The 63,008-nt window shown below is 44.6% G+C and overlaps 1 protein-coding gene across 1 annotated transcript; it reads left to right on the forward strand.

Moving 5' to 3' along the window:
• Positions 1-5,655: 5,655 nt before the first annotated feature.
• TMEM151B (transmembrane protein 151B) lies at positions 5,656-28,387 on the forward strand. Its single transcript, XM_054972240.1, has 2 exons — positions 5,656-5,751; positions 26,951-28,387. Exons 1-2 carry the CDS (start codon positions 5,656-5,658, stop codon positions 28,385-28,387), a joined length of 1,533 nt encoding a protein of 510 aa, XP_054828215.1.
• Positions 28,388-63,008: the final 34,621 nt, after the last annotated feature.

Consider the following 63,008-nt stretch of genomic DNA (forward strand, 5'->3'; position numbering starts at 1 on the left):
CCATCATCCAGCACAGAGCAGGCAACTCTAAATGTGATGTTGGAAAATTTGTTGCTGGGAGCTTGGTCTCTGATCAGTGGATCAGTTTGTCCTACATTAATAGGGTTGACAGGCCAACCCCGCAATTTGTGCGGGGAGACTCTCCATCAATGTCACAATGCACGGACAACTCTCCCTGTGCACCCAAAGTGACGTCAGTGTGTCACTGAAGACGCTTTGGTATTTCTCAACACGGATGACCAAGCCTTCCCTCTCTCCCCATTCCCAGTTTCCCAGCAATAGCCAGGAGAATTCCCACCATAAGCAAGGAAACTGGTAAGCTGGGAGCTTGGTCTCTGATCAGTGGATCACTCTTACAAAAGTAAGAGTGTTGTGTCTTAACAATTGTTGGCATTTCCTCAATTGACCTCGAGTATGAGGGAATGACTTTATTCAATGACCATCAGAATTTAGAAGAGATGAGGTTTGCCTAGCTAGAAGGAAGGAGCAGATGGATGTGTCAAGACAGTGCAGTTTAGATGCTGAAAGAGAGAGGAGAAAGCTTTGTTTGGAGGTGGTTGGTGCACCTGAGGGGTGGTGGTGGTACAGGATCTCTCTTTCTCTGAGGATCTAATTTCGGGTAACAGATTTATTGCCTTGAATAAGTGCCTTTTTGCTTCTACTTGTGTTCTATCTATATATTTATTTTAAAAACCAGTGTGGTGCAGTGGCTAGAGTGATGGACTAGAATCTGGGCAACTCTCATTCAGTTCTCTGCTCTGCCATGGAAGCTTGCTAGGTGACCCAATCACATACTCTCAGCCTTACCTACCTCACAGGGTAATTGTTAGGACAAAACAGAGGAGAGGATAATGATGTAAGCCCTTTGGGTACCCACTGGGTAGAAAGACAGGGTATAAATAAAGTCAAATAAAAATCAATCAATCAATATTACAAAGATGGCCTACATCTCCAGTGTTCACTGCTCCAAAGAGAACTGACCAGGTTAAGTGCTACCTCTAGAACTTATTACCACTCAGCAAAGTGTGCCATATGTAACATCATGAATAGATTACCAGTGTATTGTTTAATCGCTAAATAGGAGCCATGGGACCCCTGTGCTGTTTCCTCAACTACTTCCTCCAGCCAGCTGATCTTTGTCTCTCTGAAGTTTCTATATATTTCCCCGGCAGAGCGAATAGCAGCTCTGGGTGGCCTTTGTGATCAAGAATATGGCATGGGTCTTAAGTTAATTCTCCCACTATACTTCAGCCCTTATCCAAATTGCACAACTGCTATTTAGCAATAAAACAATGCATTAGAGATCCATTCACAGATTCACCAGAGATATGCAGATGACACCATGTTAATCCTGCTTAATGGCAGAAAATAGTGATGACTTGAAACAACTACTGATAAAGGTTAAAGGAGGAAGCTTCAAAGCAGGATTACAGCTGAACATCAAGAAGACTAAAGTAAATGACTATTCAGGAGCTGCATAGAGGACATGCTTTTGGCTACCTTCAGGTAACTTTACACTGTATGTTCCTTTCATATCTGTTTGGGAATACAATGTACGCCCATCCAGACACAAAAAACCTACTTAAAATAATATAAATTATTTAGTAAGCATAACTACCCAACTTTTTAATTAAGTTGAAGGCAATGGAAATAGACTGTAACAGCTACAGTAGGGTCTTTCATGCTGCTCAAAGGACCTGAGTCAAGTTTTCTGAAACTAAAATGAGCTGAAAATAAACAAAAAAAATTTGTGCGTATCTGTAATTTGCAGCCTGTTGTCTCTAGTCTATACTCTCTTTTCTAGAGCACTGGTGAGTTATCATGCTATTTTCTTTTGCCCACAAAAAAGTATTTAAAATAGTCTTTTATTTGTTCTGGTCTAAAGCCTGGACAGGCCTTATAATTAAGCTCTGTAGTCTGTATTGAAAATGGTCTGGAAACTTCCATTGATCCAAAATGTAGAGGCTATTGTCCAGGGGTGGTTACAAGGATTGTATCATCCCTTTGCTGAAATCTGCACTGACTGATTACCCATCTTTTTCCAGGCAAAGTGCTGGTTCTTCCCTTTAAGGCCTTAAATAGCTTAGAGACAGGGCAGCCGGAGGACTGTCTCCTCCTATACTATCCAGCCTGCCAGTTAAAATCTGCTTTTCAAGCCGAGCTCTCTGCCCTTGCCTTCAGAGGTGAGACGCGTGGTGACTGGAGAAGGGCATTTTCTGTGGTAGTACCTTTCCTTTGGAACACTCTCCCCCTTGAGGCTCGCCTGGCACCTACTTTACTGTCTTTTAGCCACCAGGCCAAAACACATCTTTTAACCTAGACCTTTAATTAGGGGGTTTATCTTACCAACTTTTATGAGGTCTATTTTATGGATAGTTTTAAACTGTTTATGTCTGAAGGCTTGTTTTTGATGGCTTGTTGTTTTATATTGTCATATTAATTGTAAGCTGTCTTCAGCAATACTCTGAAGAGGCAGCACAGAAATATTCTAAATAAATATTAGGAATTATTAAACTGAAAATCTCTTTGTAAACCTTGTGCCATTTCTAAACATTTTTGTTGATCAGGAATCTTTACCTTCCTAGTTAAATGTACAGAAAATAGGTGGCAGCAGTTCTGAATTAAGCACACCCATATTACAGTAGGTACATAGAGTCTTTCAAGGAAAATTAAAATGATTCAGTAATGTTGCCTTTGCTGTAGGCAGAGAACTTCTTAATGTCACCCAGAATTGAAGAAGGTACTGGCTGAGAGTGAGAAATGTGGGTGGCAAGCTTTACAGTATAGCATACTGAATTCGTCTTCCTTCAGCTCTGCTGCTGATGCACGTTCCTTTTCTTACACTGCCTCTGCTTATACACTGCAGCAAGCTTTACAGAACTTGTGAAGCCTGGGGCCGTTTCACTCTCATTGCCCTCCTCGTTGGACCTACTTTTTGTAGGTTGTTTATATATCCTAGGTTACATTGGCTTATCCAGAAATGTGACTTTCATGCATAATCAATTCTATTAAATTTGTATAAAGCTAAAATAGTTAGAATGTGCAATGAGAGGGACCTTGTTTGACAACCATTCAGAGAAATGGCAGTCCTGTAGTGTTGGCTTACACTCCCCACCCTCTAGCCAACACAGACTGGATCTGAAGGGTTCCAGACAAGCTCAGCAAAAGTGACTGAGTTTTTCAAGCATTTTCTGTGAATATGTGGGGTTGCTTTCCACAATCCCTAGATCCTCTTCCCTCACCTCAAATTGGTTCCCTGCCTAGTATTCGTCCTGAATTTTGTTTTACAATTCAAATATGGATATATATATGGTGGTTTGTTTATTTATTGCTAGTGATCAAAGGGATTTGGAAATCTATGTATACAGATATATCTATATTTTCAAATGGGCATACTTTAATATAATCAGTAGGGAATTCCCCACTGCTGTGCCAAAAGGCAAGGAAAGCCTTCCCTCTAAGGTTTGAATCTCATGGTGCAAAGAGACTGTCAAGGCAGAGCAATTGGCAAAGAAGAAAGTTTATTAGGATTGCCACCCGATGCAGATCAGCTGGGCTACAATGCATGAGTGAAGCCATTTCAGCTTCAGCTTTTATACAGTTCAGAATGACAATGAGCACCATCATTTTACATATCACAGTGTCGTAAGTCTGAGGTCACTAAAAGATATCAGGTCTAACAATACAACAACTGCGGGTTACATAATACATATCAGCATTGGTCAAGCAAAAAAAAAAAGAACATATGTAAGCATCTTTGATAAGAGATACAGTAAGTCTGGGTACATTCAAGAGTGGACCACCCTTCTTAGAAGAAGCTATCTGGTACCATACTGGTTATCATACACTAAACAGAGAACAGGGTTGGTCAGCAGAAGCAGGTAGTAAGAAAGGTCAGCGAAGGGGCAAGTTACTTCCTACTGGGCTCATCATAAGGGCAACATTAAATATCAGAAGGGGATATTTAATAGTCCCTTACAATAATACATTTGAACAAGTTATTGGGAAAAATGTGATATAGGGACTTCAAATGTGTGCATTTTCCCCTAGTCTTTGTTCTCATTCTTCAGCATTTTCCAGTATATTTGCAAGCACATCTCTACAACCATGAAAGCTAGAAATATATTTTAAATGAAAGCTTTTATTTTCTAATAAGAGCCAACAAAATTTAGAAAAGAGTTTTGGTCGTGAGTGATCTATGACTCAGGCCACACTTTACCTATCCACACTTTAAAATCACAGTCCACAGGACTGCAGCTGGAAGTTTAAATTGATTGCTTCCAGCATTTGGGCAGTCCTCCTGGTTTAAAGGAAAGCCTGCCCTTACCATTTTGGTTAAATATTAATAGACTGGGGAAAGCAAAGAAGAATCCCAGCTATGAGATTCTGATTCCTTTGAACATTCAAGTAAATCCAAAGATCAGAAACTACAGTCAAACAGCTTATGAGGTCACCAAGTCTCTCAGAAAGGCATCTTTGCTGGTCCCACTGCTTCCAGTTCAATATGCTTCAATTTGCAGTTGTCTCTTGTGTGTCTGCATGTATATCTAGGCAGTGTGGCTATTCGTTTTGGCCACTAATAGAGCCTTTGAGACTCATCCTCTTATCTCCATGACAGGAACTTTAATTGTGGCAACAAATCACACACATTCATTGATTTAAAACATGAGTTAATTCCATGGGATTGTTTATATGGATAGGCACGGCTGCCTTTTGAAAGGAAGTTTAGGATCTTCCTCAGAAACGCCTGAATACTTGGCAAGTGCAGGGAACTGATCGGCTTGAAAAATAATAACCTAATGTTAGTGCTACTGTAAATTTCAGAGGCTGAGCAGAAAGTAAGGAAGGTGTTGTAAGAAAAAAATTGCTCAGGTTATTTCTTCCTTTCCTTCCCGCGCCGTTGCTGGCGAGGAGATGGTTTTTGGAGCTCGGAAGAGAGCTTCTCCATGGATTTAAATGCAGAGGGGGAGGTTCGAGGGTGTGTGGTGGGAGGAGAGAGCGAGCGGCGGCTGAGTGGGCAGACAAAGGGGACAAACGAGGGAGGCTGAGGCATCGCAGCAGCCTCAAGGTCACACACTCCCCTCCCCACAAGAGAGGAGCGCAAAGACCCGCGCGGCAAGGCGGGCGGCTAGCTTCTTCCTCCGCACCCTCTCCCTCCCCATCCTACCTTCCCCCTCCCCCATGCACCTCTCGGCTTTCCCGCCTTGCACCTGCCAGCCGCTCCTGCGCCTCGCAGCCATCTGTCCCCTGCCAGCTCCTCAGCTTCCCGCCCCCTTTCCCATCCCGCCAGTCCTTGCTCGGTGCGTACGCAGCCGGCGGGTAGCGCGAGGTTCGCTCCAGCTCCGCCAAGAGTCCCTCAGGCGCGAAGCCATCCGCTCTTCAGAGGGAGTCAACGGCACCAGAGCAGCAGCCGCTCCCCGGGGAGACTCGCCTTGCTCGGATTTTCCTGGCTGTGCCCGCCCGCCTCCCTTCGCAGCTGGGGTGCCCCCCCCCAAGGCTTTGGGGGACGCTATGCCGGAGGTGCCGTCGGCTGCCAGGCTCTCGCCGCCCGGCCGCGGGCGTTGGGGCGGCACTCGCCGGCTGGCGGTGGCGGGATAATGCGCCGCTGTCGCTGCGCCAGCTGGTCGCCCATCCGAGAGGCCCCGAGTCGCCGCCATGTCGCCCCCCGCCTCGGCGGCCGCGGCCAGCAGCAGCGAGAGAGGCAGCAGCACCTCGGTGCTTCAGGAAGAGGTGGAGGGGGGCCGAGAGGAGGTGAGGACAGAGCGGAGCTACCTGCCTGTGGCTGCCCTCCCCGGGCGGCCCTTAACAAAACACGTTGTACCCATCTGCATGTGACCGGCTTTGCATGGCACGCTCATTGCATCGCGATGAGGCTCTGCTCCGGCCCGGGGCTTGGCTTGCACCTTGGCTCTAACCGGGCCGGTGCGCTTTGCATACACAGGTACGCACTCTTCCGCTTGCACCATTGCTCACTATCCCCCTACCCCCGCGCCTTATCTGCCGCCGCAATCGGGCATTAGTCCGCCCTGAGATCTTTCCTTGCAGATCTGGAATAAAGCTCTCCTTGCTAATCGCCTGGGGAAAGGGTGGTGGTTCATCTCTGAGTGTCGCCTATTTCTACTCTGGATTAACTGATGCGGAATACTGCCTTTCTGTTTTCGCAATGGCTAACAGATTTGACTCTAAATAAAGCTGTGGGGAAATCCAGGCTCATTAAGGATCGCTTGACACAGAGTTGTTGACCCCTAAAAAAAGATCCCTCCATCACTTCAGGACATGCATATGCAAAATCTGAGGTTTTAATCTATGTTTGTGAGGCTGGAAGTAGGAGATATTAGTTACAGTTCTAGGTAAATAAATAAAAGAGCACAGTTGTATGTGTATGCAAACTGAATTTGTCTAGGAAAGGGTAGCTGATCCTTCTGTATTCCAGCAAGGCAAATTTCAGGGGGATATCCTTGTTATTTGTTGCAGTCCAAATGACAAACACTTTAGAAGACTAATGCATTTTTTGTGGCATAAACTTTTGTGAGCCAGAGTACAGTGTCTTTAAAGTGCCACTTTGTCATTCCTTAAGGGCAATGATTGTGTTTCTTGTTGATGCCAAATGGCAAAGCCCAAAGAGCCAAGGCAGTGAAAGAGTAAAAGAATCATCTGCTCTAGAGTTGAGGCTGCTTGTTCACAGGCTTCAGTTAGTGATTACACACTACTTGTTATGTTACATATAGGTCTCACTTTCTCATTTCATGTTACACAAATAATTGATTTTCATTTCCTATAGCAATGACCAACACTCAGAAACCTGTGTGTCAAAACTATCTTTAAAAAACTGCAGCAAGTTAATATGAATGTTAAACAAAAGCCATCAAGGGTTTTTGCAGGGAGAAAACCATCAAGATCTTTGCCATGTAATGATAAACAAATCTTAAGATTGAGAGGGCTGCTGTAAAGTAAACACTATGAATATGCTGCAGAAGAAGCTAAGATGTCAGAAGAAGTGTTGGAGGTTTGTCTTAGTCAAAGAAAACATGGACTTATGGTTTAGCATGAACTGTGTCCTGAATTTCTATGAACACATGAGAAGGTTTATTAAGGTAAGGCAGGTTGTTGATACCAGGCAGTTGTCCACTGCAACAGCAGATGTCAGTGGGTATTTTTCACTGGCCTCCTGTCATTGGCTCTATATGCATGGTATTGGTGTGTTTGTTGGCATTCCCTGTTTCATTGGAATGAAGAAGGAAGCCATATATATCTCTTTTGGACTTCGCCTTCTTTCTTCATTCTCTGCAGCATGTATAGTTTTGGTAGCATGCAGGGGTCATTTCGTAGAAAAAGAGCTGCAGGAATTCATTCGCATAAATCATTTGCATATGTCACGCCCCTTGATTGGGCCAAAATGGCCGGGATTCGGCTGCTGTCAGACAGGGGACAGTTCCCTCACCTGGCAGTGGCCTGATCTGGGGCGTTTTGGCCCCAATCCAGGCCAAAACAGGCCCAAAGTGGCTCAAAATGGTCATTTTGGGCACGTTTTGGCCTGGATCAGGCCCAAAATGGCCCAGATCAGGTCAGTGCTGGGCAGGGGAGGGGTTCCCTGCCAGGCATTGACAGAATCCCTGGTGGTTTTGGCCCTGGTCTGGGCTGAAACAGGCCCCAAATGGCCATTTGGTGCCCGTTTGCGGCCAGATCAGGGCCAAAACAGCCAGGACCAGGTCAGTGCCAGGCAGGGGTGGATTCTCCCACCTGGAACCAACCCGATCCCTGCCGATCCAGCCCTGATCCCAGCGGAAATGGGCCCAAAATGGCCATTTTGGGTCTGGATTGGTGCCAATATGGCCAGGACTGGGTCTGTGTTGGGCAGGGGAACCTTCCCCTGCACAGCACTGACCCGATCCCGGCAATTTTGGGCCCAATCCCAGCGGAAATTGGCCCCAAACATCCCAAAATTGCCATTTTGGGCCTGTTTGGGCCCTGATCAGGGCCTAAACAGCCAGGACTGGGTTGGTGCTGGGGGAAGAGGCTTCCCTCGCCCAGCACTGACCTGATCCAGGCCGTTTGGGCCCTGATCTGGGCTGTTTCAGGCCCGATCCAGGCTGAAGGGTCCAAAATGGCCATTTTGGGCCTGTTTCAGCCCAGACCAGGGCCAAAACAGCTGGGATTGGGTTGGTGCTGAGCAAGGGAGGGTTCCCCTGCCCGGCACCGACCTGATCCAGGCCGCCCAGCACCAACCCGATCCTGGCCGTTTCGGCCATGATCCGGGCCAAAGGCCTAAAGGGCCCAAAATGTCCAAAAGTCTGGTGGGCAACTGGGGGCAGTTCCCTGGGGGAACTGCCGGAATGGCATTCCAGCACCTTCCCCCTGGAAATGAGCCCTGGTAGCATGTATTGCTAGCTAGTACTATGTTACTATTAACAGTTTGATTGCTAGAATTTGTGTGAATGTGTTTGAAAGATACTATACAGTAGTTCACTAGCCTTCAAGATTTCAGAAGCATTTTAATAACTGGTTTAGTTGTCAAGCTCTAGCTGTTTTTTCCCCCACACATGTTTTTATTATTATTAGCATTAGCATTATTAGCTTATGTATGATACTTTGAAGTGTTCAAAGCACTTCACATGTATTGAAATATTGAAGGTAGCTCAACATTACTATCCTCATTAGAAAGAGAGGCCTCCCTAAGGGTGCCTAGTGACTTCATGGTAGATGTGCAATTGAAGTTAGTAGGACTTTACTCATTTATAGTTGAGTCTCTTGGCCACTACGCTGCAATAATTCAAGATGGTAAGAGGATAGGTTTCTCGCCATGTTTTAAAAAAAAGAGAGGAAGGAGTTGTTGGGACTAGTATGGGACTAGTTTTAAACTGACATGAAAACATCAGGTTAATTAATCTAGAATAATATTAGTAAGAAAAACACAAAGAGAACTTTCCCCTAGTAAGCATCTTTCCAAAGAAAGGGAAGGAAGCATCAGAAATTGAGGACTTTGTGTGCAATCCTAAGCAGATCATTGTGGATATAGAAGAGTAGAACTCTGTTTAGTACTGCACTGCAGGGCCACAGCCTAAGAATTCTATAGTCTGGAGGAAAGCTGGAGTTGCTAGTGGGTCTATTCTACCTGTTGTAGATTTTGAAGGATATACGAGGCTGTAAGAATATGGGTATCTCTTACCAAGGTAATATTTCCCTCTATCTGCTCCTACTTGAAAATTTAACATAATACTCCCATTTCCATCCAAATCCTGGGTGTTAAGTCCAGATCTATTTCTTTTTGTCTTTTTCACCTTTTCAGTGTATTTATTATTTACCCTACTCTTTTGGTCTCTCAGTTTTTTCATAAGAGTTTTGTTCCAGCATGCACACCCATATTTGTTCTTACACGCATACTATTGTAAACCCTCCATCTCAGTTAACTTCTCCATCCCTCCATTGCAAAGATCCAGAGCTGACCAGCATATTTCCTGCAGTATTATTCTACCATAGAGGTCCTCTTACAAAGCTTTGGCTTTGCTGCTAATTATGATCCAGAGCTGCCCTGCCGCAGGGCACCCTTCCTGTTGTTACTATCGTTACCAATGTTGCTGTTGTTGTTGTTATCATTGCTCTCTTTGCATAGTTACATGTGCAAAAATTATATCTCTCTGTCCCAAGGAGCTTACAGTTTAAATGCTGACAGTAAGAGGTGGTAACAAAGGAAAGGAGGGGAACAAGGGCTGAATGTTGGGAATGTGATACATTTCAGTTGTTTAAGGGCACATGCAGATGTTTTCAGAAAGAAGAATCTGTATGGGTGATTTTTTGTTGGCTGATTGAGCTCAACTTCTCTTTGGCTTTTTACTCCTCAAATGACACTCATCCTTGATCCAAATCCAGTGCTACTTTCCACCTCTCTCCCTACTTCAGGTGTGATGCTTCTTTCTTCCTGCTTTTTAAGTGCCTCGCATGTTTATCTAATCAACATTTTTCATACTTAATTTTTTTAAAAGCTGAAAAACTATTTGGAGGAAGGGGAGGAGAAGGTAGCTTTGTGATTGTCACAAGGGCAAAGTAATGAGCGCTGCAAACAAGAACAGGTTTCCTTTGATTTTGATTGGTGGGAGTATATTGTACATTTGATCAGAAATGATGAGTGTATTTTCATAGTGGGACCTCTCAAATTACGTTAGTAGCCTGGATGCACTCGAACTGATTAAACCAAAGCCTTTCATGGAAAGTGTAAATTTTGAGTTGATTGATGTAAGAGAGAAGAAAAAAGATGGTAACTTATAGGTATATCAGGAGGGAGTTCAAGGCATCAGGGACAGTGAGGGAGACCGGTTGGAGGTGTTTAAGGGAACAAGAGAATTTTCTGTAGCTGAAAGTAGTTGGGCTGGAGGTGTCAAAGTCTCTGGCAAAGATATGATGGGAAATAAGGGCATATAGATAAGGGTGGTGCAATCCATATGGAACGTTAAAAGTAAGGAGGATGTCATGTTGGTACACTGTGGTGTGATTAGAAAAGGAACTGTATATGGACTTGGCAATGAGGGAGGTGAATTGTTTTGGCAGTGGCATTTTGAATAGAGATGAGAAAACCAAGGTGAGATGCGGGGGGCAGACAGAAGATTGTGGTAGGTAGAGTGGAAGAGGACCAACAGGGTTTTGAATACATTACTCCTATTGCACTGCAAGGGCTCTGACCTTTGCAGAGTTAGGTCAAGCCCATTGTTTCTAATGGGCTTAGGTGTTCTTAGCTGCTGCAGAATTGATTTGTAATTTTCTAGAAACGGAGCTGTTTTTTAAAAAAAAAATTCAAGTTGTCAAGTCATTTTGTAATGTAGGCTAATACTTATGGTTGTGGCAAAATGCTGATCTCCTTTGACCTGAACAGGGTGTGGCAATGCTTGAACTGTAAAGGAAAACGTTACTCAATGCGAGTGCCTCCAAGAAACCTGGATTCCTGATGGAATGTTTTTTATTACTGTTCTGTTTTCTGATAAATGTAATGTATAATTATAACAGCTTGTCTTGGAGCCTTCAGGACAGGTAGCGTGGGTAAAGAATAAGGGTAGAAGAGGAGGTGGAGTGGCATTGCATGTGAGGAGAGGGCTTGATTGTCAGCAAGTTCTGGAGAATGTGGTTGACAGCCCAGTGGAAAGTATATGGGTGGAAATAAGGGGAGGAAGGACAAAGGGTATTGTTGTTGGAGTCTGCTACAGACTGCCCGACCAGAGAGAGGAAATGGATGCTTCCTTCCTTGAGCAGATTGGCAAGAGTATCCAGACACCAGAACCTTATAATTATGGGTGACTTCAATTTCCTCGATGTGTACTGGAAGACAAGCTCAGCAAAGCAACAAGACTCACGCAACTTCCTGACCTGCCTGGCTGATAGCTTCCTTTTTCAAATGGTGAAGGAAGCTACAAGGGGCTCGACAGGACACCTGGAGGGCTAGTTGACGTTGACAGAGAGGTTGTGGAGAAGCACCTGGCTGCACTCCCCTGGGCTGGATGGTGTGCACCCAAGAGTGCTCAAAAAACTTTCTAGAGAACTTGCAGAGCCTCTGTCCATCATCTTCAAGGCCTCCTGGAGGACTGGGGATGTGCCACAAGATTGGAGAAGAAGATGTACCACAAGACTGGAGAAGAGTGAATGTTATCCCATTCTTTAAGAAAGGGAAGAAGGATGACCCAGGAAACTACAGGGCGATTAGTCTGACTTCTGTTGCTGGGAAGATATTAGAGCAGATTTTAAAGGGATTGATCTGTAAGCATCTGAAGGACTGCTTAGTGATCCGGGGAAGTCAACATGGTTTTGTCCCCAACAGATCTTGTCAGACCAACTTGGTTTCCTTCTTTGATCGAGTGACGAGTTTATTGGATTGTGGGAATTCTGTCAACGTGATTTACCTGGATTTTAGTAAAGCTTTTGATAAGGTTCCCCATGACGTTCTAATGGGTAAACTGGAAGACTATGGACTGGACTATAGGACAGTTCTGTGGATAGGGAACTGGTTAGAGGACTGCACCCAAAGAGTGATGGTCAATGGCGTTTCATCAGATTGGAGGGAGGTGTCCAGTGGGATGCCACAGGGCTTGGTTTTGGGCCCGGTACTTTTAAATATTTTTATCAGTGATCTGGATGAAGGGGTAAAGGGGCTACTCATTAAATTTGCTGATGATACCAAATTGGGAGGAGTGGCAAACACCCAAGAAGATAGAGTTAAAATTCAACAAGACCTGAATACTCTAGAGAAGTGGGCAGTTGTGAACAGGATGCAATTCAACATAGATAAGTGTACAGTTTTGCATCTGGGCCACAGAAGTATGAAGCACAAATACAAGATGGGGGAATACACTTCTGTGTAGTAGTGTATGCAAAAGAGATCTTGGAGTAAGAGTGAACTGTAAACTAAATATGAGCAGTCAGTGTGATGCGGTGGCAAAAAAGGCAAACTCAGTCTTGGGTTGTATCAAAAGGGCTATTGCATCGAAATCGCAGGTGGTCGTAGTCCCTTTTTATATTGCCTTGGTCAGGCCGCACCTGGTGTACTGTGTGCAGTTCTGGAGGCCTCACTTCAAAAATGATGTGGACAAAATTGAGAGGGTGCAGAAGAGAGCAATGAGGATGATCAGGGTTCTGCAGGCTGAGCCCTACGAGGAAAGGCTGAGGGCCTTGGGAATGTTTAGTTTGGAGAAGAGGAGATTGAGGGGGACATGATTGCTCTCTTTAAATATTTGAAAGGCTGTCATTTGGAGGAGGGCAAGGAGCTGTTCCAGTTGGCGGCAGAGGATAGGACTCGAAGCAGTGGGCTTAAATTACATGTAAAAAGGTACCGGCTGGATAGTAGGAAAAACTTTTTCCATGATCAGAGTAGTTCAAAGGTGGAACCAGCTGCCTAGGAGGTGGTGAGCTCCCCTTCACTGGCAGTTTTCAAGAAGAGGCTGAATGAATATTTGTCAGGGATGCTTTAGGGTCATCCTGCATTGGGCAGGGGGTTGGACTAGAAGGTCTGTATGCAGGGGCGGCGCCAGGGTTTCCGGAGCCCGTCGCCAGGCGCGCACACACCACACTGCGTGATGATGTCACATGTGACATCATTACGCAAGCATGTGCTGTGAGCCTGCCCCATTGCTGAGGTGGGTGGGTGGCCTCCCAGCTCTCCCTGTGCCGCCCCAGACGCCTGTCGCACCTGGCCTGTGGCTGCTGCACCCGGCCGGGGACGTGTGCTGGCAGCAGCAGCGGCGGCGTGGGGCAGGAGGGCTGGGAGGCTGCAGCAGCTGCACCTTCCCATCCCTCCTGCTCAGCCGCCAGCGCTGCTGCCACTAGCTCCGTCGCGTGTGCCCCCACCCCAGAGCCTCCTTCAGTGCCCCCCCTGCTCGCAGCAACTGCCTACCTGGCCTCAATGGGCGCGCCAGCCCGGTCTGAATGGCCCCTTCCAACTCTGTGATTCTGTGACAAGATGCACCACCTCCACAGTTTTCTCTCAGTCTTCTTTCTTGTATGGAATATGAAAAGATACTCCATCATTTTGTTTCCTGCTGGGGTAACTATGTGGATTGACAGGACAGGGAGTGGGTATGTATTTAGGTCATATTCATATAAAGGAAAGGAAATGTTTTATGAAGAAGAGGGGTTTTCAGATATATTGATGCCAGTTTCCTTAAGAAAAAGAAGGATGTAGCTCATGTCCAAATGTAGCACAAAAATAAATGAAGATGGCTCAGGTGCTGACTGGTGCTTTCATCCCCAAATCCTTAAGGTATAGATTTGAAAGACTGAATCTATCAAGGCATGTATAAATAGTGGCGGTGAGAGAATGATGCTGCTTAGCTGAGGTCTTCAGTACAATTGCCTGAGTCCTCTTAGTGAGGTCTGCCTCATAACCTGAGAACCATCTATATAGAGAACTCTTCATTGGTGGAGTTTAGTAAACAGGCAGTTCTACAAATCAGTTATTCAATACATATATCCTATGGAATATTCATGAGTAACTGGATGCAAGATTCCAGTGTAAACATTTAAACTAATAACAAAATCATTCCCTTAGCTATGAAGTTGTTCTACTAATACCACCACCACTGTTGCCTGTGTAACCAGGCAATTCTGATACCGCATGTTTTTCTATGTTCTCATCCCCAATAGACAGTATAGGAAAAGCTTCTTAACTCATTGTACATGTTAGCTAGAAGTTGGAGTCTCTTGTGGCCAAAACCTGTAGGGAGGCTGAAAAGTAAAACCAGGAAACTGGAAAATAAGAATCTGAAGCTGAGAGGAAGCTGCTGTCATTCTGCTCTCCTGGGAGGTGTCTTGCTTTTCCGGAAATTCACTAAAGATTATGTGCTGTTGCTGCAAGGCATAAATGGTCTAGACATTGAAGCCATTGCCTTTTCTTACTCTCGATCAGATGTGGCTCTGCAGCACAGTTTCATCAAAGTTCTTTTTTCCCCCTTTCCCATTGGCTTACACCTCCCCTTCACCAAAATAAACACATGTATACACAGAGAGACAGATGTGTAAGCACTGATTCAAGCACCCTTTTAATGGAGTGAAGCTTAGATTAGCAATTTCTGAAACTCGTTCAGCTCTTTCAAGGTAATAATCAGGATTAGAAATTAGGAAATGAACAATGAGTTTTAAAAATCAAGATATATTTGTAATTTTAATGTTCAGAGTGGTTTGTCCTTTCAATAGTCCTCTGCAGGAGATCACTGTCATTTAAAAATATAGAGAGGAGGAACTGATGACAGCAAAGGCCATATGGATTAGATTCGATCATGAATTTACATACAGTCTAGTTTGGTGTGCTTTTAATTTCTCCTGAGAAAGGTGAGTCATGGGTGGAATGGAAGAGCAAAATTTGGGTCCAGTAGCACCTTAAAGATATAACCCCGTGGTGCAGAGTGGTAAGCTTCAGTACTGCAGTCCAAGCTCTGCTCATGACCTGAGTTTGATCCCAGCGGAAGCCAGGTTCAGGTAGCCGGCTCAAGGTTGACTCAGCCTTCCATCCTTCCGAGGTCGGTAAAATGAGTTCCTGGGGGTAAAGTGTAGATGACTGGGGAAGGCAATGGCAAACCACCCCATTAAAAGTCTGCCAAGAAAATGTCGTGATGCAACATCCTCCCACGGGTCAGTGATGACTCAGTGCTTGCACAGGGGACTACCTTTACCTAGCACCTTAAAGACCAACTAGATTTCCAGGGTATGAGCTTTTGAGAGTCAGAGATCCCTTCGTCAGATATGGACTGCCTGTGCTGTGAGCCCCTGTGTCAGGGACATACCCTCATTATTCCCAACAGATTATTTTCCTGGGTCCTTGGCCACTCACTCTATTGCTTTCCTTCTGCAGTTAGAGACATTGTTCATTTTGCAAGAAGTAGGCATTACCTTTGGGGAACATGTAGGGTCCTATGGTTATGTAATTCAGCTTCCTTAGAAAGAGCCTAACACAACAGATCCATTCATTGCAAGCCAACTGAAAGCTAGATTTTCTTTAGGATTGATTAAAGAAAAAAATGAAACCCCCTATGTCTCCAGTTTAAGATATGGTTGCTGAAGGAGTGGAACAAAGCTGATAATGTTTTTGTATCTTGACCAAAGAACAGTAGAACTCTGGAAAGCACAGCTTGTGCCTGCTTGTAAACCATTTCCCCTTCTCCACATCCAGAAGCCCTTTTGTTGTCCTGTCCATCAAGGCATGTTAAACGATCATCTTGCCTTTACTTTACATGATGATTCTCAAACACCCTGTCACTGAGGTGGATCCCCAGAAGTGTCAGAAGTGATAGTCCAGCAACTAATGAAAGTTGCTTTCAGTTGCGATGCTTGAGGCAAGCCCTCTCTGACTTACATTTTCATATGGAAATAATACTGTTTTGACTTACATTTTTGGACCCCTATCACCTCCTGTGAAATCTGACATGGTAATTTGAGAGACTGTACATATTTAAGAAATGAAAGTCTGAATTGGTCTTTATATTGTCCAGCAGGTCCATAGCAGAGGAGGGAAAGAGGAGAACAGTAGAATGTGTTATCTTAAATGGTAACAGATGTTTTTGCTGATTTTCTTAATTTCTCAAAAATGCTATAAAACATTTGCCATGGATGTTTGGTTATGAAGAATGAGGATAGAGGAAAAGTTCATTAAAATAGAACAAGATTATTGTTTCATTTAATTAGACAACAAAGCAGGCTGAATGTTTATATTCTATTAATCTCTGTCACTTATCCAGTGAACCAGTTCTTAGAATTCCCTCTGTATGGGTCTCAGCACATCTCCAATTTAGCTTTGCATGTTATGCAATCTGTAGTGCCTTTTGTCTCCTCCTGACCACCTCTCTTTGTAAGAGGCCTCTCTTGATATCTTCCTGAGGCAGCTGAATTAGAAAATCCTCTTTACTTGCAGTGATAGCTGTCACATTGTTTTCTCTGGAAGGGAGTAATTTGCACCTCTGGGAGAAAAGGCAAATCACTACAGTCCCCAGTGGGATTAAATTCAACCCTTTACCAGCATTTTTTTCAGTGTTGTGATGGGAAATTGTGGTTTGGAAAATACCAGTGACACGGAATTCCTGAAAACGTGCAGGTGTGGTTAGTAAAACTATAAAGTATTGCAGTGTATAAATGCATGATAGTAAGAGATGTATTCATGGTTGGTTAATCTGTTTAAATAGCCTCTAGAGGTCTTTCCTCTACCATGCTTGTGTCAATTATGATTTAGGTAGTTTGTTGTGCTGTTCTCTACCTGCTGGGAGTATCTACAGGAAGCTGTAGTGGGTAGACAGCTTGTCCGGCATGCAGGGTAGTCTGCTGAGAGCAAATTGGCACTATGTACTAAATGCCAGCAAGCTGTTGGATAGTAATGACCTGTGCCTAACTTTGCTCCCAAGACTTAAGGGCACTTAAATGTTCTTAAAATGGGGAAGTAATTTCTGCCAATTCCCCCCGCCCTTCCCAAAGCAGACCCACACTGCTGTTTCTATGGGTTCCCTGACTTCCAGGAAGCAACTGTTGGGGGCTCAGTGGGTTACAGAAAGAGGGAGGAATTAGTGGACCCTCCCCCAAGAAACTTAAGCTCCTGAGAAACCTTAAAGCTCCCTTAAGTCTTTGTGAAACAATCTGTAGGCCTGAAATCTACATGGTCATTCTAATTTCCCCCATTTTGTTAAGCTTTCTGCTCCTGTGGCCCTAGTAGGCCTCAGAGTGGGTTTATTATTAGCTTTAACGGATTTTTTTCCCTATGAGGGAGGAGGGACTAACTGTCCTCTTTCTTTAGAGGAGTCAGGATGCAGGATTGGCCCTTGCAGGGAAATGGCAAATAATACATAAATGGAGAGCGGTATGGCTGACAGTTTTACATGGTATGATGAGAACTTTGTACACTGAAGTCACTCTGGAAATGATAATAATAGTAAAATGAATTACTTAATTACAATATTTGGGATTTTATAGAATTTATACTTTGACAGACAGGAGGAAAAGGCATGAACTGGAAGAGAAGGAGGTGGAGAAGAGTAGAGAATTTATGATTAGGACTAGAGACCAAGTCACTGTGAATCCCAATGTGTATGATGAGACGGTCCCATGAGGAATATTCTGTGCATGTGAGCAGAACTCAGGGCTGCAGTGAAAAGATTAACAATGCATGAATAAGTGTTGTTGAATACTCAGAAACCAAAGAGAGGCTTGATAAGGACTTTTTTTTGTTTGGCAGCCTGATGTTCTGTTTTCTTCCATAATTCCTTGTTCTTCAACACAGTCAAAAGTCCCTGTTCTGCCACAGGGATATTCTTGTAATCTTGTATTCTTGTAAGCAGAATATAGAGGGAAGCCAGACTGTTCCGTGGAGTTGCTTTGCTATCCTATCTTACCTGTAATGTGCAAACTGCTGTACTGTCCGTGTTATGCTTCCTTAGAAATTCAGATCCACTACTTATGGGAAACCCAAGTCAGATAATAGATTGGTATGTTGTTCCATTAACAAAAGCTATGGGTGGGTGGGGAATAGGAATTATAGGGAAGCTAAAGGATGATATTGGTGTTTAGTGTTCCATCATAATAGGAGATCAAGCCTAGCTGTGTCTACTCTTTCAAAGAGACAAGAACTGATACGGAGCATGGCCCAATCTACTCAGACAGTACTCAGCACAGATCAAATTTGTTGTTCATGTTAAGTGCTCTCTCATTTTCTCCATCTGTTTCTTTCTCTCTTTCAGTGCTCTTTCTGATATAAAGCCACCTGCCATCTTGGAGCAGGATGTTGCTTGGAGACATAATTAACTCAACCCAAGAGGCCAGTCCTACTTTGAATTGATACTGAGGGTTAAGGGTGGCCCTGACACCTGGCAATATGGCTTGTTAAAATGCACTGGATACTTTCGAACTGAACAACACTAGAAATATTAGAGACAAAAGGGAAACTGCGCTTGTTTATACCAAGCCTTCTGTCTTTAGTTTTGAGGCAGGATTGGGAATACTGCTTCAATATTAGAGTGCAAAGAATCTGAAATTTTAAAAAATATATATGGGGGGGTTGCTGACCCCCAAATAGAAGCAGCACCTGTAGCTTTAAGAAATGAATACCCTCAGTGGCTGTTGCTAGACGACCAAAACATTATTGCCAGTCTTCAACCTTGGCGCCTGTCGATAAAGGGCAAGGGGTGGGTCAGGGCCCCTTCAAGGACTGTTTTGACCTTTGAAGGAGAATTCATTGGGGACATACCGAGCAGCAGCCACTGGGGGACTTGCTACTGTGTGACTTGCATGACTCACCCAGGCTTGGTTGCTTGCTACTATTTAACAGCAACACCCCACCCCCACAAACCAGTGTAGTGTTGTCGTTAGAGTTTCAGATTAGGATCTGGGAGACCCAGGTTTGAATTCCCATTTTGCCGTGGAGGCTCACTGTTGGGAGGGGGGGGGAGTTGGCACTTACATTCCTGGTCTCTTTGTGTATGCGCAAAGTGCACATGCGCTCCCAGCAGACATGATGACTTCACTTCTGGAAATGATGTCATTGTACCCAGCAGAGAGTGTGATCCTTCACAGGGGCATGCCTGCCACCAGGTGCAATGACATAACTTCCTTAAATGATGTCATCACCCCCATGGAGAGTGTGCTTGCTGCAAGCTGGCCTGGGCTGCTTTTTGCCTGCTAGACCTGTTCCCCAGGGCCTTTCCCCTCTGCCAGCCAGGTGAGTGGTGGCAGAGGCTGTGAGTGGGAATCTCCTGCCCTCTCCAGAAGACTGGCAGCCCTAGCTCACTGTGACCTTAGGCCAGTTACTAATTTGCAGTCTAACCTACTTCACAGTGTTGTTATGATGATAAAAAAGACAAGAATGTTATAAGCTCCCATTGTGGAGAAAGGTGGCGTATAAATGAAGTAAATAAAGAATAAATATAACTGAAGATGGGGGGCAGATATATGGTTGGTGGTGGGTCCTATCCTCTGCCGCCAACTGGAACAGCTCCTTGCCCTCCTCCAAATGACAGCCTTTCAAATATTTAAAGAGAGCAATCATGTCCCCCCTCAACCTCCTCTTCTCCAAACTAAACATTCCCAAGGCCCTCAGCCTTTCCTCGTAGGGCTCAGTCTGCAGAACCCTGATCATCCTCATTGCTCTCTTCTGCACCCTCTCAATTTTGTCCACATCATTTTTGAAGTGAGGCCTCCAGAACTGCACACAGTACTCCAGGTGTGGCCTGACCAAGGCAGTATAGAGAGGGACTACGACCTTCTGTGATTTCGATGCAATAGCCCTTTTGATGCAACCCAAGACTGAGTTTGCCTTTTTTGCCACCGCATCACACTGACTGCTCATATTTAGTTTACAGTTCACTCTTACTCCAAGATCTCTTTCGCATACACTACTACACAGAAGTGTATTCCCCCATCTTGTATTTGTGCTTCATACTTCTGTGGCCCAGATGCAAAACTGTACACTTATCTATGTTGAATTGCATCCTGTTCACAACTGCCCACTTCTCTAGAGTATTCAGGTCTTGTTGAATTTTAACTCTATCTTCTTGGGTGTTTGCCACTCCTCCCAATTTGGTATCATCAGCAAATTTAATGAGTAGCCCGTTTCCCCTTCATCCAGATCACTGATAAAAATATTTAAAAGTACCGGGCCCAAAACCAAGCCCTGTGGCATCCCACTGGACACCTCCCTCCAATCTGATGAAACGCCATTGACCATCACTCTTTGGGTGCAGTCCTCTAACCAGTTCCCTATCCACCGAACTGTCCTATAGTCCAGTCTACAGTCTTCCAGTTTACATATGAGAACGTCATGGGGAACCTTATCAAAAGCTTTACTAAAATCCAGATAAATCAGAGTTCCCACAATCCAGTAAACTCGTCACTTGATCAAAGAAGGAAACCAGGTTGGTCTGACAAGATCTGTTGGGGACAAAACCATGTTGACTTCCCCGGATCACTAAGCAGTCCTTCAGATGCTTACAGATCAATCCCTTTAAAATCTGCTCTAATATCTTCCCAGCAACAGAAGTCAGACTAATCGCCCTGTAGTTTCCTGGGTCATCCTTCTTCCCTTTCTTAAAGAATGGAATAACATTCGCTCTTCTCCAATCTTGTGGCACATCCCCAGTCCTCCAGGAGGCCTTGAAGATGATGGACAGAGGCTCTGCAAGTTCTCTAGAAAGTTCTTTGAGCACTTTTGGGTGCACCCCATCCAGCCCAGGGGATTTGTATTCGTCCAGTGCAGCCAGGTGCTTCTCCACAACCTCTCTGTCAATGTCAACTAGCTCCCCAAGTGTCCTGTCCTGTCTACTACCATCTCTTTATGGGCTCTAGTTCTTCATGGAGAAAACAGAGGCAAAAAAGTCATTAAGCCTGTCTGCTTTTTCTCTGTCCTCCATCAGAGTTTCTCCTTCTACTCCCAACAGTGGTCCAATTGCTTATTGTACCTTGTGTTTGCTTCTCACATATCTGTAGAAGTTTTTCTTGTTGTAGCGAGCCCCCCTGGCCAGACCCAGCTCATACTGAGCTGTGGCTTCTCTGATGTCTGATCTGCAGTACCTAGTAACCCTCATATATTCCTCTTTAGAGGTGTCCTTCTCTCCATTTCCTGAACATTTCCTTTTTCTCCCTTAGCTTATTCTGGAGCTCTCTGTTCATCCACATCAGTTTCTTGGAGCCCTTACCATGTTTCTGTCTTGCTGGAATAGTGAGGGCTTGAGCTCGCAAAACCTCATGTTTGAGAAGAGCCCACCCTTCACTCGCTCCTTTCCCTTCCAGCACACTCCCCCATGGAATGACTCTCATCAAGCCTCTGAGTTCATTGAAGTCAGCCCTACGAAAATCTAACCTACAAGTCTGGCAACGAACTTCCTTGGCCCCCCACAGCAACTGGAATTCAAGGAGGACATGGTCACTTCTCCTTAAGGTCCCCACCACCTTCACCTCATCTACCAATTCTTCCCCGTTGGTTAATATTAAGTCTAGTATGGCCGAGCCCCTTGTAGCTTCCTTCACCATTTGAAAAAGGAAGCTATCGGCCAGGCATGTCAGGAAGTTGCGTGAGTTGTTGCTTTGCTGAGCTTGTCTTCCAGTACACATCGAGGAAATTGAAGTCACCCATAATTATAAGGTTCTGGTGTCTGGATACTCTTGCCAATCTGCTCAAGGAGGGAAGCATCCATTTCCTCTCTCTGGTTGGGCAGTCTGTAGCAGACTCCAACAACAATACCCTTTGTCCTTCCTCCCCTTATTTCCACCCATATACTTTCCACTGGGCTGTCAACCACATTCTCCAGAACTTGCTGACAATCAAGCCCTCTCCTCACATGCAGTGCTACTCTGCCTCTTCTTCTACCCTTCCGGTTTTTCTTGAACAACTCGTACCCATCCACTACCATATTCCAATCATGGGAATCATCCCACCAAATCTCAGTAATTCCTTCCATATCGTAACCCTCTGTTTGCAAGAGAAGCTCATGCTCTTTCTTCTTATTTCCCATAATTCGGGCATTGGTATATAGGCACTTGTAGCCTTGTACCTTTGTTTGATCTGTCCTACGCAGGTGGGCCCATGCTGTTATCACTTCTTCATTGAAATACCCATGTTGATCATCCCCTTCCCCTTGTGACATCAGTTTAAAGCTTTCCTGATGAAGCTCTCCAGGTTCTTTCCAAATATTTTCTTCCCTGACCTTGAGAGGTGAAGCCCATCATGTGCTAGAAGGCCTTCTCTAACAAAACTTATCCCGTGGTCCCAGAATCCAAAGCGCTCCTGCTGGCACCACCACCTCAGCCAACGATTCACCTTGAGTATGGTCTGCTCCCTTTGCATTCCTCTTCCTTTGACAGGAGAGATATAAGAGAATACCACCTGTGCCCCCACTGTCTTCAACTGCCTTCCAAGAACTTCTTAGTCCTCTTTAATTCTTGCGATGGTATTCATGGCCGTGTCATTTGTTCCCATGTGAACCAGTACAAACAGGTACTAATCAGGCAGTCTGATCAGTTTCAGCAGTCAGTCTGTAATATCCTGAATTCTGGCTCCCGGCAAGCAACACATCTCTTGGAGTAGGGAATCTGGCCTGGACACATGACGTTCTATACCCCTGAGCAGAGAGTCCCCGATGACCACCACCTTCCGTTTTCTTCTACTTCCGTGTGGCCCCATATCCTCTTCACTCCTTCCTCCAGGTTTTTGTGGTTCTCCTTCCACTCTCGTCTCCGTCATCATCTCAAGCACCTTAAAACGATTCTTGAGCCCCAGTGGACCAGAGCATCGCCTTAGTCCACGTCTTCTGGTTTTACAGCAGAACTGAGAGGAGGCTCAGAAGGGAGATTGACTCTTCCTTCTTCTTTTGGACTTATTTCTTCATGCTTGTGCACAGCCCCTAGGCCCTTCTCAAAAAATCCTCCCCTTCCTTGATTTCCTGAAGGGTGGTGAATTGTATCTATGAGCTTTATAAAGTGTCTAGTTCAGAGTCCCTTTGTCTCCCTTTGTCCTTTGTCCAAAGGTACCCTTTGTCCAGGTACCTTTGGAACTCTGAGGCAGGGTAGTAGGGGGCGGCACAAAATGGCTCCACAAGATGTGGAGCCAAGTACACAAATATGTGAGCCGCAAGGGGGATGGGAAATACAAACACATACATATTAAAGAAGTCTAAAACACACACAGAGAGAAAAATATCAATGGAGGATGATATACATATGCACAAACACACAGATAAGACTACAGAGGGGAGGATAAAACACACAGAGAAGAACACCAGTGGAGACAACACACACACATGCGCGCGCGCACAAACACAGAACGAACATAAATGGGAGTGATAAAGTGCACACGCACAGAAGAAAACGGGGGTGGGGGGAAAGGAGAATAAAATCAAAATACACACAGGGAAGACTCCCAAGCCAGGGATAAAATGCAAACAAAAGCAGTCCAAGGGACAGTGTTTTACTGCCCCTGGCATCTCTCTCTCTCTCTTTGGCCCCAGCAGCTGTCCAAGCACAGCAGGAGGGAGTCAAGCTCTTCTCCACAAAGGTAAAGCAAGTAAATTAGAGAAATGCTTGACTTTGTTTTGATCTGCCTGGTGGGCTCCTGGTACAACAAAAGAGAGAGGAACCAAGGCAGGGCTTTACTCCCCTGCCCCTTGGCAGCCACCTGGGAATAAGAGGAAGTTAAGCACTTCTCTGTTGTATGCCCTGCCTCAGCTTTGTGGAGAAATCCTTGACTTCTTCTTGCTGCACTTGGGTGGATGATTAGGGTGCCACCACTGCTGCCCCTGTGCTCCCTCCCCACCCCCTACCAAACAGAGCTGATTAGGCCACTGCTGCCCCTTGCTTCCTGCCCCCAGGACAGCTCCCTCCCCTTCTCTACAGGATAGTTGACTAGGCCATTGCCAAAGTGCCTATGTAGGTACCTCATTGAGGAACACTGCTCTAGTCGTTATATTATCTTAATTTGTTTGCTGAATACTGACGTGGTTCATAGTAAGAGGTTAAAATATTTTTGACCATTTTACTGGTAACCGGGTGGATGCTCTCTCTTGTCCTTTCTCAGCCTGCTTTCAGAGGGTTGGACCTCAGTGCAGGCCAAATCACCACCACATTATGCAATGTCCTCTGTTCCTTCAGTAACCATCTGCTCAGGTTTCTTTGTAAGAAAGCTTTAGATGCTGCAGCAAGGTTAAGTAGCTGCAGTTTCTAGTAATGTATCCTTATCCTTCATTCTCGTCACCAGGCTTTTCACATTGAAAGGATCATTTTATGATGCCATGGAATAGGGGAAGACTGGGACATATGAGTTCTGTGATCTACCCGGTGATGTGTACTAAAACTATGCAGTTTAAAGGGCCTGTTAGGGAGAACTGGAGACTTGCATTTCAAGATTTCTCCTCCCCACAAATGGGATGCATGGTTATAAAAGCAAACATAAATTACATTTAGAAAAAAAAAACACTCAAGAATATGAAAACAAAGAGACCCACCTGAAAATCTTTTGACAAAGTGCTGAAGGACAACAGCTGTGCTAGTGGAAGGGTTGCCTCTTGCATCCTCGTAATGTGATTCAGAAATTGAGGCTGAGACTGGCTAATCTAGAGTTACACTTAGAGAATGTGAGATATACAAAAATAGAACTAGCAGCATCCAGGCAGGAGAGAAACTGTGATTTGAAATGTATTTCCATTTGAGCCACCTGCAGTTCTGTAAGCAGCACATTCAGTGATGATAAAAGCAAATCATCTATATTTTAACTATATCTTTAATGTTTAAAATTCTTATCAAATTTTGAGGCCCAAATAGGCAAGGGCAGGAATTCCAGTTGTAGCAAGAGGAATTATATATACCACTAGATTGGGGTCTCCAATATGTTGCCCATGTGCACCTGATAACATCTTTCCTGGCACCCAACAACTATTTTTCAAAAATGGGCAGAACCAGTTGTGGCTTTTGCCCAGCAGGACTTACATTTGGCAATTGAAGATCTGATTGGCTGTGCAGATTTTTAAGAAGTTGCTTTGGCATCAGCTGCAACCGCAGTACAAGGACCTTCACTGCATGAATGAAGTTGTTTGTATGCAAGAAAGAAAGTGTTTTTAAACAATACGTTCATTTTAAAAAGCATCCTCTTAACTGAGCTTCTTCCTGAAATGTGAAGGAGTTACTATTAGAGTTATGCATGACCTGACTCCTTGACATTTTACAGTTGGCTTCAGTTATTGTGGCAGCTGTTTTGTGGCTAGTTCTGCCTCCTCTGCTGGTCATTTAGTGGTTGTGCCCACAACCCTATGTCAGAATTCCTAAGGTGCCCACAAGCTTTAAAAGGTTGGGGATTCCAATACTATATTAAGATCACCTTTCCGTTTGTGGACAAATCCAAAGTATACAGAGCCTCTATTGACCTATTCAGTACACAGTACTGGGTATGCTCAGCACTAGAAAGGACAGTGGTTTTTTCTGGACAGAGACAAGAAAGAAGTAAAAAAAAACCATCCTCAACCATCACACACTTCCCAGGGTTAAGCATTTATACTGTAAATTGAACCCTATTCTTCACCCATAGCTGCACATCTGTAGCATTTACAATTCATTTTCATATCTCCAGCACATTTAGTAGCAGAAAGGGAAATCCCTTCTTCCCTTTCTAAGCCAATGGGAGTAGAAACGTACTGGTGAATGATGGAGGATGGCTTCATCCCCTGGCATTTAAAATCTGTGCATCCCTTGTTGTTTTTCATAACTAAAATGTGTGATTACATAAAGAAATGATTTCAAAAGATTTAACAACTGGTATATATATGATCCTAGAAGACTTGGCCAGTTTCAAGTTAGTTACACTACTTTTCTCTGTTACTGCTGTGTTGATTCTGGAATATAAGTAGTACAGAAGCAGAGAGATGTAAATCTCATCTGATTGCTTTTCAGAAGGGAAGGGAGCATTATGTAGGTGTGGCAGGTGAATAGCTTGGGTTCTGTAAATACTAATAATTTGTCTTGAGAGGAAGGTTTCAAGCTGAGGGCAGAAATCAAGAGGTAAGGAAGATACCTTTTAGCAGCAAATTGTGACTAAAGATGCAGGCATAGATGCCATTTCCTAAGACTTCTGTTCATCAGATGGGCTTCAAATAACAGAAGGGAAGTTTGTATGTGGGAAAGGGGCCATATTGCTATGTGACATGAACTGATTGATGAAGCATGTAAAAGGATGACAGTATGCTCTTAGGTTGCCGGGCCAGGTCAACATGTCCTGGATCTTATGAGCATATGAGAGAGGAATCTTGCCACATGATTGCAAGAAGCGGGCTCCAATTTCCCATTGCAGTTAAAGGCCAAATTATGTGATCTGAGTCACGAATGCCTCACCTGGCTTGTAGTCATACATATGGTTGGGGGAACTCACTCTATAAGTGTACGAGTTGCTCAGTTTGGCTGAGGAGCACTGCAAGGGAGAAGGGGGGCTTTAGGCTTCCCTCCAGAGTCTGATCAAGGAGCATGCAGCCCCCCTGCAGCCACTTCTGCCTGCAAAAATGGCATGGGAGGGAAGCCTGAAGCCCCCTCCCCATCTTGCAGGACTCCTGAACCAAACAGAAGAACAGAACACATTAAAGGTGAGTTCCCACAATCATACATGCGATTACAAGTTGAGTTGGTCACCTGTGACCCGACTCATGTCACAAGTATTGTATGTTTTGACCCTAACTGAAGGACCTGTAATATGAGTCCTGGAAAGTGATCATGCATAACACATGAGGCATGAATGAGCTTAGCCTGTTGCTCCTCTTGCTTGTCAGCTGAAAGGATTCTACTGAGTAGCATTTGAGTGAGATTTCATGCCTTTGGGGATGTTCATATGTGATTCATTCTCTAGCCAGTTAGTTGCTAGTGTTAACCCAGGCAGTAATGTAATTCTGTGGCTTTTACCTTTCTTCCACTATGTAGTAATTTCTCCTTTTGTTCTCTTTCCCTCCATCTCTTGGCCTTCTCTTGGAATGTGGAGCAGCAGCGGCCAGTGAAGCAATCCTTCAGCAAGTCCCTCTGTAGGGAGTCACACTGGAAATGCCTGGTACTCTCATTTCTCATGTATGGCTGCATGGGAGCGATGACCTGGTGCCACGTAACTAAGGTGACACGGCTGACATTTGATAGCGCCTATAAGGGGAAGTCAATGATGTACCATGACAGCCCCTGTTCTAATGGTTATGTCTACATTCCTCTTGCCTTCCTGGTGATGCTCTATGTAGTCTATCTGGTAGAATGTTGGCACTGCTACACTCGCAATGAACTCCAATACAAAGTGGATGTGGAGAGTGTCCATGAGCGTGTCCAAAGGATGCAGCAAGCCACCCCATGCATCTGGTGGAAAGCTATCAGCTATCACTATGTCAGGAGGACTCGCCAGGTCACTCGTTACCGGAATGGAGATGCTTATACCACCACCCAAGTGTACCATGAGAGGGTCAATACCCATGTGGCAGAAGCAGAGTTTGACTACTCGAACTGTGGGGTAAAAGATATCTCTAAGGACCTGATTGATCTGGAGAACTTCCCAGCCACTCGGCTTCGCTTCACCAAGTGCTTCAGCTTTGCCAATGTGGAGTCTGAGAACTCCTATCTGACCCAGAGAGCCCGTTTCTTCACGGAGAATGAGGGATTAGATGATTATATGGAGGCAAGAGAAGGCATGCATCTCAAGAATGTGGACTTCAAAGAGTATATGGTGGCCTTCTCAGACCCAGACAACCTACCATGGTATGTCTCTCATTATGTCTTCTGGGTGGCTGCTTTCTTGACTTTGTCCTGGCCCTTGCGGGTCTTGAATGAGTACCGTACTTCCTATGTCCATTACCATGTGGAAAAACTCTTTGGGTTTGATTATGTGGCAGTAACACCAGTTGAGGAGCGTTCTTTCTGCCGGAGGATGCCCCGAGTCAATACAGTGGACAGTACAGAGCTGGAGTGGCACATCCGGTCCAACCAGCAGCTGGTGCCCAGCTACTCAGAGGCTGTCCTTATGGACTTGGTGGGGCTCTCTGGCTGCACTACCTATTCCTCTTGCCATTATGGGAGCTACAGACAGAACTGTGAGCAATGTCACAGGACTATAAGCAGCTCTTCCATCTTCTCCCGCAGTGCCCTCAGTATCTGCAACGGCAGCCCCAGAATCCCCTTTAGCAGCAGCCGCTTCTCACTGGGCCGTCTCTATGGCTCACGGCGCAGCTGCCTTTGGCAGAGCCGGAGTGGAAGCTTAAATGAGCAGAGTTGTCCAACTGAGCAGACCCGCCTGTCCAGCCAAGTCACTGTGGAGGAGGAAGATCCCCCTCCTTACCAGGATGCCCTCTACTTCCCCATCCTCATTGTGCATCGAAATGAGGGCTGCCTCAATCATGATCACCGTCATATCCATCGAAATGGGTCTTGTGTGGAGACCTCACTGTGAGGGTGTGAATAATACCCTACGGAAAGTACACTGCAACCAGACATAGTGTTTGGAGGCAGATAGGCTAGCACATGAGTAGAGGTCCCTACATATGTATGTGAGTCAGAGGGGATTACTCCCTTTCATTGTCCCACAGGGGACTCAAGAGCTCGTGAGTCCTCTTCTAGTTATAGAGAGCTGTGATGGCTTTGACTTGAGGCAGGCAGTTAACACCACTATTGGAACTACAACACAGAACTGCAAACTGACAGCCACATTAAAAAAGAAGAAAGAAAGGCGACAACAGTGACAACACCAAGAATCTGGGCTATTTTTTCTCAGTTCTGCCTCCAACAACCAGGCCATCCTGACAATATCTAACAAAAACAGTCCCTGTCTGTGACCATGCATCATATGGGAGACTGTTATCCCAGCCTTGTAAAGTCATACTCTAGCAGATGAATCCATGGCAGTGTAGCCTGTTTCCTTCAGCAGCAAGGCAAATAACTGTGCAGTTTACCAGGAGCTGAAGGTAGATAAAAAACAACTACATGGCAGGCCTTCTTCCTTTTTCTAGACCCACACTCCGACTGTTATCCTGTTCTCAGATGCTGGGAGCATAAGGTCTTTGGATGTCTCCTGGGAAAACCTTGGTGTTTCACATCTGGGAATCAGCATCCCATAGGTAAATCTTAAACTGCATGCTAAGTTCTTTCTTTTTGTGAAGACAAATTCCAGAGGAGTAAACATGTTAGTCTGCTGCAACCAAAATGGTGAAGAGTCTTGTGGCATCTTAAAGATTAACATATCCAGGGGTCATTTCGTAGAAAAAGAACTGCAGGAACTCATTAGCATAACGCATTAACATGTGCCACATATGCCACACCCCTTGATCGGGCCAAAATGGCCAGGATTTGGCTGCTGCCAGATGGGGGAGTGGCCCCCAATCCAGGCCAAAACAGGCCCAAAATGGCTCAAAATGGCAATTTGGGGCACATTTTGGCCTGGATCAGGCCCCAAACGGCCCTGATTGGGTTGGTGCTGGACAGGGGAGGGGTCCTCCACCAGGCACCGACCCAGTCCTGGCAGTTTTAGTCCTGATCCCGGCCAAAAAGGGCCCCAAATGGCCAAAAATGGCCATTTGGGCCCCGTTTGGGCCCAGATCACGGCCGAAACAGCCTGGACCAGATCAGTGCTGGGCAGGGGAGAGTTCCCCTACGTGGCACTGACCAGATCCCGGCAGTTCTGGCCCCAATCCCAGCAGAAAATGGCCCTAATTGCAAAAGTGGCCATTTTGGGCCATTTGGGCCAGGATCAGGACCGAATCTCGTCGGAGCCCAGCAGGGGAACCCTCCCCTGCCCAGCACTGACTCGGTCCAGGGTCCTTTGGCTCCAATCTGGGCTGAAACGGCCAGGATTGGGGACGAAATGGCCAGGACTGTGTCCGTGCTGGGTGGGGGAAGCATGCTGCCCTGCACCGACCCGATCTACGCCGATTTGGCCCCAGTCCGGGCTGTTTTGGCTCCAATCCAGGCCGAAACGGCCCAAAATGGCTGACAATGGCCATTTTGGGCCCGTTTTGGCAAGGATTGGGGCCAAAATGGCCGGGACTGGGTCAGTGCTGGGCGAGGGAGGATTCCCCCACCTGGCACCAACCCGATCCCAGCTGTTTTGGCCCCAATCTTGGCCAAAACAGCCCCAAATGGCCAACTGGCCATTTTGGTCCTCTTTCAGCCCGGATAGGGGCTGAAAAGGCCGGGATCTTGTCAGTGCCAGTCGCCCAGCACGACCCAATCCAGGCCATTTTGGTCTCGATCCGGGCTGAAATGGGTCAAAAATGGCAGACAATGGCCATTTTTGACCCGGTTTGGCCCAGATCAGGGCCAAAACGGCTGGGACCGGGTCGGTGCTGGGTGGGGAAGGTTTCCCCCGCCCAGCACCAACCCAATCCCGGCCATTTCGGCCCCAATCCTGGCCGAAATGGGCCCAAATTGGCCAACAATGGCCATTTTTGAACCATTTCAGCTGGAACTGGAGACGAAACGGCTGGGACTGAGTTGGTGCTGGGCAGGGGAGGCTCCCCCCGCCCAGCCCCGACCCGATCCCGGCCGTTTCAGCCTCGATCCGGTCCATTTTGGCCCTTATCAAGGCCTTATCGAGGTCCAAAGTGGCAGAAAATCGCCATTTTAGGCCTGTTGCGGCCTGTATTGGGGCCGAAACGGCTTGGAGCAAGTCAGTGCCAGGTGGGGCCGCCCAGCTCCAACCAGCTCCGGGCTGTTTTGGCCCCGACTGTGGCTGTTTTGGCACCAATCAAGGCCTAAACGGCCCAAAATGTTTTAAAGTCAAGTGGCTGGGGCCACCTGATTCGGGGGAACTACCGGAACGGCGTTCTGATGCGTTCCCCCTCAAAATGAGCCCTGAACATATTTGTTGTGGCCACAATAAATTCATTAGTCTGTAAAGTTACAAAAGACTAGGGTTGTTGTTTTTTTAACCTGGAAAACAACAAATGGAATTTATAAAGGAAACCCCAAACTTAGGTACAATGCAATGTGAGTTATGTCAGGGCTTGCCGCAGCTGCCGCTGGGCATGGCACTGGGCAGTCAGCTCCTGACATCACAGGGGGGCCAGGGATTCTGCAGGACCCTGCTCTGTGGAAGGAGGGGCAGTATACCTCACCCTGACTCCCTCTCAATCCACTCGCTGGCCTGCTCAACCTGGCCTGCTTACCCCCTACATCTTCCACCATCTCTTCCTCCCAGGCCTCTCCTTCAAGCTTCCACTCTCCTTCTTGCCTTTTCCTTGGCTTCTCTCCACTCCATCACTCCCACTCAAACCCACCACCCCAGAGCTCTTCCCAGCCACCCTTTATAGGGTTTCCTCTCTCCGCCCCGCCCTCCTTCCAGGCTTGTTCCTTCTCCTGACCGGGCCCAGCTGTGCGTTCCTCCAGGTGTTTCCCTCCAACCACTAATCCCTCCTGGGCTCCTTTGCCTTGCTGGTAGGGTGGGGTTGAGTGCAAGCCATCCCCAGCTGAGGGCTCCTTGGCCTTGCTCACGAGGAGCTGCCCCAGCCAGCCTCTGTGCTATTGAGCTTGCCTGGCCTTGCTCATGAGGAGCTGCCCCAGCCAGCCTCCGTGCTATTGGGCTTGCCTGGCCTTGCTCATGAGGTGCTGCCTTAGCCAGCTTCTGCGCTGCCTGCTCAGCAATGCTGGGCGGGGCTACCCATCTCCTCCCCCAGAATGCCTGTGGCAGCCCCCCCTGGAGAGGCTTGGCTTCTAGCAACTCCTGAGCCAGGCTGCTGTCTTCTAGCCATGGTGTGGCTCTGGGCTGTAGAGGCTGCTTCCTCTCCCTGCCAGGTAAGGGCTCTGCTTGGGCTGCTGCTCCTGCTGCTGGTCCCACATTCCCCCTGCTGTGGCCCTTTCCCTCTGGCCTGCTTAGCCCCCTTTCTTCCCCCTGGAAGGTGGGACTGGCTGGTCTCTCCTTGCCCCCTCCACCCCTCTGAGGTTCTGGCCTTTTACCCCTTCCCCCTGGAGTAGGTAGGTTCTGGCCCTGGTTGCCGGCTTGGGGGGTGGGGTTGCTGCCACCCTTTTGTCCCCTGCTGTTCCCTCTTGTCAAGTCTGGGGGCTGGGGCTCAGACCCCGGACAAGTTAAATCCCAGGAGAAAGCCCAATTCACAAAACAAGACACAAGAATCCATATTGTGTGTGTTAGGTTGTTGCCATTGAGAGTAGATGTAATGGAGAGGAGGGGTGAGTTAGGAAGTTTAGAGATCTGGACTGAGCAGAAACCAGGCATAATTGAGAGCCAGCATGGTATAGTGGTTAGAGTGTTGGACAAAGAACTGGTAGGCTCAGGTTCAAATCCCCTCTCTGCCAGAGAAGCTTGCTGGATGACCTTGGCCAGTCCCATACTGTCAGTATAGCCTACCTCACAGATTTGTTATGCAGATAAAATGGAGAGAAAAGAACAATTTTCCTATTAAGGAAAAAGGCTGGGTATAAGTAAAGTAAGTAAATAAAACCAGGCTAGGGATTTGGTATTGAGGAAGGATCAGTTGCAGTTTATCTGTTAATACAATAACAGGTTGGTGCAGATCATGTGTGTATGTGACTTTTACTTAAAGTCTAGTTGCCTCTTGGCTGATATTGTGTGGAATATGAAGAGAGGCAAGAGAAAGAGAGAGAAAACATCCATGCCACTTTTGACAGGGGAATCTAAGAAACTTTGTCCTCAAGTCTGATGAGAATACACTATGTGAGTAACCATTAGCTTTGCAGTACCTCTTCTTCACTCATTCCTCTGCTTATTTCATATGTTAATTTCTTGAACAACTTGGGGGAATAGATCAGACAAAAAAAGGACAGGTTTTATCTAGCCTTGTGGAGGGGGAGATAGATTTCTGGGGAGGTAAGGGGAGAGGAGAAGGATTTGGAGAGACAGAAAAGTCTGTGAGCACCTCAGGGTGTAGAGTTACAAGCAGTAATGAGGAATTTTCTTTCAGAAAGCAGTACAGAGCAGCTGGTTTAGGAAAGAGCAGAATGTACTGAAGGAAAAGCAGTGATTTTCTATGGTTTGGCTCAGGGTGACAATCACACACTCCTTTGACCTTCAGTAGGTTTTGCTCTTGAGTAGGATTGCAACTGTTCCTGTAGTATTTCAGAGGATGGCCTGCCAGAGCCAAATTAGAAATTTCCACCTGCGTTATGTATATCTGAATGGTCTCACTCACCTGCGGATACAAAAGAAGCCCTTAGTCATAAAAATCTTTCATTATACGTTGACCACAGCAGTACTTTTTACAACACTGTTAACTCTTCTCACACAATAGAATGTTTGCTGTAATAGATCATTGCTAATTATGGTTGGGCGGAAAAGATGTGATCAAAGTTGAAACTTACAGATTACAGAGCTTTCAAAACAGACCATTTAAAAATAGCTTTTAAAATGGACAAAATGATAGGATTAATTAGAAGATAAAATTTAAAAAATTTAAAAAGTCATAAAAATCCAGCCATACATCCTGTGTACTGGCTTGGTCTGTATTCATTTTTGTGATAAGATATCCTCTATGCTATCTGCCTCCTGGAGCTTCTTTTATTTTTTTGCTAAAGCATGAAGTTAATTTAGTCAACAAAGGTTGTTTCCACATGAAGGTTTTCCTCTGGTTTGGCATTCACATTTCAGCAGGGTTCTTTTGGGATCATCCGCATGACTTCATTCCCTAATTTACTGGGTTTTCCTCAGTTTTGCTCTGATCTTTCCCAAACCTGGTTTGATACAATCTTTTTAGAAAGGTTGCCATGAAATCATGTTTGCATACCATGTGGAAGAAGAGCATTTTTTAAAGTCCTGCCCACATTGCTACTATGTTTCTTGCCTCAGCTCCCTCCCATAGCTGCCATTTCCCTCCCTTTCCCATGCTACTGGAGGTTGCAGCAAAAAGGGTTAAAGACTTTTTTTAAAAAAACGAAAGCTTGGAATTCAGAAGAACTAGTACATCATGGCAGTAGATAATAATAAAACGCTATAGACAATACAATAGATAATATAATGCTTTAGCAATTATCAATTTAAAAAACACAAAAAAGCCCTCCAATGGTATTGTGGTGGAAAAATACAGGGGAAATGGTGTTGGAAGAAAGTGCACACAAGACACTCCATTGCCAATGCAAACCCCTCTGCGTTCTCAATGGTGAGGACAAGGTAATAAAGAATCCTCATAGATTCAGCCAAAGAGAAAAATACTATTAGTGCTATTTGCTTTCCACAGAGACAGATCTAGTTGAATGAACTCCCCCCGCCCAAGTGCTACCCTGTTGGCTCCAGGAGGACTGCCCCCTTTGGAAGGGGTGGTCTCCTGCTCACAATGCCCACAACTCCCCTTGTCAAAATACTCCCAGAGCAGAAAATGACTGGGCCTACATCCTCTCTCCTTTTGTCTTCTTCAGTTGCTGTAATTGCTTTGTTGCTCCTTCTTCATCTTGGAATTGGGAAAGGGGGAGGGAGTCTAACATTGAGTGATTCCGCACATGTTGGATAATGCACTTCCAATCCTCTTTATAGATCATTTGGAACAGATTTTTTTGTGTGTGGAACAACAAATCCACCTCAAACGATTGATAAAAGTGCATTGAAAGTGCATTATCCAACATGTGCGGAATCAGCCACTCTTATGACCAACTGTCAAGGAAATTTGAGGTTAACCCCAGAGCAAAATCAGCATTCACAAAGTAAAGCAGAAGATTCCTACACCAATACTTGGGTGAAGTGTCATTTCATCACAGGTTGCAGAAGTTCTCTGCAGGCCATTTTGGAACTGGCAGCAGCAGGTAGGGGTGTACAAAAAAAAATCAGGAAATTTGATTCAGTAATACCACACTAGAAAAACAGTAGTCTCTGATTACTGAATTAATTCCCTAGTTCGGTTCTGTAATACAGAGCAAATGCAATTAAATTTGACTATTGTTTCCTATGGGAAACTCAATTCAGGGATATCCGATATTCAGGGATATCTAGTATTACTCCTGGTTGGAGTCATCTTTTGAACAAACTTCACCAAATTTGCAGGGAACCTACCCCTAACTGTTCTCTAAAGATCCCTGACCCCAAGTTTCATAAAGATTGGACCCCGGGGGGCCAAACGTATGGCTCTCAAATAAGGTGCCTCCAGCCATTCTTCAATCTCCATTATTCCCTATGGGGAAAACTATCTAGGGACTCTCCAGGAGGCAGGGGACCTACTCCTGACTGTCTTCTAAAACCCCCTTCAAGTTTCAGGAAGATTGGACCCAGGGGTCCAATTCTGTGGGCCCCTGAACAAGGTGCCCCCAGCCACTCTGTTCCTATTGTGGGGGTGGGGAATCCAAGCTGACTGTCACTGTAGTAACACACAGACCAAGGCTGCCATGGCCAAAGCCACACTCCGAAATATGAACACCACAAACAGACAGTTCAGCAGAATCAAACTGGAGCTCCCCCCACACACACTAACAAGTGCCCCTAAACAAGTATACCACAGCCACTCTCCATTGTTTCCTATGATGAGAAGCAGGGCTTTTTATCTGGGAAAAGAGGTGGTGGAACTCAGTGGGTTGCCCTAGGAGAAAATGGTCACCTGGCTGGTGGTCCCGCCCCCTGATCTCCAGACCAGAGGGGACTTTAGATTGCCCTCTGCGCCAGCACAGAGGGCCGTCTAAACTCCCCTCTGTCTGGAGATCAGGGGGCGGGGCCACCAGCCAGGTGACCATTTTCAAGAGGTTCCGGAACTCCGTTCCACCACGTTCCAGCTAAAAAAAAGCCCTGATGAGAAGTTTTACAGGCTAGTTCTTATGGCACATACACACATGGTAAGGATGCCACAGGCAAGGCACGTTCCCAAATGCAACCTCATCCTTGGTGAAGCCCAATAGAACCAAACTAATGCTCCCCCAAGTCCCATCATCTCTTGAGCAAGCTGCCCAGCCATTCTTCATTGTCTCCTATGAGTACCAATTTCATACCAGCAAATCACATCTGTTTCACCCAAACCAAACTGAAGCAAGGGACAGTCTTGCAACTAGAAGCAAACTGAAGCAATGGGATAGAATCCCCCCAGAACCAAAATGAAGCAAGGGAACCGACATCACACCAGAGAAGCAAGCACTGTTGTATAAGATGGATCAGGCTGCAAGTGAGAGTGAGGTGTACTTGGGAAACCCAAGTTATCCACTCTCTCTAGAGACTTTCATCATTGGCTGTCCCTCCCACCCTTGCAATGAGGAAAGTTAACAGAACAACACATTGGTTGTTGTGGGTTTTCCGGGCTGTATTGCCGTGGTCTTGGCATTGTAGTTCCTGACGTTTCGCCAGCAGCTGTGGCTGGCATCTTCAGAGGTATAGCACCAAAAGACAGAGATCTCTCTGTCCCCAGCAGCTGTGGCTGGCATCTTCAGAGGTGTAGCACCAAAAGACAGAGATCTCTCAGTGTCACAGTGTGGAAAAGATGTAGGTCATTTGTATCTACTCAGGAGGGGTGGGGTTGAGCTGAGTCATCCTGTAAGAGTTTCCCAGGGTGTGGAATGCTAATGGCGGGAGGCTTCACTGTATCCTGAGGAGGTTCTTTTGCATATGGATTGGTACTTGATGTGCTAATCTTCTCTGCAGGGCTATTGTCGGGGATAGAATGTTTTGTTAGCCTGGTGTTTTTCAGAACTGGAAACCATGCTCTGTTCATTCTTAAGGTTTCTTCTTTCCTGTTGAAGTTTTGCTTATGCTTGTGAATTTCAATGGCTTCCCTGTGCAGTCTGACAAAGTAGTTGGAAGTGTTGTCCAGTATTTTGGTGTCCTGGAATAGGATACTGTGCCCTGTTTGCGTTAGGCTATGTTCAGCCACTGCTGATTTTTCAGGTTGTCCAAGTCTGCAGTGTCTTTCATGTTCTTTTATTCTTGTCTGGATGCTACGTTTTGTGGTCCCGATGTAAACTTGTCGACAGCTGCAGGGTATACGGTATACTCCTGCAGAGGTGAGGGGGTCTCTACTGTCTTTTGCTGATAGTAGCATCTGTTGTATTTTTCGGGTGGGTCTGAATACTGCTTGAAGGTTATGCTTTTTCTCTGTCTTTTGGTGCTACACCTCTGAAGATGCCAGCCACAGCTGCTGGCGAAACGTCAGGAACTACAATGCCAAGACCACGGCAATACAGCCCGGAAAACCCACAACAACCATCGTTCTCCGGCCGTGAAAGCCTTCGACAATACACAGAACAACACATTACTTACATTATATTACACAACAGCATTATGTAGCTTCATTTGGGTGTTTCTGTAGGTTTTCCTCTGTGACACATGATGTGTTATTCTACTCTCTACTTTCCCTAACATCTCTCTCTGAATCTTCCCATCCCAGTGGTAAGAGAATAATGTTTCTGGGGCCTCTTTTCTCAATTATCTGCACAAATTTCTGCTAATGTGGGCAGGTGTTTTTGGGGTGCATGGATCCAAATTGGAGTGTGCATTTGTTGCACCAACTGGATCAACTGTCCCTCCTGCTGGTTTTCTGCCTAAATTTTAAGTCTTGGGAAGAGTGTATTTCCCCACCTCACAGACTCCCAGAGGATGCAGGCCACAAAGTAGGCTCACCTCATTCACTCTGGAAGTCCAGAGTTGGGAAATCAAAGAGCAGAATGTTGACTTTCAAGAAGACCAACTGCTCAGCTCTCCAGGGGAGCAGGCAAATGTAATGCAAAGTTCTCAGCCCTCTTGGTAAAGGTGCCCTTGCTTTGTGGGTTGCACATGGTCAGCAACATGTACTTCTCAGTGAGAGGCTGCTGCCAGGACATCATGTCCAGTTGCAGTGTTTCCATGAGCATGTGCACTCCTGGAATTCGGTCTGCACATCCTGTGTTTGGGACCTGGAAAGAGGCCATGGCACTCTGAAGTATATGCATTAGAGGGGTGACCAGACCCAGGATCACTATGTCAGATGAGACTGCAGCAGTGAATTCTGTGAAGAGCCTGAGGATCTCCACTGTTTGGGAGATGGTGAACCAATCCTCTGGGCTGAACTCACCTTCCCCCCTCCATGTGTCGCTCTCTGAGAGCCACACCACAAGGGTGTCCTGTTGCTCCACTAAATGCTCATGCATGGCATGGGTAGAGTTCCAGGGAGTGAGAACATCAGACATTAGGTGATGTGCTGCCAGGCTCTCCTGGCCTGCTTCTGGCACAGTTGGTGAGTTGCTTTCATGCTTCTCAAGAAGTGACTTGTGAGTCACTGGCATTTCTGGAGGAGACGCTGGAACTCGCATGTTGGGGGGGGGGGCTCTGCAAGTTCCTTAGAGGAACCCAGACCAGGTGTATCCTTCACGATGAGGTAATGTTTGTGGGCTGTGCAGTAAATGTGATTGAGGCCCACTTGTGCAGCGGCTGCCTTCATGTTTGTGCCACCATCAGTCACCATGTATCCCATGGTGATGCTGCCCTCATCTACCCAGTCCAGTAATTCCCTCTTGATGGTGACAGTGAGGTTCTCTGCCATGTGCTCCATGTCAAGAACCTTAGCATGGAGCAAAGCCTTGCAATAGATGGCCTGGTGGTCCCTCATCTTGCCTTGCCTGAGGGTGATTGTCCCACCCCCACCTTGAAGGTCATCAGGTTGTCACCAGTGCACCATAAGTGAAAAGTATGCATGTTGCAATTGAGAGCAGGTCCAGATGTCTGATGTAAAATGCACAGATGCGGGCATCCAGGCAGTTCCTCCTGTGAGCTGCTTGGGCCATACACACCATGTCTAGGGTGGGCAGAGGATGGCTGAGGGTGAAGAGGTTGAGCTGTGGGAGTCACCACTTTCACAATCTCTTCCTCCACCATCCTTTCCTCCTGCCTCACCCTGAAAGGTCTGCTACTGGTCTCAGAGGAAATTAGGGAAAGCTCACCAATGGTGGGCCCCTCTACCAGTTCCTCCAACATCCTCCAAATCCCTGAGGTGAGCTTGAGGGATGGAAAACTCACATCCCCCAAGCCAACCTCCTGCTGTTGCTCCTGCTGGTGGTGGGTCTCAACAGCTGGAGGGGTGAGCCTCAGCAGCAGGTCCCTGCCCAGTGCCAGCTTCTGCCTCAGGCACCTGTGGATGTGATGCTCTTGCAGCTGCCTCAGCAAAGGGAGCCTTGTGAACCCTCTTGCTGTCACCAGAAGCCAGGCTGGTGAACGGCAACTGTGCTGGTACGGGCCTCCTCCACGCAGGTGATGGGAGAGTTGCAGGCCTCCTCCTCTCCACCCCTCTAGTCTTAGCCTTTGCATTCCCCCTAGAGCCCCTCTCTGGTCTCTTGCTGCTCATTTTCTATCCCCTTTAACTTATACTAACTAGCCTTTAAAAGCTACCTACCCACATAGGCAAAGCACCTAGCCAAAAATCAGAGTTTTTAAATAAACCTACCTACCTACTCCGAAAGCTTGCTAATAGTTGTGGGTCTAAACCTGGAGAGGGACACACAAATATTTTTTAAAGTCCCTATTTAGGTATATGGCACTGTCTACACTAGCATGCCGCAGCTTAATTCCTCTTCAGAGCATGTGCTACCCCTGAACCCAGTCTCTACAGGTAAGCCTATGACAAACTCCCCAAAACTACTTCTAATGTGCCTGGCCTGGCTCTAAGGAAGTAAAGGTGGGCAGAGAAAGCCTAGTTAATGTCCCTGTGGGCCATCTATTTATTTATATAATTTGAGTAGAACACACTCAAACCCGTCTTAATTCTTACACAAGCCTCTTAAGGGGTAAATAACTCTGTTGGTCCCTAAAAGCTACAAATTAAGTTTTGCTTAGAAGACCTACAACTAGCCTAACAATAGAACACTTTTTAAAAGTTTACCCCCCTCTCTGAAATACCCAAAGAACACCCAAACACCACTAGTTAATTTAACATTTAACAAACTAAAAGCACTCCAACTGTTATCCAAATAGAAAGTCTTCTAATTAGTTGGGATAATTAGCTTAAAGGAGAGAAAGAGAGAGGGGGTAACTGTGGTTCACCTATATTGATAGGGATTATTCCCTTAGAGAACTCTCAACATAAACCAGACAGATATTCAACCAGAAAGGTTTCTTTAATTAAAGGGAAATAATTGGGTGTTGCTTGATTAGGGTAAATGGATGAGGGGAAGTAAGGTTGGGCATTGACAAGATGAGTTAGGAGCTTCCGGAGAGCCTCACTGTCCTAATTTATGCATCTTTCGGGGGCAAGGAGGGGGGTGTTTAGTCAGCCAGCCACTCTGACTCTCCTTTTAAACTATTTTTCTGGGCTCTTTTACCTGGCTGGCATATTTCAAACTGGGCAGTGTCTTGCACTTATGCTATATGAGGAAGGGTGTTTATGATTTCAGAAGGGCGGGGTCTGACTACTAACACAGCAACAATGGAAAACAGACCCCCCCCCCCCGAAGAACAACGAGCAAAACCTTACATTAAAACAAACCAAATTTCTGTGCCAACAGAAAACACAGAACCCAGCAAAAAACACCAACCAAACTTCTATAGCACACCATGGTTGTACAACAAGGGAAAACTAAAGAACCCTCCCCAAGAGGAACAAGCAGCAAAATGAATAGTAATATAACCAAGTCTAAAAGCAGATCTCCCCCCCCCCACAAAAGGCCAACTAAAGCACCTCCTATCCACAGCAAAAAAAGGCAGTTTTTAAAATTCAGACTAAAAAAACTCCCCCACCCTATCTGTCCCAAACACCAGGCCAACCCCCTACCCCCAAAGACAGAAAAAAATCCAGTGACTTTAAGACTCGTAAACTGGGCGGCAGCAGAAGTCCTCTGGGTGCAGCAGCAGTCTAGGTCTCATCAGGCAGGAATCTACTGGGCAGTAGGAATCCACTCCAGCAGCAGGGCAGAGTCAGGCCAGAGAGAGTCAACAGCCAGCAGCAGGCAGGCAGTGTCTCAGATCTTCAAGGTCAGATCAACGAACATGACAGGCTCTCAGGCAAGCTTGCCTATTTAACTCCTTGAAGGGCAGTTTTAAAAAGGCATTCTCCTTTGAGAGAATCTCATTGGCCAGAGAAGGAGAGCTCCTGCAAGGATTGGCCACTCCCTCCCTCCTCCCTTCCTCATTCCCCCTCCCTTGTCCCCCCTCCTATCTGGGAATAAAGTGGGAAACATTATTTCTTTGCTGGTTCCTTAGCAAAGGAACAGCCCAGCTGTTGTTACTGAAATTTACTGAATTAAACTGAATTAATTCGGTAAGCTTCAGTTTGGGAATACCAAATCTGATTCGGTATTCTGTTTTATTTTTATTTTATTTGGTACTCTCTTTTGTTTTGGTAGTCCCAAATTTCAGTGAATCAGGTGGAATCTAGTATTTTGAAGGGATTACTAAACCTGAATTTCACATCCCTAGTAGCAGGGTCTAGGAGGTGAGAACAGATACAAGTCATGCCTATTACCTCTTTTTGTGTGCCACCCTCTACTGATTTGGCACCCCAAGCAGCTGTCCAGGTTGCTTAGGCCATGAACCATCCCTATATGGAGAATATTTGACCATGGGGCCCTAGTTGATAGATCTATTCCTTCTTCATTCTATGAAATAAGCCCTTCAGTTTCTACTTTTCAAACAGAGATGGGGGTTGATTTTAAAGTTAAAATGACCTTTTTATTTTTAAAAAGGCAGTTGTGCTCCAGTTCTGGCTTGTTGGCATTTTCTTTCCCCCCTTCTTCTTGTAAACAATGCCTTGCAATTTTGAGCAGTACTTAATATTGACCATGTCAAACATCATATTTTCATCCCTTTGGACACCATTTCCCACTTGTTCATTATTATGTGTAAACTGTAGATTATTTCTAAAATGTACAAAAGATATTTTCCCCTGGTACATGTAGAAAAGGTTACCTGCTTCAAAAATCAAATCTAGGCCAGTCACATATAGCAGTTATATCATACACACCGCATGTTTCATATACAAAGTGAATTCAGGCATATAATTTGACTACCTAAAGGTTGTGGTTTTCGTTTCAATCTAGAGAATTTTGTCAGGTTCTCTTGGCTGCACAGAAAATAATTTAAAATACCCAAGAAGTGTCTGCAAAAACCAGGCTGAAAAACCAGAAGGGGATTTTGAGAGTCCATTGGAAGTAGAGACTTCTGGGCTGTATAAAATCTCCTCCTATTTTCCTCCAGTGGTACATGCCCTCTTTTTGTTCTTTTTCAAAATGCTGCAATGTACTCAGGTGACTGAAACAGACATACGTTATACAAATGAAACAAGTTTATGCATTATCCACATATGATGCAATTTAACCTGCACAGAATGTGGATTTCCTTGATGCCTTTTCTATGGGCTGGGATACAGTTTACGGTTAGATATTCCTTCCCCTCTCCTACTAGTCTCATCATTGAAATCACAGTCCTAATGCCTACGTTCTGTAAACTGCCAATTTGGAGAGAGGGGATTGTAGAACATATCATCATATGTTCTATGTATGTTTGGTTTCTAGAAATGATCTTCTGGGTGGCAGAAAAAACTTCCATGCTGCCAATGTCAATAGATTCGCTGGTGTATTAAGATTCAAGGGGGTAGAGGAGAGAGAGGACAAGCCTTTTCAACTTGATGAAAACAAAGGTGGAAAGAAAAGATTGTGCCCAGTTAGACCCAGAAGGCAAGCAGAGGCGCAGGGTCAGTTGGTCTCTGTGGTCAGTGAAAGAGAAATAATGAGATTAAGAGGCAGTTGAAAGACCTCAGGTTAGATATGAAGGAACAGACTGTCATAATAGGAGCAGATCAGACTGTCAAGCCTCTTGCTAAATGAAGCACCATCTCTGGCATAAATAAGGTGGAGATCAGAAAATATTCTGTAAAGGAGACTGAGTAAAAAGGCCACTCACAGACACTTTTACCAAGGGCCTAACTACAAATTATATTTTTATGTGTCTTGTATGGAGACTGTTAGACGTCTGCTGTGAGTAGGGAACTGCATTCTCAAGTGTGCAGAGCCACAATTCGGACTGAGAACATGGTACATGGAGAGAAGGTTCTTCTGTCATCCTCCTGTTGTTTTCCTGACCTGAAATGGCCTCCACAGCGCTGTTTGCTCCGTTAGGGGCTGTACATGTGCTGATAGGTTACAAGTGCAGCTGCAAGTGGACCAAATAGTGTTCCCGAGGAGCTATTTTGGGTTGTGAAAACAGCGCAGGGGGAAAGGCAAGAGTCCCTTTCACTGTGTACTGAGGAATCTGAATTGCTTGGGAACTGTGTTCCTAGCAGGGAACTTCACAGCTGATACTTGAATAAAAGTTTCTGGTGGACACATGTAAACCATCTGAGGAGCAGAACAAGAAATCTCATAGCAGAGATTAGCTTGATAAGTATCCTTATTTTCTCAACTGTGGGTATGTTTGGAATGCTTCTACACTAATACTTTATCAGTGTTTCAGTTAGAAGGGTAGCATTCATACATGCCCAGATATAACTACATATCTATGTGGTTAATGTATTGTTTGATCATACAGTGGGATGGATCCAACTATCCTCCAAGGAGTCTTCTTCTAACTTAAGGGGCTTTTCCTCCAGTGAAACTTTCAAATGTTGCTAAGTTTATAAGGTCTTCAATCCAGTGAATTACAGGAATTGACTTTTGTCTTTGTACTGTTGAAATATAAGTCTTTTTACAACTGTAAGGGCACGGAGGGTCCATTTCCACTGACCATCTGTTAGATTCCAAGAGACAGCAAGTAGTTTAACAGTACATTAACATTCTCAAAAATAAATGAGTTTTCTGACCCAAAATTAATATGACTAATAACTTCCTCCCCAAAGGGCTGAATGACTGAACATGTCCAAAGCATGTGCTTAAGAGATGTGAATTACACTGCCAACAGTAAAAGACTGTGCTTAAACCATTAGTAAAAAGACACTGTAGTGTCCAATATAATCTTAAACATGTTTTTTTGCCGAACAAGCCACAACTTAAGATCTATAGTAGCAACAGGTATGTAGCTTAAAGCCTTATCCTTTTTCTTTAGCACAGTTGGACAATCCAGATTGTTATTCCATTCATCTCTAAGACTCTGTGTATTGTATTTATTAACCAACCTCAAAAGTTTATATACCAGGGGTGGCCAAACTCGCTTAATGAAAGAGTCACATAGAATAAACGTCAGATGTTTGAGAGCCGCAAGACGTGATGCATTGAAGTGACTTCAGATGAGGAGGTGGGTTTGGGGGAGTGTCCTGAAAGTGACATCACAGGAAGGGGTGGGGTTTGCTGCAGTATGCTGGAAGTGACATCATCAGAAGTGGTGCAGCTTGGGAAGAGCCATCACTTGACCTTTGACTTGGAAGTGACATCACAAAAGTGACATCACATCCTTGCTAGGCTTCACCCTCAAAGTCCCCAGATATTTTCTGAGTCAGACCTGGCAACCCCAACATTTTAATTGAAAATATGAAAGCCATGGAAAGAAAGGAGGAAAGGGAGGAAAGAAAATAAACTAGACTAAAATAAAATGTATGACCACGGCAATACTCAGAGATCTTCGGGAGCCACACAATATGTCTAAAAGAGCCACATGTGGCTCCCGAGCCAGAGTTTGGCCACCCCTGTTATATACCAATATTGTAAGTTTTGTTTTCTGTATTGATTTAATAAGAATCTCCAAAAGTGGGGGAGATTTTGAAGTGCTCAAAGCTGCCAGACCATATTTGGACCCAAACAAATGTTGCAATTGTAAATATTGCCATTCAGCAGAAGTTGGCAAATCATATTTAGGTCCCAGTTTGAAAAATGACAAGAACTCGTCATCATTACCTATCAATTGATCTAATGTAAAAATTCCTCTGTCTGTCCAAGCCTTTTATAAGAAAGATTCTTTCCCAAATTTTAAATCTGGATTTAACCATAATATTAGTATTTTAGGTAGGTGTTGAGAAAGACCATTTTGTGCCTAAGTCCTCAGGGAGCCATTGCCTATCAGCATGGACAATACTGCTCTAGATGCACTCAACATAAAGCAACTAATGAGGTGCACTTTAAAGAAAATCAGTATTTTTCAGATATAGGTTTGAGAAAGGTCATAAATATGAAGATTCCCAATATTTGGAGCCTTTCTTATGGGTTTTGTAATCCGATTTGGGTTTTAGGGGAGATTATGAAATTAACCGAGCCCATTATTCCCTATGGGGGAATCTTTCAAGGGGCTGGATTACATCAAAATTTCAGCCTGTTGAGGGCTGCATGTCCACTAAAGACCCCCCTCCCAAAGTGTCAAGAAGTTTGAGTCTGAAAGCAATGCTGGGGTAAATTGCCCGTTTACTCCAATGGAGGCCGGCAGACTTGCGCAGCACATTGTGTGCCGCCGGGCCATGGAGAACGGCAGTAAGCAGATTTAAGGTGAAAACCTGTAAGTAAGCAAATCCCTTCTGATTTCTAAGCGTATGCAAAGGATTGGTGGGAGTTGAAGCTAAGAAGGCACGGATTTCTTCCCCTCCACGGAGTTTTGGAACTTAGCTAGCGCCCCCCCCCTAAGATGGGGACGAAAAAGCAGAGCCCTGCGATGAGTAAATCGGTGATGGCGATGTTACAGGGGAAGGCGGAAAACCCTGGAAGAGATGGTCAGACGAGCGGTCTTTGAAGCTATGCAGCCCTTTGTAGCGAAGTTAAATGAAATGGGGCAAAAGGTTGATTCAGTGGAAAGCGAAGTGAAAACCATTAAAGAAACAGCATCTAGAGCAGAGCAGTCTGCACGCGAAAACGTAGTACTCATGAAAGCAACAAGTAAAAAAGTGAAGCTCTTGGAGAATCAAATAATAGGATTACAAGTGGACCGTGCCCAAACGGTACTGCGTCTTCAGAATGTAAAAGAGGAGCAAAGTGAAAATTTAAAAGATTTGGTGTCGGAACTTTTGGCGTCATTCGCTAAGGCAACTAAAGAAGAGTTAAAAAGCGATATTCTGGAAGTCCGTCGGACATCTTCAAAATATGCAATGAAGCATCAGCTGCCTCGCGAGATTATTATTGACTTTTCATCTAAGAAGACTCGGGACACCATCTTATATAATTCGTATAATGTGGACTTGGACTATCTGGGCAATAAGGTTAAGATATTGAAGGATGTTCCATTTTTGGCTCGTAAAAGAAGATTTAAATATAAAAGACTCGCGGCTTTCCTGAGGAAATGTGAAGTAAAATACAAATGGTTTGTGGCAAAGGGCAACGGCAGCCACCAACCCACTGGCTAAGGCACCACCATCTGCCTCGTCTGGCATCTCTGAGCATCCTGACTCTGCACAGGGTGGTTCCAAGACACTGTGACCCAGGCCTTCGCTGTCGCATTCGGCCTCCAGACCCCCTACACAAGGTGGTTCTAAGACTCCGCAATCTAGGCCTTCACATTCGGTCTCTAGACCCCCAGGTTCAGAACCGTCTACATCAGATCCGACAGGCCTGACCTCCTCGGTTCCAACAACACTTATCCCACTGGATCCGACACCTTCGGGTTCCAAGACTCCTTGGAGCCAAACCCCCTTGGCATCATTAGCAGCTGCTTCGACTTGGCGCAGGTCCGTGTTGACCCCGTCACCACAGAACCAATTGGATCAACGCTCAGCGTTGAAGACCCCAGGGCTCTCTTCAGGGAAGACAACTGCGTATCCTGAAAGTAGAAAGAAGAAGTGTCAACATTCATCTAAAAAAGAGAAGGCTGCATTGGAGAAGGTGATATCTCCCGGTCCACCCGAAGGAGACCGGGAAGTTGGGCCCGGTTCCGAGCCCCTGAGCAAGAGGAAGAAACCCGACCGTCAGTCCTCCTCTAGAGGGATGTCTGTATCGTCCAAGGAATGGACTGAAGACGATTTTATAATACTGGAAAAACCTCCAACCCCGACTGGCACACCTAGATCCTCATCTTCTAGGTCTTGGACTCCACAATCTTCAAGGGAGAATTATCTAATGGTCTTTCTATCCCCTGCGATTACCATGGAGAAATTCCTTAGAGGGGTGATCCTTGGGGTGGAAGATGTACCCCCCTGTACCGTTCTGACCATAGTAGATCTTTCTACTCTGAACCCAGATATAGACCTCACTCTCAATCACCTGCTCACAGGTCTCTTTATGACTCTTTGTCTAGAGCTCCATCTCACCTATTGGATGAAGAGATGGAGCGGGGATCTTATAGGCCTTATGAGTCTCCTCCTTCTGATCCATCACCAGACGATACTGTGGGGGCTACGGAAGAAGTGTCCCATGCCGACGACTTCAGGGCCTACACTGAACTACTGCAACGCATGGCTAAGGCCCTTGAAATAGAGATTACGGCATCAGAACCGAAATCCACCGATAAGATTTTGAAACATATTTACTATGGGTCTACCTCCAGTATTGCCTTTCCAGTGATCAAGGGTTTTGTGGATGTCCTCAAAACGTTGAACCTGAAACCGGCTTCCACACCGCCTACCAACAAGAAATTCGAGAGCTTATATAAGGTTCAAGATGACTTGTGCCCATACCTCTCAGTGCACCCTCCTCCATCCTCCCTTGTCACGGAGAAAATGCAGAGTAAACCCCGACAGGGTTCTCACTCCACTCCCTCAGACAAAGAAGGAAGGCACCTGGATGCCATAAGCAGGAAGGCCTATACTTCAGCAGCCTTCTACATTAAACTAGCAAATTACTCTGCGATGATGGCCGCATATCAGTTGTTGCTGTGGAATAAGGTTGCTTCTTTTATTCCAAAAGTCTCTGAGGACCAACAAATCTACCTGAAGGTGATTCAAGAAGAGGCTACCTGTTTGTCTAGACATCAAATTAATGTGGGAAGGAATATCGTGGACACTTCAGCCAGATCTCTTCTATCTGCTGTTGTCCTCCGTTATTATGCATGGCTCCATTCGACAGCTCTCCGTAATGAGACAAGGAATAAAGTGGAGGAACTCCCCTTTGAAGGGACCACGTTATTCTCTGAAAAGACGGACAACTATTTGTCCCTAAAGAGAAAGGATCGCATCACCACGAAGTCCTAGGGTGTGTTTCCTCATCAATCAACAGGAAGAGCTCCTTATAGATCCTTTCCTCGGAACCATTCGCAACGGTTTCAACCCTATCAAGGGTACGCTTACCAACAGCAGCGGTCCTTTCAGAGCTCCCATTCCTCCTTCCAGAAACGGAAGCCCAATCAGAGGAGCAAACAGGGACCTCACCAGACATCTTTAAAGGAGCAAGTTCATGCTCCAAAGCAATTTTGACAATTACAGGGCCAGGATCCCAAGTTTGGGGACGGGCTGAGTTTGTTCTATCATGCATGGTGTAGAGTGACCTCCGATTCTTGGGTTCATGAGATTATCCGTTTTGGTTATAAAATTGAGTTTATTACTTTACCCAGCTTGAGTCTCCCTGTTTTTAATGAATTGGTGACTGCCCAAGGGGTTCAGTCAGAATTAGAAGCACTCCTCGAGAAAGGTGCTATTGAGGAGATAACTGATAGGATAGGAGCCTGTGTCCTATTCTTGATCTCCGTGACCTGAATAAGTCAGTTAGGGTATGAAAATTCCAGATGACTACACTCCCAACAGTCCTATCACTTATCCCCTGCAATCTTGATTCGCTATTTTGGACCTTAAAGATGCCTACATTCACATTTCTATTTTTCCAGAGCATAGAAAATGCTTGCGATTTACATGGGGCACGCATGTCTTCCAATAGAGGGTCCTCTTGTTTGGCCTCTCCATGGCCCCAAGGGTGTTTACCAAGTGTATGGCAGTAGTCATAGCCTACTGAACCAAGGGATGCTGCGTTTACCCCTGTTTAGATGACTGGCTTATCATTGGCCATTCTGCTTTAGATGTGGAGACACAGGTATCCCTCATTTTGTCCACCTGTTTCAATCTTGGACTTTTTGTTAATAAAAAAAAATTGAAACTGGTCCCTTCTCACTTGGTACAATTTATTGGGGTGGTCCTGGACGGAGTCTGGGACAGACGTTTCCTTCCCAATTGAGAGGGTGAATAAGATCAGGATGCTGATTGGATGTTTTAAATGTCTTTATCAATCTGCCAGGCTTATCCAAATCCTTTTAGGTTTTATGGCCTCGACTATGGCAGTTATACCCCTAGCTAGACTGCATATGAGACCTTTACAGTTATGGTTTGTCACCCACTTCAAGGCAGACACAGACTCTCAGGAGAGTCTCTGGGATGCTTCTGGGAGGGATTTTCATACTAATCTACTGGAGATGCGAGCAGTATTTTATGCATTGCATTCATTTGCAGATGCAGTCAGGAACAAGACTGTCCTCACTCTTACAGACAATATGACTGCCATGTTCTATTTGAACAAGCAAGGGGGCACAGCCTCAGACTCCCTATGCAGAGAAGCCATGCAGATTTGGACTTGGGCCAAGGAGAACTCTGTTTGGCTACAAGCAGCCCACATTCAGGGCACAAAAAACACTCTGGCAGACCACCTCAGCAGTCTAGAGGGATAAAATCACAAGTGGTCTTTGCAGGACTTTTATTTAGACCCCATTTTCAGTGAATGGGGTACCTCCGACATAGACTTGTTTGCTTCAGAGGACAATCACAAAGTAGACAGTTATTGTTAAAGAGGAGGGATAGGCCTCGGATCCCTTGGAGACACATTCCAACTCCAGTGGTCTGGCCATCTTTACTACGTGTTCCCACCTTTCCCTTTCCTAACCAGGGTGGTCGGGAAAATCCAGGCAGACAAGACCTTGGCAATCTTGATAACACCCTTTTGGCCACGGCAACCGTGGTTCCACATGTTGATGAGGCTATAAACACAGAAGTACCACTTTCCGCCTCACCTGGACCTGTTAATTTGGAAAGGGGTTCTGCACCACAGACTGAACAGACTCAAACTGACTGCCTGGCTGATCCAGCAGTGAGGTCTTTCTCGGAGTGGGTGGCTCATGTCCTACAGAACACTAGGCGTTTATCTACCTGCCAATCCTATAGTTGTAAATGGGAAAAAATTTGTACTTGGTGTGAGGAACATGCCCTAGAATTGACAGACTGTCCCCTCCCAGGGATATTAGAATTTCTTTGGGACCTTAAACTGAGAGGTTTGTTTAATTCATCCATCAAAGTTTACTTGGCAGCAATTTCCACTTTTCATCTGCCAATAGATAAAAAGACAATTTTTTCTCACTACACATCCAGATGTTTTTGAAAGGCCTGAACAACCTGTTTCCACCAACTGTTACTATTGTTCCCCAGTGGTCTTTACAACTAGTTCTGACTAAGTTAATGTCTCAACCGTTTGAACCCGTGACCACGTGTCATTTTAGGTTTCTTGCCATTTAGGTGGCTTTCCTGGTAGTGGTCACTTCTGCTAGGAGGGTTGGGGAGTTAGTAGCCCTGTGCAGTGAACCCCCCTACATAAAAATCCACTCAGAAAAGGTGGTCTTGAGGACCAAGGTGGAATTTCTACCTAAAGGGGTGTCCAAATTCCACCTGTCCCAGGAAATAGTGCTTCCGGTCTTCTTTAAGAATCCTTCCACAGAAGCGGAGAAGGCCCTTCACACTTTAGATGTTAGGAGGGCACTGCTTTTCTATCTGGATTGTTCTAAGTCTTTTCAATCTCGACTCTTTGTCTGTTTCTCGGGCCCCAAGAAAAGAAAAGGAGCTAGCCCCCAGACTGTGGGTAGGTGGGTGGTTCAGGCTGTCTTTGTGGCATATAAAACAACTAACTTATCATGTCCGTTGGAAGTCCATGCTCATTCCACCAGGTCCCAGGCTTCCTCAGCGGTGCTGCTGAAGGGTGTTCCCGTGCAAGACATCTGTAAAGCCGCTACTTGGGCTTCGCCAGAGATGTTCATGAAGCACTATGCCTTGGACATCCTGGATAGAAAGGAGACTTCTGTGGGGACAGCAGTTCTGCAGTCCATCTCATGATACATCTCTACCTGCCTCCACCCAGGTAATTAAGCTTGTTAATCTCCCATGTAGGACTGCACTGGAAGACCGATGATGAAAAATAGTTTTGCACTTACCTGTAACTGTTGTTCATCTAGGTCATCTATGCAGGCACACATACCCTCCCTCCTTCCCTGCTATGGCTCATTGTTCTCTTTTGAGTATGGTGGTGAACGAGGACTGAGGGTGAGTAGGGGCACCCCACATCCTCTGGGGCCATTTCGGCGGGAAGACAGCTGTGCATGTGCGCAGGGAGGCAAGGGCACCCCCTAGTATTTTTGAGTTTAAAAATGTCCGCAGTTGGCAGGCCTGTGCAAGTGCAGTCCCATGTGTGCCTACACGGAAGACCTAGAGGAACAACAGTTACAGGTAAGTGCAACACTTTTTTTATGGAGACACAGATTATAATTAAGGTACCATTTGTGACCATTGGAAAGGGCAAGCTTCAAAATCTCATTTCTCATAATGGAAGTTTGAATTTTATTACCCTAAACTCAAATTTCATGAAATATGTGCCTAGGTAAATACTTTATGCTTGAATTTTACAATGTTGAAGGTAGGAAAAAAGCCACTGGGTTTATGTTTTGGAGTTACTCTGAAGGCATATTTGTGAGTCTACATTTGGAATGAGATAATTTAAGCTTATCTGTTGAGTATAGTGGAATCAGATGGAATCCAAAGGTCAAATACAGTTTGACTATATATTGCTGGTAGAGCTAATCACGTAACATCTTATATACTAATAGCCAAGTGGCCCTGATCTAAGCATATTTAAATCCAGAAATTGCAACCATGAATGGACAAGATAGATCTTCCTACACACCTGAAAAATGCCCTAGGTTTGCTGAAAAATCTGAAATCTAAAAAAAAAAAGTGTTAAAAAAATCCCCAAATGCTCTCACTGGCTGTTGCTAGGCAACATTCCAGGCTTGGTTTCTGTCAGTAAAAGGCAGAGGAAGGGGGCTGGGGCCCTTTCCAGGGCTGTTTGTCTGTATAGTAGGACTCATTGGAGCTAGGCCCAGAAGCAGCCACCAGGCAGGGAAGGAAAAGATTACATGGTTGGGAGAGGGAAAATAAGACGCTCCCTCCCACAAGTCCTTGTGGATCCTCGCTTGTCTCTTCTGATGCTCATGTTGTCTCCAGTTTCCATTGCAGTTTAACTGAAGTAGCATCAATTTTCTTCATTCTTTCCTATGATTCCAAGAGTCATATTTCCAAAAATCACAATATCTTTAAGAGCAATGAATATACAGGAAATTTTTAGGCCCAAAGATGTCAGGAGAGCTCATTCCTACTTAAGATTATTTTTTCACGATTGTTTCTTTGCAGACATAGCTGCTAGAGATTTGCCATAGAGGCAGCTTGAGATGAGCACTAAGAGCCAGATGTTAATTACCATTACTCATTAGTAAATTCCCCTCAATATAATGGGACTTCTTAGTAAGTGCATCTATTTTTTTCAAACTTAATCACACAGTTCAGCCTTACAGTGCAGATTTAACTAGTGTGCCCCTCCCTGACTTTAAAGGAGAACTGGCAAAATTTGCTCCCCTTCTTCTAACAGAATTAGTATTCCACTGAAGAAAAACTGCACTTCAGTCCTTAGCCTATATTATTCCTCTGATACATCATGCCAGGGAACCTTTGAAGTCATCTGCCAGGACAAGGATGCCTAAATCTTTCCTAACATCAGTATGAATGTTCTGTAGGGGTGCTGGGTCACACTGCTACAATGTGGCACAGAATGACTTGTGGCACAACTTAATATTAAAGTGCCAGGAGAATCATTCAAACAGAACTTCCTGTAGCAGTGACCATCTTATGGACACCATCTAGCATTGTAACGTTTGAAATTGCAGATGTGTGAATGCATTGTTAGTTTTGTTCTTTTGAGAGAGATACTGTATTGAATGTACTTGATACTGATTGTACTAATCTCATACTATGTAATCCGACTTGAGTCAGTGGGAAAGATAGACTATAAACAAACAAACAAATAAATAAATAAATGTGTATGAGAGAGTAGCACAGATCTATTAGTGGAGGGCTTTAGAAAACTGATGTTAGAATATTGAATTTGTTCAGTCCAGCCTTGGCTGCGACAGTGCTCGGGGCTTGAGTGCCCTCCAGGCGGCTCTGGAGCCTGATCAGGCTCAGGGTAGATCCCCACCTGGGGAGAGAGGGGGTTTACATCACCCTTGCACCCTCTCAGCCCTGTTGGCCTGGTTCGCCTGCTGCTCCCGCTCCTTCTCCGCTCCCTACTAAATTGCCCCCTTCTTGCTTTCTCTCTCACCATCTGCTCCGACACATTCCACACCCATCTCCCTGCTGAGCCCACCTATATAGGACCTTCCTCTGGGATCCCCTTCTGTTCCCCTGGGGTTCCTCCTATCCAGGGGCAGCCTTCCAACCCCAGGATGATTGCCTGTGTTGCCAGCCAGCTGGTGATGTTCCTAGGTGTCCCTCCCCTGCTCCAGCCCTTCCCTCCTATATCCCTCTTGTAGGGTGGGACTAGCGAGGCCTTTCCTGGTTGTATGGCCTGGCCGCTGCTTCAGCAACCTTTCCCGATTGGTTAGCCTGGTCTCCTGGGCTTGCACTAGCCCTGTGGGGAGGACACCTGGCTCGCTGGCTCCACCTGGGGTGCATGCATGAGCTTCCTGCCTATCTGGCTGGGTGTCAGCATCCTGAGCTGTCAGGCGTGCATCTTGCCCTTCAGGGTTTGGCTCAGCAGCTCACATCCAGGCAGCTTCTGGGGGTCTGTGCTGGAACTTGTCCTCCCCCAGTGCCTACTGCCGCCGTGTCTCCAGAATCTCCCAGGACCTTCTGGTTGCCTCCCTGCTCCCAACCAGCTGTGGTTTTTCTGGGTCCCGAGTACCGGCCACCCTCTGTCTGTTGGGGCTGAGCCATTCCCCCCAAGCCCTCCGAGTCGGGGGGGGGGGCGGGGAGGTCATCCCCGGACAGAATTATTATCCAGTATGCCAAATAATGACAATGTTATATGAAAAGCTTACAAGAGTAGACAAAGTTCATATTAATAAAGCCACAGTAGTAGCAATAGTGGCAATTCTATGAATGGTTAACATATTCTTGTGCACATTTTCCACTGTATGCCCCACTGCAGTACAGATATAGTGGCTAGAATGATGGACAAGGATCTAGGCAACCCTGGTGTGATCCCCCACCCTGCCATGGAAACCTGCTGGTGGCCTTGGGCCAGCCACAAACTCTCGGCCTAAGCTGCCTTGCAGAGGAAGAAATGGAGGAGAGGAGAATGATGTCAGCTGCTTTGGGTTCCCATTGGGGAGAAAGGCAGGGTATAAATGAAGTAAAATAAAAATTAAAAAATAGAGAACTGCTTGACATTTCAGGTATTGTTAAGCCATAGGAAGTCTTTAACAATACCTGAAATATCAAGCAGTTGTCTATTTTTTAATTCCATAGGAATGGTTATGGATCAATTTTAGCAGCTTATGCATTTTTTAGTGAAAAATCAATTCAGTTGAAATTAGATCTTTCAGATATTTATTCTGCTTAAGCTACTGGAAGCCAACAGAAATGGAAAACATTTTGATGTCTAATTAATTCCCAAGTTAACCAATATTTTGCAATATTTTTTTTTTGAAAATTTTTTATTGGGTTAGAATCAATTATTTTCACATTTACATTCAATTTTCCCCAATTTTTTCATCTCTAACCCCCTCCCTTTCCCCCCCTTTTTGTTGACTTCCAACAGCTTTCCAACCCTTTGTCCCCTTTCCCTTACTTTTATTAGCTTCCTCTATCTAAAACAAATATATATTCTCCACTATTCTAAGCAGTACATCCTTAACTATTTTTAACATTGTATGCCCAAACTGTAAGTCTTTGTTTCCATCTTAGATAAACAATTTATCCCATTTTTCAATTTCAAATATTTCTATATATCATAAACCATATAGATCATACATTCGTTTATATCAAACAATTTGACTTATTCTCTATATATTACTCATCCTATCTTTTTATAATAATTCTATATATCTCTCCTCACGTAGTCAATCAATTTGACCCATCTATATCTTCAGACATTCAGTTTGGTACCAGAAAGAAGGAAAATATTGTTAATTAATCAATCCTTATATTTAGTCCTTATAGTTAATTATTTTCTCTATGTTCTGTTTGTTAACCTATATATATCTATATATATATCAATCTATTAATCTGACTGCTTATTAATTCGCATCTATCTCTTCTCCCCCCGGTAAAGTCTCCCCCCTCTACTTCAATGCTTCAGTAGTTCTCAAACTGCCACAGTTTTCCTCCCACCTCCCATTTCTTCTCCAGGTATTGTTTCAGCTTCTCCCAGTCTGTGTTGAACTGCCCTGAGTCCAGATCTCTCAGTTTTCTTGTCATCTTATCCATTTCAGCCATATACAGCAATTTGTAAATCCAATCTTCAATAGTTGGCACTTCTTGTACTTTCCATTTTTGCGCGTACAAAAGTCTAGCTGCTGCTGTCATATAAAATATCAACGTCCTGTATTGGGCTGGAATTCCCTCCATTCCCAAGTTCAGTAGCAGGAGTTCTGGGTTCTTATTAATTTGAAATTGTAAAATTTCACTCATTTCTCTTATTATTTCCCCCCAGTACTGCCTAGCTACCTCACACGACCACCACATATGATAGAGGGAGCCCTCATGCTTCTTACATTTCCAGCATTTATTAGAAGTATTCGATATATTTTGCAATATTTATGATTTAATTGGTTTAGTAATGCTAGAACATTGCCATACTTTGACAGAAGCAAATCACCAAGAACCATGAGTGGTTTCTTAGAAACATAGGTAATGGTTACTGTTAACTTTGTGAAGAAGCAGTTGTCTGTATCTTCTGAGCAGTTATGATTGCTTTTCTAAACAGACAGGGCATAGTAGTGGTAGCACCAGGCTTTCAATAATAATAATATTCGATTTATATACCGCCCTTCAGGACAACTTAATGCCCACTCAGAGTGGTTTACAAAGTATGTCATTATTATCCCCACAACAAAACACCCTGTGAGGTGGGTGGGGCTGAGAGAGCTCTGGAGAGCTGTGACTATCCCAAGGTTACCCAGCTGGCTTCAAGTGGAGGAGTGGGGAATCAAACCCGGCTCTCCAGATTAGAGTCCCACCACTCTTAACCATTACACCAAACTGGCTCTTCAGTGTGTTCAGAGGCTGCAGGTTTCTATTCCGTGAGGTTTCTGGTGCCATTAGTTAAACTACATTCCTAAGCATGGTTATACCCATTTAAGTCTGTTGAAGCCAATCAGCTTAGAAAGGTATAATTGTTTAGGATTGCTCTTAAATATTTACCGTTTGTTTCATGGTGTTTCCACTATTAGTTGCATTCTTTTAACACTTTGGCATACAATCATCCCATTGACCAACCTTTTCTGTTGCCCTTCCTCCATAATAGAGTCCTTGGTTATACTGTGAAGAAGAGGTATGCCCAAGAGCTTAATCGTAACAGTATAATCAGAAAGAAAACAGTTTTGAGGTCTACAGCAGGTTCATAACATCTTTTAATGACAACTCCTCCTAGCTGTTATGTGGTTTCTACAAGCTCTGAGACAAACCTAGAAGAATGACTGCTTCTCATAACTTGCTGTTCTCACCTTGTCTGTCTTATGTTGAAGTTTCATTATAGGATCCCATGGAGAAAATCATTCTGCAATCAGTAACAGTTTCTTCTGGCAAAACAACATTATACAACATTTCCAGGAACTGCTGAGGATCTGTGACTCCAGGTTGCTCTTCAGTCGGTGCCATTTTAACAAGCACACTTCAGCTATAAGCACAACTTCTTGCATTTTAATTTTGCTTAATTTTTTAAAAGTTTAAATCTAATTGTTTGGGAACAGCCTTTCCTGAATCATCATTAATCCTTGAAACTTCAGGAGTTTTGTAGATTACCTATGATTTTATTGTTGTGAACTGATTTGTAAAGCAAACGGGGGGGAAATGCATAGGTACACTTCGGAGATCACTTTTTTTCACTGTGAGCTGCTTCTATTGCAATCTTAGCTACTCAGTTATTTGGGAAAAAATATAGCTAGAATGTGTCCAGAGGATTTAGTAACCGTATCAGTCACATGGTCCAAGTATTCCCTAGCAGCACTGTTAGCTGATACCTAATGAATCCTGATGTGGCATGGCATCCCATTAATCAATCAAGGTGAAAAATGCTTATTTAAAACACACAAACGAGGGCCTAGATGTATAAAGAAGTCTCCAGAGGCCAGAGAAGCAAGTAATGTGAAATTATTTTTGTGGTTTGCTTTTCTTTTCCCCCAAGAAACACTAGTGTTGTAGGAAAATTCGTAAGGGTGTGATACTAGATATTAAAAGTTTTTTTTTCTCACCTACCTTTCATGAATCTAGAAAGTTGCACTCACAAAATTTGAATGTAAAACTAGGGTAAAATTGTTCAGAATGTTAAATATATCTAACACAAATAATTAAACATACTGTAGAAGCTGGCACAAATTCCTCACAAACGAGGGCCTAGATGTATAAAGAAGTCTCCAGAGGCCAGAGAAGCAAGTAATGTGAAATTATTTTTGTGGTTTGCTTTTCTTTTCCCCCAAGAAACACTAGTGTTGTAGGAAAATTCGTAAGGGTGTGATACTAGATATTAAAAGTTTTTTTTTCTCACCTACCTTTCATGAATCTAGAAAGTTGCACTCACAAAATTTGAATGTAAAACTAGGGTAAAATTGTTCAGAATGTTAAATATATCTAACACAAATAATTAAACATACTGTAGAAGCTGGCACAAATTCCTCATAAAATATTAATTTTTAATTTAAAAGAAGATGAACAGAAAATAACATGTGGAATGTTCCAGTCAGTTCTGTTAAATTTCAAGGTCTCAACAAGAAAGGAATAGGACATAGTAATTTAAGGTTGTTGACTTGAAGGCATTTCATATGGATATTGGAAGGCAGAGGAGACTTGTATGGCTGACATTTATCCTGGGCATTTGCAGGGGGGAAAAATAACCACAGACACGTCAGTTATTTAAAGAAGCCTCAGGTTTTGAAGCATCAACTTTAGGTATTTGCAGATTAGGAGCCTGCTGGGAAATTTCTCCCTGATTCAAATCTTATCCTCCAACATCCTGTAAGTGTGTGTGTATGGGTGGGGGGAGTAATTTCTCTTCCTTACTTCCTGGCCCAAATACTCTCTTTTGGAATTCTATAAGCTCTCAAGAGTTTGTTATCTGCCATCAAGTTACTTCTGCCTTATGGTGACCCTGTGAATTAATGGCCTTCAAAATGTCCTATCAATATTTATTTATTTATTTCAAATTTGTATTCTGCCCTCCCTGTGAGCGGGCTCAGGGCAGATAACAATATTAAAAATACAATTAAAATACAATTAAAAATTCATGTTCATTAAAAACAACACATTTAAAACAAGATGGTGGACAGCCTTCACAGGGAGGGTTTTATACACCCCTTTTTTCCAGGCTGGCGAAGACCCAGCCTCAGCCATATGCCTGGTGGAACAACTCTGTCTTGCAGGCCCGGCGAAAAGATAGTAAGTCCTGCCGGGCCCTGATTTCAGCAGACAGAGCTTTTCACCAAGTGCGAGCCAGGACCGAAAAGGCCCTGGCTCTAGTCGAGGCTAGGCGGGCCTCCTTGGGGCCAGGTCTTGCTTAGGTCTTACAAACTGAAGGCTGTGGTTTCCTTTATTTAGTCAGTCCATCTAATGTTGGGTATTCCTCTTTTTCTAATGTCTTCAACTTTTCCTAGCATTATTGTTTTTTCCAGTGAGCCTTCTCATGATGTGATACCAAAGTGTGATAGCTGCAGTTTAGTCATTTTAACTTCTAGGAAAAATTGAGGCTTGATTTGAACTAGAACCCACTTATTTATCTTTTTTTTTTTTTGCAATCTATGTTATTCGCATGAGCTTAAGCAAACCAATTTCCCTGTTTTTTTTAAAAAAAAACATGACTCAATTGCACTCAACATTCCACGCCTCTTGGGAGGATGCTTAGTCCTCATCAGGCCATTTTAGAGTGCAGGTTAGTCTTTCTTTTAGCTATTTAATTAAGTCCTATTTTTTCTGCATATGTAGAAGCCCCTAGCTTGACTCTGTCTGGACTGGTTTTCCTACTTTTGTGATTGGCAAAAACCATCGATTCTGCTATTGGATATAGTGAATAAATAATGAAATGATACTAGCCAGCATTGTTTTCATTACATACATTCATTCCAATGAATGAAAATGCTGTCCATATTTTTCTGGCTGGTATGTAATGAGCTTCAAAGCTTGCTCGTATAGAATCCAGTTCTGTAGTTTATATTTCTGGAATACAGGGTTGTTGCTATAAGAGTAAAGTTAAAAGTTGTTATATATGTTAGATAATCTATACAGTTCTCATTTATAATTTTAAAATAATGGTTTAAATTTTCCAACTTCCAATATCAAAACTTCCTTAGCTATTAAGAGAATATTTCACGTTTTAAAATTCAGTTTCAGTCCTAGTGATTAATGCATCTTAATACATAATAATGTTCTGTACATTGGAAGGTTCATCACACAGGTGTGAAATCTATTACCTGATAGGAATATCAGACATAAAATGTGGCATTGTGATAATATGATTCTTCAGACTTAACAAACACAAGTCCATATCTATCATAGTTGTTGCGGAGGAAAGCTTTCAGTACGTCGATAATGTCTGCCAAATTCTCAGATACTACAGAGGATCTAGTTTGGGATTCTGTTGGGCAGAATGCAGTACTCAAATGCCATGCACTGTTCCTGTTCCATGCTCCAGGGTTACTACTCCCTCTCATCTAACTTCAGTTTCCTTCTACTCTTACCTGACCCTGCTTTTGCAGTCCCTGTATTTGCCATACTTATAGAGATCATTGCCTTCACCTGGATGGTCTAGACCAGCCCCATCTTATCAGATCTTGGAAGCTAGGTAAGGTTGGCACTGGTTAGTGATTGGTTGGGAGACTACCAAGGAAGACCAGGATAACTCTGCAGAGGCAGGCAATGGCAAGCAACCTCTGTCAGCTACAGCTGGGGTTTTCAAGGCAAGAAGCCACCATAAGTTGGCTATGACTTCACAGCACTTTACATACACATAGAGGTCATTGGAATTCTAGTAGCAGAACTGTATAGAAATTAAGTTAATAGATACCAATCAACTTCATATTTACAATGTATTCTAATGGCAGAATTTATGTCTGTTCATTTGATGTAAAGTGCATACAGCACTGATCATAACCGTTCTTTCCTTGTCAAACTAGAGCCCTGCATGTTGGATACTGTAGTCATTTCAACATGTGACATCATATCAACACCTGAAGACACAGTCACTTCCCCAAGTCACAGTTTGTCCTTAAGCCACACTTTGTGCATTTTCAGACTTGTCATCACTAAACCCCAGTGATGCACACAGTGTAGACTACCCATATTCTTGTGTTCCTTGATGTTATCTGGGCCTGCAGTGCAGGGATTTATCTTTATGAATCTCTGCAAAACATTGTTTCTTTATACCACAAAAGAGAAATTCTTACTGGGCTCACAAATGGGCTGAATACTGAATGAAGGGGAAATCCTCTAGTCAAACTGTATGTTGCATGAGAGATCTATGGTTGGATCTCTGATTTTTACTTTTAATTTTAAAAAAGCTGCAAGAGAGGCCACTTTAGATGGGACCACAGCACTGTGGGGAGTTAGCCTTTTCCACACTTCCCCAACAGAAATACCCCCACCCCCGAAGTTGCTTAGACCTACCCATATTATAACTGTGTTTTCCTCTATCAGGACTCATTGTGTATTTAGAGAGCTGATTTTTACAGGGGAAATAAAAAGGGGACAGGGTTTACTTCAGCACAATGGCCTCAATCTAATCCAAATCACCTCACCTCAGCTGCTTTTTTAATGTTAAAAATAAATGTTAGGAAATCCTATTAGATATCTGCCACATAATATCATATACATGAAGGCTACAATCCAAAGTACACATGCTAGGGAGTAAGTCCTATTAGAAATACTGAGTAAACTAGTTTGGGATTGTATTACACATTTAATAAGGTTTGTTGGAAGGGAGAGTCAAAATCAGTTACTATTTCAAAAAGAATTTTTGATTTGCATCTGTGGTGTGTGTAGTTTTACCATACGCGCTTGCTAGTGAAGACATTTTTTTCCTCAAAGAGCATTCAGACAAGTAGTGGTCAATAAAAAAAAAGTCAAAGATGCTTAAAGATAGCTTGAAAATGACCAACAGTTGGTCTCTGGATAGAAATAGGTGCTATATTGAGATAGTTTGTGAGTTAAAGAAAAATGATTAAGTCCTGTGTATTAGGCAAGGCAGAGAAGATGATTTAGAAAATTAACAAATAACAACATGACATGCCTTCATATCTCTTCTTTGATATATATTTATATTTATATTCCACCCTCCCCACATCAGACTGAGGGCGGATTAAAATTTAAAATTACATATCACAATTTATACAATTTAAAACCATAAAACATTTAAATACCATAGTTAAAATACATATATATAAAAACAGTGGCACAATGATCTAGCTGACCACCTTTTTAGCCATCTCCAGAGCAATTTGGCAGAGAAATGTGTGTGAGATGGTGTCACTAGTAGGGAGGGCATGTGCTGTACTCCCCCAGCTAGGGGGTGCTGCCTTGCATCAACCATACTGTATGCCTGGTGGAACAGCTCTGTCTTACAGGCCCGGCGGAAACAAATCCCGCCGGGCCCTGGACAGCATTCCACCAGGCTGGAGCCAGGACTGAAAAGGCCCTGGTCCTGGTTGATGCCAGGCGGGCCTCCCTGGGGCCAGGGATCTTTAACAGATGTTTATCACTGGAATGAAGAGTCCTCTGGGGTTTATATGGGGAGAGGTGGTCCTGCAGATATGCCGGTCCCAGTCCACATAGGGCTTTACAGGTTAATACCAGAACTTTGAACCTGATTCAGTACTCCACCGGCAACCAGTGCAGCTGATGCAATACCGGCATTATATGCGCACACATTGGTGTTCCAGTGATGACCCACGCCGCCACATTCTGTACCAGCTGTAACTGCCAGATCAGGTTCAGGGGAAGCCCAGCATAGAGTGCATTACAGTAGTCTAGCCTAGAGGTGACCATTGCCTGGACCACTGTAGTCAAGTTGCGGGACGAGAGATAAGGGGCAAGCTGCTTGGTCTGCCAGATACATAAGGCTTTTGCTTTCTGAAGCAGTGTTGATAATAGAATTAGCTATCAAGTAGTGTGGCAGTGGCTTTCTTAACAGCAAAAGCTTATTCTTTCATTGTGACCATAATAGAGCACATGCCATGTAAAATAGCTAGAGACTGGGCATGTGAGAAGACAAAGGAGTAATGAGGTAGATTAAGATGGGTAGCCATGTTTGTCTGTCTGCTGCAGTAGAAAAGAGCAAGCAGTCTCTCTGTCTAATCTCCCTTTGAAATCCCTCTACAGGATAACTGCTACGTTTAGGTCAGCAACTGAATGTCCAGGAAGGTTAAAATGTTCCCCCACTGTTTTTTTAATGTTGTGGTTTTTGACATTTGACTTACGTCCATTAATTCTTTGTCAAAGGGACTGGCCACTTCGTCCAATGTCGAGGGTGGAAGGGCATTACTGACACATGATGGCATAATTCACAGAGGATGAGCAGAAGTATAAACCTGAGATGCTATGGCTGATGCTGTTGGGTCCACTGATGGTGTTGCTAGGAGCTATATGAGAGCAAACTTGGCATCTTGGTTTGTTGCAGGCCTTGGTACTAGAGTCCATGTTAGTGTTAAGTAGTTTATCATTGCTGGTGAGTAGTTGTTTTAGGTTAGCAGTAACCTAAATGTAGTAAGCTGATGTTGTTTTAGTAACCGGTTACTAAAACATCAGCTGAATTGCAACTGGTAACAAAGTTCAAGACAATGCATCCACCTGGATTGAACTGAGACCTAGACTTCCTGTCTCATTACCAATGCTGATTTCGCCATACCCACTACCCCTCTGCATACCTCACCTATCCAATCAAGCCTGCTATTGCCATTTGGCATCTGAAATCACTCCACTCTTCAAGATATAAGGACAGATGGACTTACATTCTAGCTGTATTTGAAGAAGTGCGTTGTGACTCATGAAAGCTCACACCCTACCACAAATTTTGTTAGTCTTACAGGTGCTACTAGACTCTTGCTCTTTTTTGCTAGTAATGAG

Source organism: Eublepharis macularius, chromosome 1 (assembly GCF_028583425.1).
Source record: "Eublepharis macularius isolate TG4126 chromosome 1, MPM_Emac_v1.0, whole genome shotgun sequence".
In the NCBI taxonomy this organism is placed as follows: Eukaryota; Metazoa; Chordata; class Lepidosauria; order Squamata; family Eublepharidae; genus Eublepharis; species Eublepharis macularius.

What these genes read in the sequence shown, in the direction of transcription:
- TMEM151B (XM_054972240.1), top strand. Translation starts at nt 5,656, where the DNA reads ATGTCGCCCCCCGCCTCGGCGGCCGCGGCCAGCAGCAGCGAGAGAGGC. An exon ending in TGGAGGGGGGCCGAGAGGAG is followed by an intron (nt 5,752 to 26,950) that starts GTGAGGACAGAG and finishes AATGTGGAGCAG; the next exon opens with CAGCGGCCAGTGAAGCAATC.